The sequence below is a fragment of the Pezoporus occidentalis genome, unplaced genomic scaffold (genome assembly GCF_034315485.1).
Source record: "Pezoporus occidentalis ecotype Australia unplaced genomic scaffold, CSIRO_AGI_Poc_V1 ctg122, whole genome shotgun sequence".
NCBI classification, from domain to species: Eukaryota; Metazoa; Chordata; class Aves; order Psittaciformes; family Psittacidae; genus Pezoporus; species Pezoporus occidentalis.
Window position 1 is genome coordinate 1,508,030 of NW_026913016.1, and position 51,154 is coordinate 1,559,183.

At 42.4% G+C, this 51,154-nt stretch overlaps 1 protein-coding gene across 2 annotated transcripts; it reads left to right on the top strand.

The window, feature by feature from the left end:
* The first annotated feature begins 1,617 nt into the window (after positions 1–1,617).
* LCP1 (lymphocyte cytosolic protein 1) lies at positions 1,618–48,983 on the top strand. 2 transcript variants are annotated; one of them, XM_062607373.1, is made up of 16 exons: positions 1,618–1,637; positions 28,689–28,779; positions 30,537–30,688; positions 31,985–32,114; positions 32,997–33,129; positions 33,709–33,790; positions 35,674–35,839; positions 38,932–39,074; positions 40,636–40,731; positions 41,246–41,441; positions 42,129–42,207; positions 42,443–42,557; positions 43,375–43,508; positions 44,510–44,633; positions 45,979–46,103; positions 47,485–48,983. In XM_062607373.1, exons 2-16 carry the CDS (start codon positions 28,713–28,715, stop codon positions 47,615–47,617), a joined length of 1,875 nt encoding a protein of 624 aa, XP_062463357.1. In that variant the 5' UTR covers positions 1,618–1,637; positions 28,689–28,712; the 3' UTR covers positions 47,618–48,983. The 2 variants fall into 2 exon arrangements, with proteins under 2 accessions (XP_062463357.1, XP_062463356.1); XM_062607372.1 differs by lacking the exon at positions 1,618–1,637 and adding an exon at positions 19,862–20,037.
* The last annotated feature ends 2,171 nt before the right edge of the window (positions 48,984–51,154 follow it).

A 51,154-nucleotide genomic window follows, 5' to 3' on the forward strand; every position in this document is an offset into this window, starting at 1 on the left:
GGGGGTTGGAGGGAACAATATGCAACAATCATATCATGAAGAAGAAGAAAGATACAGGGCAACTTCAGGAGTGGATCAAAAGAAACCTTGATACAGTTGTATCCTGCTCTAAGCATGGCCAAGTATCAGGAACTTTCTGCTGCATGGTATCAAAACCAAGTTAATGCTGATCAGGAAAAAGCATCTGTTCTGTGTATCAGCTTTGAGAAAAAGTCTTTACAGAGATACCCTTAAAAATGTATTTTATTGAGCAGTATAATAACTGTACAATACAAAATACTAGTAAGATACAACATTGTGCTTGGTTTTGCTCTTCACCCTAAATCTTTCCCATCTTTAAGCTGAAATTTTCCCTTCTCCTTATTACCATTTTTACACCTTTACAGGTGCCTTGCACAGCACTGTCTGACACAGACAGAACATAGGAACCCTTGCCCAGACTTGGCTTCTGCCTCTGGTCTAAGGTGCGGTAGCTCAGCCACAGCATCTGTGAACACTGTACACACATGCTGGGGACTCCTCACTCTGAAAGCTGCTCAAGAGAAAAAGACCTGGGGTTCTGATTGATGGCTGCTGAACATGAGCCAGCTTGTGCCCAGGCAGCCAAGAAGGTCAATGGCATCCTGGCCTGTATCAGCAATAGTGTGGCCAGCAGGGCCAGGGCAGTGATCATCCCCCTGTACTGGCACTGGTGAGGCTGTGCCTTGAATCCTGTGTTCAGTTCTGGGCCCCTCACTACAAGAGAGACATTGAGGTGTTGGAGCAGGTCCAGAGAAGGGCAACAAAGCTGGTGAAGAAGGGTCTGGAGCACAAGTGTGATGAGGAATGGCTGAGGGACCTGGGGGTGTTTGGTCTGGAGAAAAGGCGGCTCAGGAGGGACCTTATCACTCTTTACAACTGCCTGAAAGGAGGTTGTAGTGAGATGGGGGTTGGTCTCTTCTCCCAAGTAACAAGTGATAGAACAAGAAAGAGGTGATCAGCCTCAAGCTGCACCAGGGAAGGTTTAGACTGGATATTAGGAAAAATTTCTTCACCAAATGGGTGCTCAGGCATTGGAACAGGCCGCCGAGGGCAGTGGTGGAATCACTGTCCCTGGAAGCGTTCAAAAACCGTGTAGATGAGGCCTTTAGTGACACGACATGGTGTTGGACTTGGCAGTCCTGGGGTAATGGCTGGACTTGGTCTTAAAGGTCTTTTCCAACCTAGCTGACGCTATGATTCTCTGATTCAGCCATTGCTGCCCGTCCCTACAAGCTGCCGCGGGCACTCCGCTGCCGGCCCCCAGGCTGGGAGCGGAGCCGCCCTCTGGGCCACGGCCCACAGCAGATTCACCTTCCTCTCTCCACAGGGGCGGCGCGGGCCCCCCTCTGCCACAAACCTCTGGCACTCGGGGCTCACCAGGACGGCGTCCCGCACCCTGGCGCAAGGCCGCGGCATCCCGGGGTGCCTGCCCCCCTTCACCTTCCGCCGCGTTAGCCACCGCCCCCGAGCCTGCCCCCGCTGCAGCACGCGAGGCCAACAGAAGGGGGCGTGGCCACGGGGGTGGGCGGGGCACGGCCGGCGGGAGCACGCGAGGGGTCTGCGGCAGCGCGCCCGCCGCTGCCCCGCATCGCCTGTTGCGGCGCCGCTCCTCGCTGGTAACTACCCTCTCGTTGCAATTAACTGGTGATGATGGCGATGATGATGATGGTTTCCTCTCTCGGGGCTAGCGGAGACGGTGTGAGGGCTGGGGGGGGCGGGCGTGAAGCCGCGCGAGGGGAACCGTGCATCGTCGGAGGGGCTGGAAGCGGGGCGCCGGTGCTGTGGGTCACACGCCCTGCCCGGAGCCCGGGTGGGATAAGGTGCAAACATGTGTTCTTCTTGCCGAGCGGGGTCGAGCTGGGCCAAACCTCTTCCAATTAGTCGCGGAAGTATAACTAATTTCAGCAGTGGACCCGGCGCTGCACTCTTGGTTCAAGCAAGCCCCCGTTTGATCAAGCGTTGTAGAAATCTCGCATAGGTATAGAGTCTGTTGGAAATGTGACTTGGAAATGTGGAGCAGGGCAGAGCAGGGACTGGATGAGATAGGGAAGGCTGGGATACCGAACTGGAGGCAGTTTTAGCATCTCTGTTAGCTGAAAATGGTCTCATTAGGTTGCATTTAGGGACTGATGAGCAGTCTGCATCTGCCTTACACAGACTGACCACTCAGCATCTTTTTCTATGTCAAAAACTGCTTAGTGGATACATTTAACGTTAGTATTTATTTTTTAAATTCATTTTGGTCCATAGGATCCTGCTAAGGACAACTTCTTCATAGTGGTAATAGTTTTGACAATTTTTGAAGGGCATTTCTTTTGCTTCCCTATGGAAATGAAGAAGCTGGTTTGCATGTTGCAGATGACTCTGCTGTTTGTCCCCTGTCTGCAAGGGTAATGCTTCCCTACCAGGCTGGCAGCAATCAATTCCCCTCTCTTGCTTCTGCTTTTCCTTTGCACATACTCCACTGTGTAAAGTGAGTGGACTAGGCTGAGGGAAAAATTTGGATGTACTTCCTCAAAACTGTGTAAATTAAATGAAAAGTATGGCTGCAGCGGGTGTAATAGATGCCAGAGGGGAATTATTTATGTAACACACCAAAGCATTTATATTTTTTTAATGCAATGGTCATCCAAGGATCAATATTGTGCCCAAGTGATTTATCATTGGCTTATGTGCTTAGTGGTGAAATTCAAAGCAAAATGTCTTGATGAAGAAATACACGTTATGTGCACACCATGTGAAATCGTGAGCTCTCTCCCATTAGGCTGTAAGCTCATTTGGGCAGGTCCTCTTGTGTCTGTCTTTTTGCAGTAGTGATGGTTGCATATCCACCATGGTGTGGCCGCGCACTGCATGGTGCTCGGGACTGGTGGGACCTCTTCCCACCCTGGCACCTCTTTTTGTGGGAGGCAGAACAGGGGTGCTTATGCCTGCCTTTGGGTTTGGAGTTGGGTACAACGAGGGTGAGCATTCAGATCTGGGAGCCCAGACACACTCCTAATTCCCTTGGTCAGGTGTAGGTGCCTGCACTGAAGATGACACTCTGAGGAAGGCTAGAAGGATATCTTAAGGGTACCAGAATCCTCACTGAAAAAAAGTTCGTATGTGTTCATGCCGTTGACAGCAAAATGTTGTGTTGCAGTCTTCCATTGGAGATAAATGTGGAACTTTAGGACTGGCAATAGGGATAGTCCAAAAAAATCTTGCCAAAATATTTAATCTTTATTCTCCAAAGCACTGACTTCAGCAGGGTTAGTAGTTAACATGCACAAAGCTGAGTGTTTGGAGGGTGGGACACTGGGTTGGCACACGTGCTGCAGATGATGGTACTGAGCTTGGGCTTGGCCAAGTCTCTTCTGCCAGGTACTCACTGGCAGGGGTGGTAAGGGAAGCCTTTCCCACAGTGCTGTTTCCTGGCTCTGCAGCGGAGTACAAGCCAATGCTAAGTAGTACGTGGACCCCGGACTGAAAACCCTTCCTGTTGAATACCAGAGTGTGATGTAGGCTTCCTCTCCTGAGGAAGTTTTGTATCCTGTATTCTGCGAGTGGGATGAAATTTTGCTCTTACAGGAGCTCCTGGCAAAACTTCTCCAGGCTTCACTGGGACTGTGATTTTCCTCATTTCAGATGAGAGGAACAAGGTGTCCTTTGTGTTTGTGAGAGCAAGGTGTATATTTTTTTGTTTCAGCATAAAAAAACAGTTACAAGACCTGTGCTTAGCACACCATCTCACTCAAAGGCTTGTGGGTGTCTGGTGTGAGAAGACACATGGGAGGGACTTTGGCCCACATCCCCAGCAGTGTCTGGCATTGATCACCATTGATGATCGGCCTTGGGTGACTGGTTGGATGGTTCTTCCATCAGCTGCTTCCAAAATCATCCCCTTTATTCCTTTAACAATTTTTAAGACATACTAACTGTGAGTGAGAAGGTCAGCAACAGTGACAGTCCAGTAATGGTGTATGCTATAGATGTTATTTCAGCATTAGAAGCCAAGATGAAACTTCCTTTCCCACATTACCATAGCACGTGGTGCTTCCTCACCATTAACCATTTCTGTCTCTTGCATCCCATCATCATCTCTAAGACAGACCTGCAGTTCATGAATTTTCCCATGTGCAACACACACTTCAGGTAGCCCTTGCTAAAGAAATAAATCCTCAGAACACTAATACCCTCCAATTATCCATGCCAAATCAGAGAAATGAGCAGCAAGGAACCCTAGGCAGGGCTGTGTTGGGAGCTCAAGAGAACTCAGAGATAGATGTCTTCTACTTCTCTGCATGCACATGTATAACCAGTGCTATTGCTAAATAACCAGACTTATTTATTTATGTATTTATGAATTTATTTATTTTACAGGTAACCTGCAGGTTTTCTCATGAAAATACAATCATTCATCAGAAATTACACTCTCTTGCTTGCTATTATAGTCTATTCCTTGATGTTTTTGAAGGCTGAATAAAAAAGTACCAATTGTAACAGTGTGGGTTAACAAAATGGAATGACTTTCATCAAGAAGAAGCTAGGACCATGCTGCTAGTCCTCCTACTGACCTTTAGTATTGGCAACATAGGGAGCACACAACTGGAAAATTCACAAATTGGTAATATCATTACAAGGTGGACTTGAGAGATGGATTTCTGAATTGGTGGTGGACTCTGTGAAGAAAAGAATCTACTTTCATTCTCTCAGTATTTTGCTTTTTTTCAGACACAAACTGTGCTGCCTTTGGGCAGAGACCCTCTGGAGAGTGCCTCAACTCTTGGGAGTCCTGAAGTTCGTCCCTCTGCATACGGGCTTAGGAGCCTGAGTGGATGCTCAGTGTTAGGGAGGGGAACACTCCCTGTGTAAACTTGTGCAGTCTGTAGCCTTGCTCTTTTCCTTCCTACCCTACCTAGTGACCTAGTGACCCATAGTATTTACAGTGCATTCATTTCCTTCTCACTTAGGGGAATACAACTATTCCAATTTCCTTCTTTCTTATGGAAAGGTAGCTAGTCCACTTCATCAGCATTTTGAATAAACCTAATTTATTTTTTTTTTATTTTCTTTAGTTATGTTTAACCTGTTTCTATTGTGATCATCTTATTTTTTTTTAGAGTTTTATTCTGAATCAATATCTACATGTTTCCTTAGTTTAAAATTTCTGTATCTGTGTTGGTTTTCATTATTGAACCTTCAATATTTACTCTTCCTTTCCTGTTGTGGTATTTTAGCACTAGTAGACCTTTATTTGATTGTGATTAGATGCCCTTGACCATTACTGTTTCAGGAAGCCACAGAAGTTGATTTGTATGTTTTTTTGCTTTAAAGAAAATACCAGAAGAAGGTCAGCACATTTCATTTTGCTCTTGCAAGCCCTTATCCTGCAGGAAGCGGACTGTTTTAGCTCATATGTATGAGCTAAGTAAACATGTATGCTTTTACATCAGAATTTTCCTTCCTGTAGCACTGCATTTTCATGTAACTCACTGAGCATGAGATTTGAGTAGATGAACACCAGAGGTCCCTTCCAACCAATGTATCCATGTTCCTTCCTTCTCAACCTGTTCAATCTGGGTACCACAAGATGGAAAAGCGTGGTTAAAACTCTAGTGTCCGAGTATCTGGGACAGCAGAGTGGCAGCACATGTCTTCACATCACACTTAAATCAGTGAATCCAGAAGTTCATTGGAAAAGGAGGTCAGCATCTTTCTGGAATTGATTTCCCCAAAGATAAAGCCCTGTAAAACTGCAGTAAAAAAATATTTGCTTCAGAGACCTGAGTATTTTTACGAAGTGTTTTTGTTCCTGTAAGCAGGAATAGCTGTATTTCTTAGAAAAGTGGAATTTCTTTCCTCGTTACAGTTCCTGTAACTGTGCTTTTATGTTGCCTTGAAATGAAGGGGGTTTTGTTAACTTTTTACCAATGCCGTATTGCCATTGAATTTCCTATCCCTTTCAGGGCAGAAAAAAAAATAAATAAACAGAAGTTTAATTTTCTTGTGTGTACAGATAAAAGGGAGCCAATGTGCTGGGGCAGAGTAGAATTGAGTGGAAAAAAAAAAAATTGGGAAAAAAGCCAGAGTTATTGGGCTTTTTTTGTTGGTTGGTTTGGGTTTATTTAATAATAGTTTGTTATGATTATTATGTTAAATAACAAGGAAAAAAAAAAAACCACTCTCTGTTCTTAAGCAGAAGTCTCAAGTTGAATCACTGAAGACATACATAAAAATAGTATCTTTAGAAACAACTTATTTGTTTCATGATTATGTAAAGATACATGAGAGCATTCTCTAATTTTTTATATAAACAAGTTTCTGAATGACTTCAAGGAGTTATAAATATAATTTTTCTTCTATCACTTATGGGAAGAACTCAAAAGAGGAGATTTCAGTCTATCTCATAGACAGACGCTTCTTTGCATTTACAAGACCAAAATAATTTATGCCATATATAAAAACCTTCTTAGAAATTATTTGACCTTTACCCTACTTTTAAACTTCAAAGCATCTGTACTTCTAAATGTCAGCAAACTTTTCTAACATTTGTGCTCTGTTGTTTTCTATACAGTCCTTGCCTGCCTGACATTCTGTAAAGAGTAAACATACGTAAATATAATGTTCAGTTTGTGAGATTCTTACAATGAAGTACTGATAATAAACTCCTGCAAATGTAACTGGCTCCTGTTAGTTAGCTTTGGCAGACTATTTTTCTCTTTTCCTCCTGTATGTTTGCTGTCTTTATGTACAGGCAGGAGTCATGACTTGCTCCTCAGTTTTGTCACGAGCATATCCAGGCCAGGGTTTTAAAAATAAAACATAGATTTCAGATTATCCAGTTTAAGACATGAAGAAAATAGAGCAGTCTCTGGAAAATGCTGAGCAGCTACTCACACACAGTATCACACAGTATGCTAGAGATTGGAAGGGACCTCGAAAGATCATCTAGTCCAATCCCCCTGCCGGAGCAGAAAGCTCTACGATACTCCTTAGGGTGCCAGGGAAGAGGATACATCCAGGCTTTCTGGAAGACCTTCAGACTGGAAGTTTATGGAAGTCCTTGGGTTCTGGATCTGAGAGTTCACCTGGCTCCATTCAGGGTTAGGGAAAACAGCAAAGGCCAGCCATCAGAAGTGGAAATAGGTTGAATTACATTTTGCATGCACAGTGAGGTCATTTGCATATTAGTGACTTGACCAGCTTGGCTTTAATAAGGAATGTTAATCAGAGCTGTGGTTAACACATGAAGCGTGAGAAGGGGCACACAACAAGCAGCAATGTCAGAACATTTATTTTTGCCTGTGAATTAAATGAAGTAGTTTATGCATTATTGGAAAAAAAAACCTTAGTTTCTCCTAACAGCTCTATTTTAAAATACTCACTTTGCCATTTTCCATAAGCATGCTTTCCCATCAGCTTGGATCCTGCTCATCAGGGAGATCCTCACTGACTGCTTACGGATGTTGTAAAGCTGGGCAGAGTAACTCCTAGCTTGGATGATCTCCCTTTACTAAAAGCACCACAAATCAGAGGAAAGCATTCCCTTCATCAGGTACCAAAAGCTAGATGCCTTGTCAAGATGGCTGGTGGGGTTGCTCCCATAAAGAAGCCATCTCTGAGTGTGGGAACAGACTCCCCTCTACCTGGTGGGAGAGACCTTTGATGCCATCAAGTCATAAGCCTGGGGATGTCTGCTGCGTGTGAAAAGATAACATAGTCATCGCATGGATAGATGGTGTGAGGGACAATGCACAGAGGTAATAACACTGTGCTGCTCCCTGATGAACTGGGGTCATCAGCCACGGAAGGTCTCCCATGCTTATGAGAGCGTGTTTCTCATAACCAACACCAACTGCAAGCACTTTAAAAAGCAGCTGTATTTCAATATGCATGTCAGTAGGAAGACTGATATTTGCAAAAGTTGTTGGGTTTTAGGTAGTACGGGAGGTGTCAATGTGCACAGGGTATTTGGGACAAAGAATTAAAATAAATATGTCCTAAGAAGAGAAACTAATGTTTTGCACATTTGCTTATTGATGGTGGTAAATGTTTTACAGGATAAGGCAGTAATCAGTTTCTTTATTCTTATATTGCAAACAAGTTCTTATATTGTCTATTTGCTAGGTCAGAAAAAGATATCAAAGGAAAGAGAGTTCCTAGAAAATGACAAAGGGATTTATAGGTAATCAGAGAAGGAAAATGTCCTTACTAAAGATCCTGTAGAACCACTTTCAATCTCCTGTAAGTAACAGGATGACTGTCGCATTTTACATCTAATTTCTAGTATCAGAAAGAATAAAAATATTTGTTATTACTAATTGGTTTTGGTTTTTTTTAAAAGAAATACCACCCTTCCCCTGTCTTAGAATCATAGAATAGTTAGTGTTGGAAAGGACCTTAAGATCATCAGGTTCCAACCCCCCTGCCATGGGCAGGGACACCTCACACTAAACCATATCACCCAAGGCCTCGTCCAACCTGGTCTTGAACGCTGCCAGGGATGGAGCATTCACAGCCTCCCTGGGCAACCTATTCCAGTGCCTCACCACCCTAACAGGAAAGAATTTCCTCCTTATATCCAATCTGATATCCAGTCTTGTTTTGGTTTGGGGTGTTCGTTCAGTTAAGCTGTGATACACCAGTGAGCCCAAGTATTTTAATGTGGATGCTGCAGACATAAATGAGAAAACAATTTGTCAAGCCAATTCAAAAGCAGCCTGTGGGTGAGTATTGGCATTTTACACTGGTGTTCAGGTAACTCCAGCTGCCCTTGCTGCAAAGCTGTGAGTGCCCAAGCATTCAGCTTTGTCTGCAGCTCTCGTTTGCATCCCAGTGTCCCGACTTCGTCCACATCTACTTTCACAATGACATGGCGCATGTAGATAGGAAGAGGAAGGACTGAAGGACTGCCTGATGGTTAGACAGTTTTTTCAAACCATGGGAGAGCTCTCTCAGATAGATATATTAAAAATATGTCCTGTGTGGGTTGGTTTTTTTTTTTTGAATTTTTTTTTTGTGTTTGTGGGGTTTTCTTGTTGTATTTTTTTGTTTGTTTGTTTATTTTGGGAGGTGTTTGTTTTGTTTGGGTTTTTTTGTTTTGTTTTTTGAAGTAGAATACATCAGTCAGCAGCAGCTCAGCTGCTACCAGCATTTAAGCTGTCTTCTGCAAGCAAACTCAAGTATTTCTGCAGTACTCTGCCTTCACTGTCTACATGCTCTTAGTTAAATGGTTTTGTGCAACCAATGATAACCAGAAATCTTAGGAGAGGCAAGAGAGGTATCCCCTTAGGCTGTGACCACCATGTACCTGCCATGTATTTATCCTGTCATCCTTCCTCTTGGAGCCTTTCTTGTGGTGGGATTTGAGGACTCTCCTGCGTTGGCCCTGGCGCACAAAACCCATGCAGTGGTATGTCACAGTAATTTTGGACAGAAGCACACAGTCTTTGCTTACATGCTGACTTACATTGCAAGGGCAGGTAGCAAGACCTGGTGAAAAGATGGCCTTTAGTAAGAGTTGGGGTTTGTGGCTGCAGATACCTGTGTGCTGGGAAGGAAGCCCACAAAGCTCTGAGGGGGGGCTGCAGAGAAGCTGGTGCAAGGGATCTTAATAAATGCATAGTAATTTCCCTCTCATTCATAAGTCAACATCTCTTGCAGTCATTGCTGGAACATACCCTTGGGCATAGCAGCACAGTTCACATGCCAGCTGTCCTCACAGGGCCTCGTTCATGCGGCTGTGGCCAGAAATGCACTTGCCGAAGGTGTCCCTGAGCTTTAAGAAGAGAAATGTTACTGTGGTGTGGAAATGCACTTGTTTTTAAACCAAAAGGTAACAGCTCTTCAGCCGTGGAGGAAACAGAGGTTACAACATATAGCTGAAACTACAGAGGAAATGTAAACAGGCTGAACTAAACCTGCTCTTTGCAAAGGCATCTGCAAACCCTCTTGTTTAAATGTGATTTGCAAGCCAGATCCTGCAGCATGAAGTCTAGGATGAACTTGCAGTATCAGTGTGCTGCACAGGAGTTACCTCTTTGTGAAATGAGTCAGAAGATGGTTTGTAGGGGATCATTGCAGGACATCAGAGCCACCCCCAAGTTTTTCTTCCTCTTTATGTTGCAATTGCGGGAGCAGTTCATGTGCTGAGAGGAACCAGGCAAACGGGTGGGATTTTCTTCATTGTGAGATCTTTGCCTGTCTTTGCTGTGGCTTGGCTGTTCAGTGATTCTGACAGCTAAAACAGGTATTTCATTACACACTACTCAGTCATGTAATAGTAATGCTGTGAAGAACATAGATACTTTCTACCCTAATGCTTAGAAAAGGATTTAGAGATACTGTCATGTAGGAAACTCATTGCTGCTCGTGTGAAAACTTGTAACTCACAAGTGGGAAAAGGCAAAGAAATGCCTGAAGGAGCATTAAACCAGCCAAAGCAAGTTTAACCAGCAGGCAGACTGCTCCTGCCACTCATGACACTAAACTGTCTTTCCTTTGAGCTATTTGATGGTTTGTCCTGATCTTTTATCTCCACCTCATTCCACCTCTCTTGTGTTGCTATCTTTCAGTCCTGGCTAGCAAAGGGGATGAAAGAAAAACTGAATGTGCTTCTGCTTTCTTCTTCCCACTACCCTTAGCAGCTCTCTGACTGATGGTGGTAGAGCAAACCTTCTGTCTATCTATCTGTTATATCTGGTTTCTCTTACCTCCCTCTATGTCTCATCTGTGGGAGTACATACCGTTTGGGTAAGCTTTCTTTCTTATCCTCTTTCTTCACTCCTGGAACCACAGTGCCCAGAGGCTCCAGAGGCTATTTTAGAAACCACCCCTGGGAACAAAGAAGACACAAAGGTGAAAAGGGAAAAAAAGTTGAGAACCCAGAAACATTCTGGAAGAAAAATCCCCAGCTGCATTACCTCTTCCTCTCTGCAAAATTGAGGTGCGAGGAAAGATGATTTCTGGCCAGCACTTCACAGTGACTGAGGCCTTTTTCATCCTTGAGCAGTAATGTGGCTCATTGTACCTGGTGCTGATTTTTGGAGTGGACTCCATGGCCTATCTGTCCATGGCAGTGGTTGCTAGGTGTGTCTCTGCCACTTGCTTTGGTGGGAACATGCCCAGAAGAGCAGGATTGGCAATCCCAATGCCAGCAACAAGCACACACACACACACACAAGATACAGTTGTGGAGTTTCAGTTTCTAGTGGTGAATCTTACATCTGTATTCCCCAAAGGTCTTTCACTTCGAGCAGTCAGCAAATTATTGTTTTCTCTTTTACAGTATATGCCTTCTGTATGATTGCTAAATTAACTACCCAATAGAGAGGGGATTCCTGACCATATTTTAGTTTTCTAGCTTTGTTGCTTTTTAACATGTTTGCTAAACATGTTGTTTCCTAAAACTTGTTTAGGTTGCCTCAAACTTTTGCTCAGGTGTGCAAAGCCTCACAGTCTTGGGCACTGTTACTGTCAAAGCAAAGTTCTATATAGACTTCTAGAGTTTGAACATGTCTTTGGTTGAATACCCTTCAGTTGCCCTACAAAGCACATCCATATCTTTTCAACCTTAGCTTAGCTCCCAAGAGGTTATCTACGCCAAGAACTAGGACAGGAAGGTATCTGACCAGTAAGATGGATCAAAAAAAAAAAGCAAGGAAAAGCTTAGGTTTGCTTATTTGAGATGAGCAAAGCTGATACTGAAAACATGCAGGAATTGTAACTGGGGTTTTGTGGGACTTGGTCTGATGCAGAATTACAGCCAAGACCAGCTGTAATCAGGGTGCATGATTGCTTGCAGGCAGAGAGAGACAGAAATGTCTCCCCCTTCCCAAGCTTTTTTCCTCTCATAATTGTTAGTTTATGTATGTCATGGAAGGGATTCATCCCAAATACAAGCTCTGACGTGGAGGTTTTCTTAATCACCATGTAAAAACATTACTGGGACTAGATTTGCCAGGAAAGACAGTGGCCTTGTACTCATTCCTTTTCCAAAAATGGAGATGTACCAGGTAAGAATTTTATGGATTTAGGACCTTTGTGGAAAGACTGATGTCAGATACCTCTGTGTTTCATTTCCACCCAAAAAAACCAAACCACACTATCTTTTTTTTTTGTCTTCCTGCAGCTTCAGTCGATGCAGGATACGTTCCGAGTGAAAGGCTATCACCCAGCGCAGCACATGGTCAGCCTAGTGCTGGCTTCCATCCTTCACCCACAGGGAGTGTGGTGAGTCCCCTTGATGCAGAGCCAGAAGAAGGCTATGCAAATACAACCACGGCAAGGTTGGAAACAAAACCCCCTCAATTTGGGCATTTGATCTCCAGATTCTGTACTGAGATTTTTTTTTTTTGGGTGTGTTGTAGAAACACATCAAGTTCCTCCTGGGGAAGGTGAACTTCCCATCATTGGGGAACTAATAACTGCTTGTATGGGTTTCTGAGCAGCAGTTTCTGTGCAGAATTTCACACCACTGACCCCCAGGCTTGGAAAATGCAGGCGAGAGGCTGCAAAAAGAAGTGGGGCTTCTGAGCTGAATGTGAGCTGAGTGCCATTAGAAATATTATGAATAATGCTGTAAGAAGAGCACTGATGAGGGCAGAACAAGCAAAAGCTGCTAGAGTTGGAGTCAGGGACTGAGGAAATGGCAAGAGGTAGAGGGAGAAAGATAAAAAATATAGACTATGCAAAGGGAAAAAGAGAGAATAAAGGGAAACGTGAAAAAAAAAAGGAAGAGATACAGAACTAAAATTTTTAAAGAAGCTGAGTGGAAAAAAAAAAAAGTAAAATAAGCTAAAAGCAAAGCAAACAGCCTGGGAGGTTAAAATTTCCAACATTAAAAAAGGTATGAAATCAAAACATAGTGATAGACTATTCAAGAAGGGATGCATGCGAGTGAGCCTGCATGCACATGACATTTTGATCAGTCCTCCATTTCCATCTGGATCTAAAGGAAATTGAATTATTTCTTTTTCTTGGCAAAGAGCTGCCTGTGGGGAATTTATCTGGGAGAGCAGCTTCATTTATAGCTGTGCGATTGTTTTCCTGCCATTGCACCAGTTTGCAGCAAGAAGACAGGTACTAGAAATTCTAACACTGGGATAGTGGTGCCTGGGTTCCCAGCAGAAGTGCTTTAACTTTGCCGTGACAGGCACCCTGGGTGCATGGTGGAGCTCTGCGCCCATGTAGTTGGCAAAGGGGGGAGGCCTGGTTTTATACTGTGCCAGAGTCACCTACTTACAGTTCACTCACCAAACATCAAGTGAGATTGAGGCGGTGAGTGTAACAAATAAATGAGAAGGTTGGTTAACTATGAGAAAACTTCTGCCAGATCCATATTCTCAAAAATCATGACTTTGTTTCCATCCAGCTTTGCAAAAACAACTGTCATAGTAATTATAATTAAAAATAAAGTATTTTTTTCCATCTGTTCCTCCATGCTTTTTACTCCTGTAAGCCTCAGGCCAGCTAGGCCACCAATGTCACATTTTCATACTCTACTTTCATCAAAAAGATTAAATATTTCCTAAAAAAAAACAGTACAAAAATTAGGAAACGGGTTTGGGGCTGAGTCTGGGTCTAACCAAGACTCTGGTTTTCACAGGAACGCAAAAGAAAAGAAACAACAAGGAAGTGTGCACCCTCCTGTCACTGCAGTCAGGCTTGGGAGCTGGCTGAGCGTCATGGCCAGCCTCTCAGTGAGCAGTGGCTGGGCACTCCAACCTCTTCTTCTCTCTCACCCACAAAGTATAAACCTAAGATTAACTCATGCACTGTGATTAATATTTCACTACTACTCCCCATTGCAGCAAATGGCTGGTTCTGCTCAATAATTCATGTCTGTGCGTAGCCTATTAAATTTGTAGTGGGGTGTACACTTTCCTGTTATTTATTTATCATTGCTTTCGTTTTACAGGGTCTTCTTTTCCCCTGGTATTTCATTTTTCACTTAAATGCCTCTCCTTCAAAGTTCAGACTGCTTGCAGGAAATTAATCTTGCTCCTTACACCTTTTAACTAAGGCTGAGCTCTTACTGAAGGGCCTGGGCCATAATGAAGACTCAGACACACAGCCACTTCAGTGCAGGAGATCTCTGTGGAGCAAATGACTTTGGGAATTTGGTACAAAGTCTGACAGCCCAAAGTTCATCCATGGCCTCAGAGCTGTTTGCCTTCTGTTTCATAGGGATGTTTGGCTACTTCTGCTGTGGGAAAAACCTGCTTCAGGACCAGAAGTTGATCATTATTACTCCGTCTCCTTCTCTGCCAGCAGGCACTGTTCTCTCCTAAGCCCCTGAACATATACTTGGGGAAATGTAGATCTTTCTAGGCTGATTGTAGGTTGTACTCCTGCTTAGAAGTGATATTTTCCTTTGCTTTGTGGCAGCAGTCTACTCATAGCTTATTTGATCTTTGTGGCTCATCTTGATTGCTAAATAACATGGCTTGACAGTGGAACTGAAATACAGATTTCCTTAGAAGACTCTAAGGCAGGTGTTCAAGAGTTAAGAATTTGGAAACTGTGAGCTGCACAAGGATGCAAAATCATAAACTAGTCTCCCAACTTAGATTTAACAGGACATTACCCTCCTGGTCGTTCTGCAAAGGAGAGGGTGAGGTTTGGAGAGCCACTGCTTCTGAGAATGACCCCACCAGACCCATGCTTTTCAGAGCAAGAGATCTCTCTTTCTACATTCCTGTATCTCCAGATGTGCCAATATACAAACCTAGATGACCCTCCCTACCCAAGTGTCAATGCCTTGTTACTGATTCACACCCAGCTCTGCTGTGTGGCAAGTTTCCCTTCATTCTCTTCCCACCTATATAGGCATGGGCCATCACCCTCCTCCATACTACCTCCTTCCTCCTCCTCTAGCTCCATGCAGCAGCTGTGCAGAGCATTGTTGGGAATGATGATAGAGAGGTCCATGTGGGTCCTGGCATGGAGGGTGGTGGTTGCATGGGGATTGGTGATCCCATGTCTCAGGGAGGGAGAACACAGTGGTGGACTCATTTGGAGGCGACGCTCTGCAGGGATAGGTCTGCCCCAGTCATTTCTGCATGGACAGACTGAGACAGAGAGTGAGATGCTCTGTTGCACCAACAAATATTTCATGATAATCGTGATTCCACCCCAAAAGCTCCCAGTATCCAAGTTCTGACAAGTTCTATGGGATCACCCACTATTGCTTTGCATTCTCAAGGCTTCTTCTGGCAGATGTAATGTGGGAAGAAAACAGAGTAAAAGGTGTTATTTTCACAGGCATTCTGCAAAGTCCATAGTCTTTAGTATTCTCCTGCAGGCATCACATGTGGCATTTCAGGATACGTTGCTAACATAGTCCCAGCATCTGGTCAAATTACCTCCCCCCACCTGAGCACATGCCATCAGAGTAATGACTTCTGCTTCACAAGGACTCATTTACCTTTCAACAGCATTTAAGTTCCAAGCTCAGAAAGGAGGCAGGCATTTCAGTTCCTAGTCACTACAAGAAGTGTCACTGTTTTTAACAGGAACAACAACAGGGTCACACAGAAGAAAGGTGTAATTCAGATCACATCAAAGTGTAGTAGGAATTACATAGGGTCCTATGTACTTACGTAAGAGCAAGATATTTGTTTGAATGAGGTCACTTTTATATATTTTCCATTCATTTTTATCTGCCCTAATTTTTTATGGACTGGGAGGTTCCCCTCAAAGGGTTCATTTAAAATTGTGCTTTCATTATAACAAAGATACTTTGTAGGGTCCGCAGGAAGCTTCCACTGTCAGCTTGGAAGATGTGTGCTGCTGTCCCTGCTCTGCTCCCCACCATGCCCTTCCCATCCTGTGTATGTTCTTGGATAGAGGACATGTCCACAACCCATGAAAACCCATGACTGTCAGCAGTGGCAAAGAAGGCATTGCATTATATGAATGTGATTTTATGAAATAATGGCTTTTGGAGAAACTCATTCCCTGAAGTAGAAGCAGGCTGCAAGAAGGGAAAGGTCTTGGGAGACTGCAGTGGGCAAACGCAAGAGTCAAGAGGTGGTCGTGCCAGAGCAGGCCACCACAGGAATACCCTTCCCTAGTTCCCACAGGGAAACTGTTCACTTGTAGCACACCCCAACTCCCTTCTCAGTTGGGGATCCCCGTATACCCTCTCTGGGCTGCCAGAACACAGTACTGCCAAGTAAGATGCTGCTGTACCTCTTCTTAGGCAGATGCCCCAGTGCCCCCCAGTATAATTCCCATTCATTAGTGGAAACAGGTTCCATGGTTTCCACAGGCTTTTTGGGTTGCTGCTCACCTTGCTAAGCAATATCTGAGGTTGATGATGGGAGAAAGTGAGTAGTCACCACCCTTCCTAAGGCGTCCCATGGCACTCAAGGGTGAAGGGGAGGAAGGTAAGAGCCTGTTGGCAGGCAAGGAGGCAGGAGTGAACTCACACTGCTGCTCAGACCTGTGGGGCTGACACAAAGGCAGAGGAGAGCAGAGGCTGCAGGGGAGGAGGAGAAAAGTGGTGGAAGGGTTTGGAGTCCACAGTGACACAGTCTGGCTGACCTGCAGAGAAGCTTGGCTGCATTGCATGAGCAGCAGGATGAAAGTTTCAGCCTGGCAAAAGGTAGGTGGAAAGAAAGGTCCCACAGGCACTTGGACAATAAGGGGAAAGGCTTTTGAAGTGTTTTAGTGGTGACAGCATAGGGGAAAGGTCTGGTTTTGACCTCTTCAGCTGTGGCTCAGGGGCATGGTCTTTTTATAGTTATAGTTCTCCCTCTGTGAGTGATTAGACACAGTGCATGCTAATATATGGTGCTTAACTTGTAGACAATCATTTCAGCTGTTTCCTAATGTCTTTGCTCTCCCCTTCTGTAACTCTTCTGCCTTTCATGCAAGTAGATCACAAAGTAGCTGCATTGGGATTTTGGCCCTAAGAATGAAGCTGTAAGTCAAGTGTATTATTTTTCTAATGCAGGACAGTAATAGGCATTTAACTCAGTACCACAGTATGTCCTACTGTAACACTAGCCTGTTGCTAACAGTAAGTGTACTTTATTGTAAGATAGAAGGTATTTATATTGAAGAGTTATGGTTCAACACAATTCTAGGAAATTGATACTATAATGACTGCCGACAGTATCCTGCCCCATGTAAGAAATTGCATTTGAGAGATCATTGTCACATAATCTCATATTGTCAGCATTGCCACAAACAAACTTCACAGAGGTACAAGTTAACCAAGTACAGGTAGGAGTTAACTATTGCACCCTACCAGTTAAATGTATTTCAGTGCTGCCCAATAGAACCACAAAGTGGTTTGGGTTGGAAGGGACCTTAAATATCATCTAGTTCCAAACCCCTGCCGCTAGATCAGGTTGCTCCAAGCCCCATCCAGCCTGGCCTTGAACACTTCCAGGACTGGGCAGCAACAACTTCTCAGTTGTGAAGAACTTCTTCCTAATACCTAATCTAAATCTCCCCTCTGTCATTTTAAAACCATTCCCCCTTGTCCTATCTCTATGTGTACTTGTAAAAAGTCCCTCTCCATATTTCTTGTCAGGTTCTTTAGGCACTGGAAACTGCCCTAAGGTCTCTCAGAGCCTTCTGTTTTCCAGGCTGAACAACCCCAACTCTCTCAGCCTGTCTTCATTGGAGAGATGCTCCAGCCCTCTGAGCATCTTTGTGGGCCTTCCTCTGGACGTGCTCCAACAGGTCCACATCCTTATAAAATTGTTATCTGTGTGATGCTTCAAGGATGCACAGTGCAGAATTTAAATAGGGTTTGCTATAACAGGACTTCAGCTGGGGTTGTGTGTAAAGACTTCTTACAATGTTTGGTGAGACAGCATTATTAGGTATACAGTGACATCCCAATAGATCTTGAAATAGGGCAGAAAAAGGGAAAGGGAATCATGGTTCCCATGGTAAATCTATCAAAATCTTTTGTTTATACTTGCCTTATAAATCCATCACGCTTTAAATCTCATCCTCCCTGTCCTTGTATTTCTAAGCTTGAGCCCTCTTTCAGCACATCTGGTGCCTATTGGTATGAATCAGCGCGGTGTGCTTATGACACAGTATTGAACTCAGTCTAAGTGACATGAATATAAAATACCATACTCTAAGATGGAAAATCTGAGTCCCTTACCTATCTTCTCCATAAACTACAGTAACTCAAGATAGGATATTAAGAGTGCTTAGCAAACATCTCTGATAAGGAAAACCCCACCCCTAGTTTTCCTGTGCAAGACGTTAGATTTAAGGCATGCAACCATTTGGTGTCCTCTTCCCTATCTATCTCAGAAAAGGTATTGCAGCATTTAGGGAGATGTTGTGGAGAGCAACAGAAATAATTAAGTATTTCAAAAGTTCTGTAAGAAAAAAAGTTGTGGCAAGCATCAGGCTGGTGTTAAATATCCTAGAAAACAAAGAAGAGGAGCTGTGGCAGAGTCTATCGGGTAATGAAATAATGAAATAGGGCAGGTATTTTTCAAGTAGAAAGAAGTCATAAAAAAATGCCTGTAACATGTTCAACAAAATTACAAGTTTTGTTTTGTAAAAAAAACAACCAACCAAAAAAAACCCACCCAAAAAATACCCACAGAAAAAAACAACCAACCAACCACAAAAAAAAATCCCAAACACCAAAAAATAAAATCACACATTTCAGTGTAATTCTTAATAGAGCAAATGTACATGTGCTTCAAGGACAGATCTCAGCTATGGAGATGATGAAAAAACTCTCTACATCAGTATGTAACTGGTGGTCCAGCTGGTCTAATGAATTGTAAATGGCAGCTTCTTCATTGAAGTGATTCAGTTTGGTCATTTTTCCAGCTGCCTATTTTCAGAGGTAAAAGTCAGAACTGAAGTTGTTAAAAAAGCTGAAGGATGATTCTTCAGCTTGTGGAAAGAGGTGGAAATTTTGCTGTTAAGTCAGGGCATTTCTTGAAATCCCCGTGGGGTTGATGAATCACTTTCATCTGTTGATGTTGTGTTTTCAGTTCTGCAAAGGCTTCTAATGCTGTCTCATCAGATTTGAAAGAGAGCTAATATCTGCACCTATCAAGCACTATTATGCTTGACCCTCAGTGTATCTGGGAAAAGTATCCTTGAAATCAGTGTCCGTTGTGAGGCTGCATGAGGAGCACTGTGTCCTGTTTGAGGCTTCCCTGTACAAGAAAGGCTTTGACAAACTGTAGAAGGATACCAGGATGGTTATGGACTGGAGCACATGAGATCCAAGAAGAGCTGGAGAGGGCTGGATTTGTTCAGCCTGGAGAAGAGAGGACTGAGAGGGATCTTCTTGGTGTCTAACACATACCTAATTGGAGCTTACAGAGAAGATGGAGGCAGCCTTTTGTCAGACATGCACACTGAGAATAAAAACATTACAAATTGCATCAAGGGAAATTCAAGCCACATGTAAGGAAAAAACATTTTCACAGTGAGGACACTGAAACGTTGGCAGAGGCTGCCCAGAGATGCTGAGGGGTCTCCATCCCTGAGACACTGCCCCAAGCACTCCAACTTGACTTTGCAGCCAACCCTGTGCTGAGCATAGTGTGGGACTGCAGACCTTGTTATGCAAGTTTAAAACATGGTGCTCCTATCACCAGAGAGAGAAGGCGTTTTGTGTGTGCGTGCACATGCTTAGTGAGAGAGAACAGAACCAAAGAGGGGTAAAACTAAGAGGAAGCAGTCACAGCAGTGGAGCTATTCTAGGAGTAGTGAGGTAGACTATGTAGGTAGTAGTAGAGGCAGACCAGAGATTTCCTTATAAAGACAAAATCTATTTCACTTCCTTCTCTGGGCTCACTCACTCTTGGGGTTTGACTAGCTGTTTTGCACAAAATAGGGGTTGGGTTTGACTAGCTGTTTTGCACAAAATAGGACCTTCCTAGTGACGCAGCAACCTTTTGACGTACTGCTTTGTAGTTACCCAACCTACGAGAAGTTTGGTTTTTCTTCTGTTGGTTTCTCCCTCTTGGATTTGCCGTAGTTGAGCTGTTGCTCTGGCAGTTTGGACCCACCGCTTGAACCCAGGAGGTAAGACCATACCACCTGCTGTTTCTACGGCAAGCTGCCCTCATGGGGCATACAAGCAGCTTAACTGCACAGGAAACTGTGGTAACCGTAAAAAAGCAGTGCAGGCTCTGTACTAGCATAACGCATTTGCCAGTTGTCTTGTACATGACGTTTCTACTGACCTTCAGGAAAGTGTTTGATGTATTTAATCGGGCAGAGTGGTCTTTAACTGAGTAGAGTGGTAGTCTGAATTTGCATCGGTTTGGCAGGGTGTGATGATGTAAGAAGCCATTATATAGATTACAGAGTGGATCCCTGTAAGAAGCTGATTGTGATGCCAGTGATGAAAAACACAGATTCATAAAGCCAATGTATTTTGGCCTGTAGTGCTTATAATATACTTTGTTGAATGTTAGGACATTTATATTAGGCTTTTATAAATGTAATTTTACTCTGAAGACAATAAATAAAACTGATTCATGATGGAGCCTGATTGTAGTAGGGACTTCTGCTTTAAAAACAGTGGTATGGGGTGGGTCTGACATCGAATTTGCCTTTAAGATCTTGACTGTTGAAGTTGGTCAGGCCTGTCCCTTGTCTTCTTTGAGATTTCTGCTGAGACTGTGGATGATCTGTAACTTGTAAATGTCTGCAGACATTTTAGGTGGTTATACTGTGAACAGGAGCCTTTGGGCTGAACTTTTTGCTCTGTAAGAGCAGTAGACTTGCTGGTTTTGTCAGATAGTGTTTTCCTCAGCCCGTGGATTTGGTTTGAACACTATCTGTACAACTGGCCCTTAAGCCTGTGAACAGCTTGACTTTTGAAGCAAATGGGACTTCAGGTCTTTGTAGCCAAAGTCACAGACATCAGCCCTCACTGCTGCAGGTGTAAAGTTAAAACCTCTAGCAAATGTAGGTTAGATTGTGCCATCAGGAGTGCAGATGGGTGCTCAGCAGATGGCTGATTGTCTTGATAAAAGCAGATCACGCCCTGAAACCTCTCATGTAGAGGAACTCCAGTGTGCATCGCTTTCCTCCCCTTTGGCTTGTCACACAGGAGCATTTTGCCCTTGTGAAATGGGGCCAGAGGGCCTTCAGAGGGTCAGGACTGGGCTGGGGAAGCTCTGCTGAGCTGATAGGAGATGTGGAGCCCCCCTGTTTTCCTGTGGTGGGAAACTCCATCGAGGAGAGATGTAAGGGCCAGGAGGGACTGGGAGGTACCTGCCTACTTGCTGGTAGCAAGAGCTGGGATTTCTGCTTCAGTCCTGACCATGAGGTCCAGATTTACTTGGCTGAGAAGCTGAAGGCAATGCTCATGCAGTAGGTCAAAAAGAGCTTTTTTATGTTACTGGTTTTGAATCTGCTTCCTCAACTGAAACCAAAAAAAGAGTTTGGACTGAATACTGTTATGGTTATAAAATGTTTGAGAGTCTTCTTGAAAGTCACTAGACCACACACTAGTGGTGTTGCTTCTCTCCCCCTGCTCACAGAACCATAATGTTTTATTATGCTACCATTTTTCTTTAATCCCGTTTCCTTCTGCTTTCAGTTAAAATACAGCTGTGTAGAATGAAGCAGAGCTATCTACTTGATAGAATCATACAGTAAAAATCATCATCATATGTTTTTTTAAGGTACAAAAGAGGATGAGTAAAGGGGAAGGAAAGAGATGGGGAAGATAGGAGAGTACAGTGCATTCAGAAATGAGCTGATTTTCATACTCTTAGCCCTTTCATGAAAAAGAGCAGACTGTAGTGAAATGCTGATGCAAAATATTTCACAAAATTAAAAATATTTACTAATAAAAAAAAGAAATGGTATTTAGATGCTGCAAGATGAAGCAGAGGGCTCTGCATTGGTCACTCTGTGCATCTTTTCAGTTATTAAAGAGGAAAGCTGTAGGACAGGAAATAAATTGCTGCTGCTGGGTGAGATGAGTGGGGTGTCCCAGATATGGAGGCAACACCCATAGGAAGGTGCTGAAAAATCTTACTGAAGTCAGTGAAGAACCCTGCAAAACTGAGGACAGAATACAACTCCTGGCATGGGAGCAACAGCAACAAACTCATAAATCTAGGAGGAATCAGTCAAATGCAAACATGCATTTGTATCTAAAAATAATATATCCACCTCCTCTTTACAGCTGGAACATGTTTTTAGTGCTTTCCGTGCCCAGAGGAGCTGTTTTCCTGCTAATGAGCTGGAAACACAGGCCATGTTCTCCTTTTCTTATATCAGATACTAGGCTTTCACAGGACATTTGGGACTGAGTCAGTACTTCCTGACCTGCTGTTGGGCTGCAGTGTCATGACTGCCTCACAGGAATAGGAAAAGAGGGATTTTATCTGTCTGCCCAGGGTTTTGTGTCCTATCTGCCACTCCAGTTGTGATGGGGCAGAGGTGGGGTAGCTCCTCATAGCTGTATCCAAAGCAGCCCTGTAGATGATCTGGTTCCCCACCTTAGTGAAGGTGGAACTGCGTGGAGCAGGGCTTTCCTCAACAAATAGGATATCTGCTGATTGACTGAAGCCGTTTTTCAGTTTGGCTTGGTTTGAAAAATAACTTTGGACAAAAAAAAAAAAAGAAAAAGAAGAAAAAGAGAGAGAAACAAAAATCACTGGAAAGCAGCTGAGAGTCAAAGTTTTCCTTTCTCCATGGAAAAATGTTTTCACTTTAAATCTGGGTTGTGTTCGTAAAGGAATAGAAAATATAAGTGACCCAACAAAAAATGTAGTGTACTGGATCAATTTGTTCTTTTTAAAGAAAAATTCTACAGACTCTGATTGAAAAATAATATGCATATATGTAGACTCTCCCTGGTAAGAAAGACACATAAGGAGAGTATTTATGGGTTCACTGCTCTGCTTCTTCAATATCTTCATTTCCTTGAAGGATTAGCACTCCTTGCCACTGAGTGGTATATTGGAAAGAGATCTCCACTTCACTACAAATCCTGTGGCTTTTCCCTTCCCAAGCCCTGTTGACTCATATTTAATTTAGGACTTGGGCATTGCATTGACATATAAGGTCCTTTATAAAATGGAACATTAAGAAAATAACTCATGGGCATCACCGTGTTGCTTTCTGAACAGTGATAAATGTCTTTTCTCTCTGTTTCTTCAAATTGTATAGGAAATATGTGAAGTACAACAGCTTAATAATTCCAGTGCCTGCATACCCAGGGAGATTTTGCTGTTGTAGCATTTTAAAATGCCTATGAGATGAAGATTGTATTTTATTGTGAATCTTTATCATGTACCAGAGAGGAACTATTTGCCATAATCTCAGAAAGACTCCGGTCTGTGTTTTGTATGCTGATTTAAACAGCAAGATCCCACCCAGACCGAAGGTACTGTAATCAAGGTTACACGTTGCAAAGAGACAAGTGCGTTTCTGTCTACTTTAGGATTTAAAATTCAGCTCATCATCTTTGAGGAAGTTAGAAAAAACTTATCCATGCGTATATCTATAGCTATTTAAATACAGAAATAATTGTACCACTAAGTGCACAACTTGAAAAAGGAACTTTTTATTATGAAACACCTCATGTGGTCAAAGATACTGCCATTTGTGCTTCTTAAATTATTTTCAAAGTTGTTGTGTACCAAAAGCATCTAATTGATACATGGTTCAAAACCTGATGGTATTTGCTGATGCCGTCAGTCATGGTGAGTAGCTGCCTAGCTGAATAACTCATCAGCAAAGAAGTTTCTAGTTTTTCTCTTACTCCATTAGGAGAAAAATACCTGTCACAAGAAAATGTCCACACAATCTGCCTGGAAGCTATAACACCAAACAAGAGTAAAGGATATGGATGGTATTGTTTGTCTAAGATGGCTGGATACCCTAGAGCCATCAGTGCAAATTATCACTGCTCTGAACTGGCAGTAAGGCTGGGGAAATTTAGTGTTAATGATACTGTCCTACTTCGCTGTGGGTGCTAGTACAGGGGTACAAGCATGTTATTTTGATCAGAATGGTAAAAATAACAACAGATAATAATAAATATATGAAAAAGAAGCATGATAATAATAGCATGTTGAGATTGTAAAATTTAATTAGGAGAAAAACTATTCTGGATTATGCAAAAGCGTATATTCAGGTGACTGCCAATAAGATGGCTTTGCCTCTTGCATTTTAGTAGAATTTTTTTTCTGATGTGCACAGGATGAAACTTTAAAATTCAGGAACTTCTAGGCCACACGGTTGCAGTTACAGTGTTGATTCTTCTTTCAACATGAGACCACTGAATAATTTCTCTTTTTCTCATCCCTTAGTGAGAACAAAAATGACAAAATGTGTCTGCAGAAGGAAAATACCTATCAGAGCCTAACTCATAAATCTTCTCTTTTCTTGTCTCCTCCTCAGCCCTTCCATACTCTAGAAAACTAGCTGGCTGAGACACATCATTTGAACAGAAATTCATATAGATGTATGGTCTTACGTGTGGGACGTTTTGAGAGAAAGGTAGAGGGAAATATTTCTGTGGAGGAATATGTTATCAGGGATATTCTAATGAGTGACCAGGAATGAGGACAGCCCCAAAGGTGAAAGAAGTATGGGACAAACATTGAATATACTCAAGGTACTCCATTTTTTTCTGTCCTGCAAGATGCTTTGGATGTATCACAAGAGTTTCTGCACAATTCTGAGGTCACTTCTCTTATTCCTGCCTGCTGGTAGCATTGTCCAGGGCAAGCTGTGTGTTGGGGGAGAATTACTGGGGGTATCTCTTTAATACCAGTGAGGAAGGAAAGGCTAATGCAGAAAAGAGCTGGGGAAATGTTCCCCAGCCGTTACAGGAAGCTGAACATTTGGAAATTGAATTCACGAATGAGATAAGAAAGAGAAAAGGAACTAGAGCTGAAAGCTGTTGTAAAAGGCAGAGGTTTCTGTGCGGAGGGGTCCTGTGCTGCCCCATGCAACTCTAACAGCTACATTTTGCAGCAGTGAGTGTCTCTTGTTGCAGAAAAAAGTAAACTAGTTTGAAGAGAAGATAGCAGAAGAGAAGGGAAATTTCTATATGACAGGGCCACACTTGCAGTCCTTTATCTGATCGCTCTCCAACGGCTAGGGAACCTCTGGAATTATTAACAAAGTACTAGTGTGGTAAAATAAAGCTCTGATGGTAGCAATTGAGTAAATATTAGTAATTCATTCAAACTCTCAGTTAAGTTATCTTGATGATTTAAATATGTGTTTGTGAAATGTAATGTTGCCCCATGAAATTTGCTTTTTTGCTTTGGGGAAAGATACAACTTTATGTCTAGCTGTTAAGTGTGGTTTCACATCTTCAAGGTTTTCACTGCCTTGCTTGCAGTAAAGCTTAAACACCAGAGAAATGGAGGAAAACATGAAACAAGGTAACTACTTAATGAGAGTCTTGGAAACCTTGAGGTATTAATGGCTTTGCCATTTATTATTTATATTGCATGGTGGGTGCACGCTTTGCCAAGTAATGTATAACCAGGCAGCTTCTCAGATTATGGCTTCAAAATTGAAAGAGATAAAAGGACATCAATATTGCTGTGTTTCAATTTAGAAATAACATTCAGGTTTGAGATTATTATAGTTCTTCCTTTATATTTCAGACTGAAAATAGTTTGTTATTAGATCTCTTAAAACATCAGTGCGGTAGTAGGTTCTTCTTAGGATAAGGTCAAATAAAAGGATGCTTAAATGCATGGCTGTAATGTATTGGTTTGAAAATGACAGCAGGAAAGGGAGTGCTTCGTAGAGGCTCTTTTGCTATCAGTTTGGTATGGTTGTCAGCAGCTTAGGTGAGACCGTTTTATATATTCCTTATGAGTTTTTATTACCTTCCATTTCTTTCTGGTTTGCAGTTCCACTGTTGTTCTTGCTCTGACCCATGGAGCTGTCTTCCCCTCCTCAGCATCCTGCCTCCGCATCTGAGCATGTGCTGACTTTCATCTTGTTCTCTCTAAGGAACTTGAATTCTTTCACTGATCTCTGATAACACCAAGTTCAAGATCCTTCCTCCCAGCTGCTGCTGACCTTCAAAATCTCATCTGTGCTGAGAGCTAAGCTGTTTGTATTTCTTCCTTTCCAAACTCCCCTCCCTCCTGCCCAGTTTTTCCCATTGCTTTTTGCTGTGCATGTCTGAGATCAAAACCATTGCCTGGTTCTCATTGACTGATTTTCTCTTGGCTCCTTTCTCAGCTACTCAACAGCTATTCCCTTCAAAGAAGCTATATTTCAGCTCATTCATATTGTCTGTCATCTCCACATGTTCTCCTTTGCCATCCTCTGCATTTTTTTCTCTGTATCTGCCTTGTCATACTGATTTTGAAAATGATTTGGAGCAGGACAGCACAATTTATGCTTACAGTGCCTTGTGGATTATCTGTAATTAAACTATTCATCCAGGGCTATTGGATGCCCTCTTGATAGGATGCCCTCTTGATAGGATGCCCTCTTGATAGGATGCTCAAGGTATTTTCAGTTTGCATTGAGGTCAGTGAAGTGCTTAAAGTGTTTGGCCCCTGGAAGCAAATGGATCTGCTCTTGGCTGATAAAATCAGAAGGAAAATATTGAACACGACCTCCTCCATCATAGTCCAGAAGCATTTTACATTTCTGTGTGCCTAAAGATCATCATTTACTTTTAATGATCTAAGCAAAATAAGCAGTTTATATGCTGAAAAGTAGCTTTTTGAAAATGGATTTGTTACTTTTTGGTGTGTGTTGCTAAAGCTTTGGGCTTTAACTCTTTTGATTTGTGTATGGTTTGTTTTTAGTACCTGAACAATTAAAAAATAAAGCATTTTTAAATTGTGAATAGCGCTAAAACCTTTAATCAGAAAATTCTGATTTTGATTAATTGAGTGGAATATGGATTTTCTTGATGATGGTGTGAGATTTTCATGTGTCCAGGTGCATTTTAGGGAATCCACATGTTCCAAAAACATGGAGCATGCAATGTTAAGAGATTGGTAGTGAGGAATCAGAGGCAGGAAGGATACCAGGATGAAGATGGAAGACTATGGATCTAATTTTACCCTAGTATACGTTACCCACATTGCTAGTGGATCACAGGGATTTTTACAGGTAATCCTTGGAAATATGGTCGTTAGAACCACTTGTAGTATTATATTAGTATTTCAGTAGCAATCACCAGCTTGATTGTGCTGAAAACTGTACATGGGTTCTCTTACCCCAAGAGCAACTGCATTATGGATTATACTGCATTTCTGTACTTATGAAGGTTCAAGTGAATTAACCAGTTTTTCTCTGGAAGGTGTCCTCACCCTAAAACCACAGTGATCAGGCAGAAAAAGGGTACTGCAGGGAGGCAGTAGACAAAAAAACTAAACACATGAGATTGTCTTTGGACTGTTTCAAAGCTGTATCTGTAGTGGTTCTCACAGATACAAGGAATCAATGCCTGAGTTCAAGAGAGCATTAAATCTGAAGCCCAGATAGGCTGTACACAGCTCTGTGTCTCTGTAGAGAGCTAGAGCCCATCTGTAATTTTTTACATTACCTATGTATAGTATATCTTTCTATAAAGTTTGGAATCCAAGCCTCCAGGATGCAATGCTTGTTTTAGTCTAGGAATGAGGTATTTCAGGTATTTGCTTTTCCTCATTTGAACACTGTAGCTACAGCAACAACTTTCCAGGACCAACTCAGGTTTCCATTCTATTCTATTTAAATAGTTGCTTGTTTAATTAATTCTTAAAGAGACATAGGACACTAGAGTCATTCTCACAAATATAGAATAATAGATAGTTCATCTCATTAACAGTTTCCTCAGGAATAAATGCAAGGGAGAGTAGGTGCATGAAAAAGCGGAGGGGTATAATGTGTATTTTCTGGCAGTGTATTAAATGATGTGATGAATGGATGTAAACTTTCCCTTTCTGTTTATTAAGAAAGGTGTGTAGAAAGGGAAAGTCTAATCCTTCCTCCTGCTTTATATCTTTGATGAGAGGAAAGGCAGGAAAACTTCCAGCCACCTATTCCTAAAGTGCCATCCAGCCTCAGGCACTTGGATACCTTGAAGGGCGAGTCCCTAAATGCTCCCCATAACCAGGAAGAGAAGTAGCCCTCAAGGAAGCCTGACCTGGTTGCTCTGAACACCCTGTGAAGGAGCTTCTCTCCATCCATCCCTCCATCCCTCCCTCCCTCCCTCCCTCCCTGCATCTATTCATCTCATAAAGGTAGCCAGCTTCTCATTAGGTATCCAAGGGTAGGCAGTGGAAATATCCCAGTGCAAATAATGGAGGGCTCCAGCCCAGAGGCCTGGGGGCAGACAGGGCCGCTGCTTCTTCGCCAGCACTGATGACGAAGCACAAGGTGAACTGTTCTTTCAAAAGGGGAATAACAAGAATGAGCATGGTTTTATCTGCTTTCCCCATGAGAAACAAAAGGGAGGAGATACAGGATTTAATTCCAATTAAATTAGCATTTAAACAAAAAATGTTGGGATTTGAGCAGGGCCTGGCAAAACAACAGCAGGGACATGGATTTGTATCACATGTATGAAGATTTAACCCCTTCACTTGATTTTAGGATGCAGAGAAGAGCTGGGCTTTCAGCTATGGGGAGCTGCTCCGAGACATTGAAAATCCAATTGAAACCCTCTCTTTTTCATCACAACTATAAACCCCAAAAGGTACCAAATAAAACCAAGTGCTTTCTTTTTGCAGACCTGCCACTCAGAGAAGTAAGAAATGGCATCAACAGCACACTTCTCAGAGGAGGAGATGGCAGAGCTACAAGAGGCTTTCAGCAAAGTTGGTGGGTACAGCAAACAGGAAACGCTGCAGAAGTGTGAAGCCATGGCAAGCTCTTTTCTCATGTACTGATTTTTCATAAGGAAATGGTCCTTCACTACAGTGCTGATCTGCTATATCACAGAGACCACAGAAAGTCCTTTTCCTGCCACTACAGGCCTCCTAGATGAAACCACATCAGCACACTGCAGAGCAATGGCTTCTGACCAGAGACAGATGGCGTGGCAATGAGTGGCTTATGAAATAACCTCCAAAGCTGTACAGAAAACCACGTTGGAAATACTCTCATGTCTTTTACTAAGAATATTGTTTATTCCTGACAAAGTATTTGGAAAGCAAAAAGTTTTTATTTTAGTGGAAATTGCTTACTTTGGGGAGGGAAAGTCTGGGGAGGACAAATGTGCAAATGGCCACAAAATTTGTAATCCCTTTACTATGACCTTTCAAGACACATAAATTTTTAAAGTATGCTTTTCCTTTCCAAGACTTTAAAGGTCTCGTCTGATTTGTCTCCTTTAAAGTCATGCAGACCATCCCTGTCTACCCAGATTCTAAGAAAAGGTCCTTGTACCTCTCAGAGCTCACTTAACTTTTATTAGCAGATCTGTCAGCCTCACTGGATTATGTGTTAATCAGTTGTCCTTGCTGTTTCAGGCGATGGTTGTTTCATTTCTGAGCACACAGTAGTCCAGGCTGGCAATCTTAAACATGTGGTCACTGTGTGCCGCATACACCCAAGGCACTGACAAGGCAAACACTGGAAGGAAACTCTCGTTCCTCTCCCAGACATTTCCTTCTCCAAGTCCAGACCCTTTTGTTGTATGACTTCAGAAATAGATAGGATGCCTTTTGCAATCTACATTGATCCATGCTACTGATGCTGAAAGACAAGTGCCTTTTTGCCACATGCAATGAGCAGCTCATGTTGCAATTTACCACGCAGGAAATTAACACATGCCTCTTTGAGATCACCTCAGCCTTTGGGCTGGGGGAAAAGAATCTGCAGAACAGGAAACACACAGATACATAAAACACAAACACAAATATGTAAGCATAAAAACATATATGTAAATGACCATGTACATAAGCATGGCTTTTCAACAAAACCTCTCCCTGCGATAGATTTAGTTTTCTTTTTTGTCTGTGGAGATTTACACAAACTGGCAAAGAAAGAACTATTTAAACTGTATTGGTGATCTCATAAAATCCTACCCCAGATCTTGCAGCTGGCTCAGCAGGATTATCTGTTCAGCACCATCTCAGAGAAATGCCCAAGTTTTTATTTTAAGGATGACCATATGCAGTTCCAAACCTCTAAACTCATGGCTTCTGATGATATTGGAAATAGGCCAAAATCACGTTATACCTGTGAATATATGCATGCGTAAAGTGGAACTTTGTACAGCATGAATTCCATTCTCTTTAGCTGTTCTGTAGACAGGATACTCCCTCTTTAAATTATGTTTGTCTATATATAACATCAGAAAGTAATTACATGCATCTAAACCTAGCTTTGTTAAGGTACTGCTGTATGTCTAAAGCATATAAATTCATCACTGTCGGGTTTTGTTTGTTAAATGGTGATAGTAATTATTTTTTGGGTGTGAATGACAGAACAGTGGTTGAAAATACTGGGTTTCAGGATGACAATTTTTTATATATAACATACCCTTCCCCAGGTAAAATAAATGCAACAGCCTTTTTGTTTGTACATTTCATTGGGCTGATGTAGAATATAAATGTTTCCTTGAATCGTTGCAGATGTCAGTGGGAATGGCTTCATCCATACCAACGATTTAACAGATGTGTTGAAAGCAGCCAATCTCCCTCTCCCAGGATATAAAGCCAGAGAACTCATTCAAAATTTGACAACCACGGGGGATGGCAGGATCAGTTTTGATGAGTTTATTTCAGTAAGTAAGATGCCATGCAGAATACTCAAGATGCTCCCTAGGGCACATGAGAGGCACAAGCACAGGGCACAGGGCCCCATGGGTATCCATGGGGGTACCCACAGGGGTATCCAAGGAGTCCCCTCACTGGAAAAGATGAAAGAAAGAAGTAACCCAACTAGAAATCCTTCAATTAACTGGGACAAGTTACATGAACGCTGCTGCATATTGAATACACTTCATATCTTTCAGTTTGGTTGATTTAGCTGGATACAGTTTTACAGTTATGAGTTGAAAAAGGTTTATGTTCTGGCTAGATGGTTGTCATGGTTTAAGCCCAGCCAGTAACCCAGGACCACGCAGCCGCTCGCTCACTCTCCCCCTTCATCCCCTCACCTGCTCCTGGAGGTATGAGGGGGGAGAATCAAAAGAATGTAACTCACACGGGTTGAGATAAAAACAGTCCAGTAACTAAGGTATAACACAGATCACTGCTGCTGCCACCAGTAATAACAATGATAAGGGAAATAACAACAGAAGAGAATACAACCGCTCACCACCTACCGACCGATACCCAGCCCAACCTGAGCAGTGATCTGGGCCTTCCGGGTAAATCCGCCCAGTTTATATAGTGGGCATGACGTGCTGTGGTATGGAATACCTCTTTGGCTAGTTTGGGTTAGGAGTCCTGTCTCTGCTTATTCCCAGCTTCCCCTCCTCCCTGGCAGAGCATGGGACTCAGAAAGTCCTTGGTCAGGGTAAACATTACTGAGCAGCAACTAAAAACATTGCTGTTATCAGCACTGTTCCCAGGCTGAAAGTTAAAAACACAGCACTGCACCAGCTACTAAGAAGGAGAAAAATGACTGCTACTGCTGAACCCAGGACAATGGTTACAAAAACTTTCATCAGATTGAAACTGAAAACTTTATGGAGCATTTTCTTCTTCTTTTTCTGGCCTGAAGTGGGGTAAAACCAAATGCTAAAGCAGAATTTCCCTCTGGGTGGAGAAGTAGATTTTTGCTTGTCCTTTCTTCAAACCAAAATTGTTAAAGGCCCTCCTCCTGTACATTTTAGCTCCATGGTTTCATACCATATACATTTCTGTTACTTAGCTGATCTTTGTTCACATAGAACATAGAAGTTTTGTATGATCCTTTTCTGCTACGGCAGATACACAGATTTTACACAGAAACCCACTGAATAATACACAAGCTGTGCTTCCCTCTGCATGAAGCAGAGAGGACGTGTCTCATGGCCCAAGAGCAAACTGGTTTAATTCTCTGAAATTTTATAACTGTCTCTCGTGTTTGAAAGATTTTCCAAAACTTGAAGAGTGATGATGTTGCTAAGTCGTTCCGAAAGCAAATCAACAAAAAGGAGGGGATCTGTGCCATCGGTGGGACATCTGAGCAGTCCAGTGCCGGCACACAACACTCTTACTCAGGTAGGTACAGCTGACCTACACTGACAGCAACTAGGAACAAGTATGTTGCGGCAGTGATTCACATTATTCAGATTACCCTTGGCTATTGTGTTGTTACTTGTCTCCCCTGTATACACTTCTGATATGATTCTGATATAGCTATCACGACCCACTACCACTGTCTCTGACGGTTGTCACTTGAGCAGAGTTATAGAGAGGAAATAAAGGTCAGGTTGGGGGTGAGGGGAGCACACCATCACAAATGCTTCCAAGGTCTCCACCCATCTGAGCACAGAGGACACCTCTGAGTTACTGGAGCCCCTGCAAATGCTGCTGGTACAGGGTAGCCCTGTTGGACTATAGGGAATATTTGCCCACTACCCTCTGAATACTCTTTGGGAGACTCCAATCCTGGCCAGGCTCTTCTAGATATTTAACATGTGAAGGGTGTAATATACAATACAGAATTCACTATTTAAACTTACTTGAAGTTACATGGGATTTTAATTTAGCAAAATGATACAACAATGCATTAAAATTATGGTGCAACTACATATTACACTTAGCAGAGCATAGCAGCTGCAACGTATAGTTGAATCACATGAACTTCATTACCAGTCTCTATAATACACCTGTTCTCATGGCACTAAGCAACCCCAGTCAGTGAGAGGGAGTATGGAAGGAGTATTAACCAGCCCAAGCTCATTGCTGCCTTCAGCTCATTTGCCTGTCTCCTCAGCATTCTTCCCTTGTGGGAGTTTGTTGATTGGTCAGACGGATCAACAAACTCCTCCAATCATACTGGTGGGTGAGTCTTCTCCCCCAGAAGTTCTGCTTTTGTAAATGAAATGATGGTAAAAGTATTGCAACAGCAAACTGATTGATTTGATGTTGTGTTCACAGAGGAAGAAAAGTATGCCTTTGTCAACTGGATTAATAAAGCCCTTGAGAAAGACCCTGACTGTAAGCATGTGGTCCCGATGAATCCAGAAACAGATGACCTCTTCCAGGCAGTTGGTGATGGCATAGTGCTTTGGTAAATAATACCTTTCTCACAACTGGGAACCATGAGTCTGCAGAAACTCACATCTCTGCTTAATGGGAAGCTACTGACCTTACATTAAGATCATGAATCTTTGCAGATTCAGGGCCTTAATAATGCTAGGGGATTTTCCTTCTTTTATCTTCACAAATGTAAAGCTTCTTTTGTGTTAAATGAGAGTTTCTCCTTTCCTATGGGCCCTTGCAATAAGATGAGTTCAGTGAAATTTGAGGAGTCACTTGGGTTTATTTTTGTGCAAGGCTTTTTTGGGGTTCACACAAAGCAGCAAAAGATAGTGAGTGCTTTCACAGAAATTTTCTGCACAATAAACTTCTCACACAACTTCACCTTGTGGCATTCTTTGCCTCACACCTATAGTACAATCTGCATGACCCAGAAGAATTTCTTGCATGCATGCCTGTGTGTACCTGGGAAAACAGAGGCTATCTATATTTTTTCAGTAACACTCCAACTCTTTGACTTGTCCTACAGTATAGTGATAAAAACTGTATCTGTATTTTGTGTTCACATATCTAGTAATGTATTTCTTGTTGTTTCTTCTTTTATTTCCAGTAAGATGATCAATTTCTCAGTGCCAGATACCATTGATGAGAGAACAATCAACAAAAAGAAACTCACACCCTTCACAATACAGGTACTAAAACGCAAGATTCTTTGCTTTTCCCCTTTGTATGCTTTGATATAATCACTTAGCACAAAGGCTGGAGATACCGCGGTCCTGCCTAACACAATCAAAGTTTTTTATGGCAAAGGGAGATGTTCAGGTCCACATCCTAAAACCATGAAGATTTATATTTGTTTCTTTCCAAACATATGAGCAATCTGACTGAACAAACTGTGTTTGTGTTTGCCCAATATATTATGTTTACCAGTTCACACAACAATACGTAGAGATATATTTTTATAGGAACAGCACCTACATATCTGGATACAGAATATAAATAGATATATGGAAGAGATACAAACCTAACCCAGTTTAGCCCTCAGCTACTCTGATTTGATGGAACATTAGCCAGGCTCAAATAAGCTCAGAAGCCATTAAATTGGATTTTTATGCTGTATACCACATTTTTCAGTTGTAATCGTTTTGGTCAGCAGCATAGCTTAGTAATGCAGCTCAGATCGATCCCTGTCACACATAGACATGATTTGATCAATAAAGCTTCTACTTTAACTTAACCCTTTTAAAGCTCTCTGGTGGAGAAAAGGTAATTAATTGGAAATGCTCCAATATTTCTACCTTATGAGAATTTGTACTATGTCTCTCTCTGCATTTTGTATCTAATCAAATCTCTGTCATGCCAGTGGTGATGAAATTCATGTGAAAAATTGCAGAGCTATGTGATAAATTATATTTTCCAGGCTTCTTTGCCCTCTCTACTTGCCCTGTGTTTACCAAGTCACCTTTCTGAATAGTGCAGACCAGATATTCTTATACCCTTTTTTATAAATGGGAAGGAAATGGCAAAGGAACATAATATTCCTGAAACATCAGTTTCTTTCTGCCCCTCACTGTGAATGACAGAATCCCTCCACTTCCATTGGACGTTCCCAAGCCAGGACTCCATGCTCCAGATTATGGATTTTGGAGCATGGAGAAGATATCCAGACTTGATCAGTTCTGACCTTGGCTGAATGTCAAGGTTGAAAACCCAGCAGGTTCAACCATACTGACTCCTATGACATACGCTGGTTATATACATTGCTAGCTAGCAACTTATTTCTATCTCAGGTATTAGGTCTTTTGCATACTGCTTAAAGAGAGATGAGCCTGGAATATCTGATAGCTGATTGGGTTGTAGCTCCCGTATTTCTCCATGTGTGCAAGACACAGGTGGATAGCTTGCCCCATGCTAAAGCTAAGGCTGCGCTTGAGCATCTGCCTATGCATTAGCTGTAAGGAGAGCCTGGGTTTGATAACCAGGACTGAGCCCAGACATCTCTGAATACAGCTGTATGGTCTGAGCCCCAATGCCTTGTGACATGGTGTCTTTCACCTTTGCCAAAGAGCTCCTTTCCATCTTCACATTGGAACCCAGAACTTTCAATACTTAAAGGGGGCTTATAAGAAAGATGGGGACAAACTTTTTAGCAGGGCCTGTTGTGATAGGACAAGGGTAATGGTTTTGAACTAAAAGAGGATAGATTAGGACTAGATAGAAGGAAGAAACTTTTTACAATGAGGGTGGTGAAAAACTGGCACAGGTTGCCCAGAGAGGTGATGGCTGCACCGTCCCTGGAGACATCCAAGGCCAGGTTTGACAGGGCTTTGAACAACCTGATCTAGCTGAATATGTCCCTGTTTATTGCAGGAGGGTTGGACTAGGTGACCTTTGAAAGTTCTTTCCAACCCAAACTGTTCTATGATTCTATGTTTCTATGATTCTGTGATTCTATGTACATAAATGCCTTCACAGTGAAACTACTTGTTTATCTCACTGGTTTTGTCTGTCCTCCCTTCCTGTATCCTCAGTTCTCCAGTTGCTGCATCATTCAGAAGTTCTCTTTTTTCCCTAGGAAAATCTGAACCTCGCCCTGAACTCTGCTTCAGCCATTGGGTGCCATGTTGTTAACATTGGAGCTGAAGACTTAAAAGAAGGGAAACCTTACCTCGTGTTGGGTCTTTTATGGCAAGTCATTAAAATTGGACTCTTTGCTGACATAGAGATCAGCAGGAATGAAGGTATGTATGGCTCTTCATTTCAGTGCTCTACTATTATCACTGAACAGCCTTTAGGATAAAGTTCTTTTTAAAAAAATCTTGATTTAATTTTTTTCTTCAAGTATTTTTTGCCTGTCTTCTTGCCTGTGCTGATTTCCCTTGCTCTTCACAAGTTCCAGCACTCCAAAGTCCAAGGCTACGTGTAGGCTTGTATGTGCAGAGCGAGTTTCATGCTCATTGGGTCAGGAATGATGGTCTACACCCAGGTATATTGGTGTTTTGGTATTAAATCTGGGATAAGGAAATGCTGCACTGCATTTAGAAAGCTTTGCTCTTTTCTTGCTCTTGATTGTCAAACATCTCCTCTTTCTTTATGAAATCAGAATTATAGGATCAGAGACTAATTTAGGCTAGAAGGAACCTTGAGAGGTCCACCCTGAATGTCTTCTGGTTCAGCCACCCAGCCACCCACTTCAAGCTATACCATCTCAAGGTTAGGTGAGGTTGTTCAGGGCCTTTTCCAGTGCTCTCTGGGAGCTTATTCCAGAGCCCAACCACTCTTGTGATTTTTTTTTTTTCCCCTTACATCTAGCTGGAATTTCCTTTCCTGCACCTTGTGACTGCAACTTCTCATTCTTTTGCTGTGCATACTGGGAAAATGCAATTGTGGCCCCTCTGTTGTTGGAGTTAATACCTATTCCTTTCTCAGACCTCTTTTCAGGCTAAGCAATCTTAGTTTTCTCATCCTCTTCTCATATATCATGTACTGCAGCTGAATCTTCTTGGCTTCTCTCCACTAAACTTCCTGCAGTTTGCCAATGCCTCTCCTGTACTAGGAAGCCCTAGGCTGGACACAGCACTCCAGTTGTGTCTTACCAATGCCAGATTTCTCTGTGAAGTATTTTCAGTGTGAGGCTGTGATTATGTACATGCGATCCACATGGCACCTTGCCTTGCTGCTTGCTTTCCTCCACCTCTGGATAGTCTGCTCAGCCAACAGTGACACTGCTTTCCTCCAGTTCCTGTGCAGGTGTTACCTTCATTGCTTCACCCCTTGCAGATTTCTATCCCTTCCATAGCCAGAGCCATCACTTCCCATCCTTTATAGGTAGCCATACCCTGCTTAAAAGCTATTTTTCCATTTATGGTATTTTCTCCTTCACTTCTCATCTCAGATTTAAATTTGTCAGGATAGACAAGCCAAGATAATTTTGATTTCTTTTCAGGTTCTGTCTTGTCCTGATAACCCTTGACTATGGGACACTGTATTTCCAATGAGCTCTCATAAGCACATGGTATCAAGGCAGTAATACATCCCAACCTCTATGGGAAATACGTGGCATGCACTAATACCATGTTTGGGTTTCCCCTGGCCATATAACATGCTGGCTCAGAGTAGCTCAGAAGACATTTAATACACTCAAGTTGCTCTCATCCTCTGTTCATATAAGCTTTTAGCTCATAGCAGTTATTTATATTAATTCCCTAGTGAATGTCTTTGAACACGGCACTATTAAACTACATTCCATTTTTTATTACTGTCATCTAGTTCTTTCTGTCTGATTTCCTGATCATCCTCTGTATTGACTATGCCACCTAGTGAAAATCATCATCAAATTTTTAGCACGTTGCTAGTATATGTGCCAAGGTAATTGATGTAAAAGAGATGAAAACATTAATCCAAATATCAACCTATGATCCACCTCCACAAGAATCCTTCTTCACCCTACTTCAGTGTTGATGTTTCTCTCTTCATAAAATACACCGTCCACTTCCAAATCCTTTTGTTATCCCCTTCTGGTTCAGTTTAACCCCATAGTACCCTATATCAAATTATCTGTGGAACTCTAGATATAATTTCCTTTCTGTAGCAAGTCCATATTTCTTTCAAGGAATCCTGCATTTACGAGGGTTGATCCTTCCCTCCTGCCTCTTTCTCCTATATGCTAGTATTTTATATAAACAAGATATCTTCTCCAATTGACAGATGAGTTAACCCTACTGGCCCATGAGCTCATGAAGTTATGTGCGACTTCTTCAGAATACCTGTGTGAATCCAGTTTCAGCATAAATGCTACTGAGATTTTATCTAAGCTGCAAAAGCTCTGTTCATTTTTTCATTCCTATCTTGCCCCTATGCTCAATATTACTGCATCCAGCTCTGGAACCCTCAGCACAGAAAATATATGGAACTGTTGCAGTGGGTCCAGAAGAGGGCAACAGAAATGTTCATAAGGCTGAAGCATCTCTCGATGAGAAAAGGCTGGGAGTTGGGGTTCTTCAGTCAGTAGAAGAGAAGGCTTCAGGGAGACTTCAGCAGCCTGAAGTACTTAAAGGGGGCTTATGAGAAAGATGGGGATAAACACTGTAGCACAGCCTGTTGTGATAGGACAAGGGCAATGCTTTTAAAATAAAAGATGGTAGATTTAGACTAGATATAAGGAAGAAATTTTTTACAGTGAGGGTGCTGAAATACTGGAACAGGTTTCAAAGAGAGGTGGTGGATGTGCCATCCCTGGAAGTGTTCAAGGTCAGGTTGGACAGGGCTCTGAGCAACCTGATCTAGCTGAAGATGTCCCTGTTCATTACAGGGGGGTTGGACTAGATGGTGGTAGCAGCAGTGATCTGTGTTATACCTTAGTTACTAAACTGTTCTTATCTCAACCCGTGGGAGTTGCATTCTTTTCGATTCTCCTCTCTGTCCCTCCAGGAGTAGGGGGAGGGCAAGAAGGGGGGAGTGAGTGAACGAATTGCCTGACTGGGTTTAAACCACAACACCTTTAAAGGTCCTTTCCAACCTAAACTATTCTACAATTCTATGATTGTATTTTAATTAATATCTGAGGAAAGGAAATAGGGTAGTTCTTAGAGCACACTGAATTTGGTTTGTGCCTCTATTTCATCCACTACTAGATCCACAACTAACAGCCTTGTCCCCATTTTATTGATGAAACCCTTTTCCTCTTTATGTCTTCTGTCATGCTAACTTATCTTGAATTTTGGCAACACTTTGGTCCCTTTCTTTTAGAAACTAGGATTTCAAAATTTGAGAGAAAATAGTTATACATTCTCCTCTATAAGTATTCACATCACTATTTTTCTTTCCTGCTTAGCCTTGATTGCTCTTCTGAGAGAAGGAGAGAGCCTGGAGGATCTGATGAAGTTGTCTCCAGAGGAACTGCTGCTGAGATGGGCAAACTATCACCTGGAGAATGCAGGATGCAACAAAGTCAGCAACTTCAGCTCAGACATCAAGGTATGAGAAACATTGGCCAACAATATCAAACCAGCAGCTCCACATCCAAATCCCTCTTCTCCAAAAGGGGATTGTTCACTGAACCAATCCAAGCAGCTGAGACTGCTCTGCCAAATATATGGGGCCAGGCAAATAAAATCATTTTAGTGTGGTTTACCTTTCTTCTTAGTAGTAGTCCTCCTCCTCCTGACCTCAAAGCCCCAGCACACCACATGCCTAGGAAAAAAATGGCTGCTGGTTCTGAACACAGTGTATGGACTCTACCACTGTAATTTCAGCTCCCTGTCTCTATTGCTTTCCTTCCCCAAAGTCCTTAAATGCCTCTTGACCTGGCTTTAGTTTGTAAAAGTTAGACCTTACCCAGACATGTAACTAGGTGTAGAAGAGGATGGGGATCTTCCAATTCCTTCACTTGATCTTTCCTTCAGTACAGCACCTGGGTTACGTGCTCCTGCGTCCCAGCCTTTGCTATATCCCTGCACGCACTCACCTCCACATTTTAGTTCAGTGGGACTATTCAAAATAATATAGCTAGATAGGAAGGCACTTGCAAGGATGGGTCTCTAGTTCATGCGGCATATGTCATGTACTTGGGACTTCATGGGATCATGAGTGCAAATTTCAGCAGAGCTTTTTCTGTAGGATATTTATTCTTCCTATGCAAATATATCTGAACCTCAGTGGTGCATTCTGGTGAGTTTCAGATGCTAAAGCTACAGTGTGAGGCACGGCCAGCATCCTAGGGCTGTAGTGAAGGGTGTCTGAGCTTCCAGGAAAGCCAGGGGATGGCCAGCACACCAGCCTCACCAGTCGTGACCTGACCTGCCTGCTCCCACCATAGCATGGCAAAAGCTATATTTTGAAAAGTATTAGTTGAGTTAGTTAGTCAAGTCCCTACATACTAACATGTAGCTTTGTTTTCACTTGTTTGAGTTATTACTGAAGTGAGATTAATATTTTCCATATGTGGAAGTAACATTACATTTCACAAAAGATTAGATACAACATGTTAAATCCTTGTCTTTTTCCTGCCCTCTTGCCTGAAAAATGCTGATACTGTTGTTGGGTTTAACTTTTGTCCTTGAAAACTATGCTTTCTCTTCCATAACTGTTCCAGCGTTGCTTTGAAATCCGCTTTAAACATCTGCTTTCTCCTTCTGCATTTTCTTTTATTAAATGCTCAGCAGCCTGACTTCTACAGCATTATAAAGGTATGCATTTTCTTATCTCTAATTTAATGTTCAGATTAAGCCAATTCTAATACCTTTTTGTTGTTGCCGTCCTTTTTGTAAGTAAGTGCAACGCACAGTATTTTGTCTCAGGCGCTGAGCGTTCTGCAGCATATATATATATATTGGCTTGGGGAAGAAATAGATCTGGCAAATACAGCATAAAGTAGGAACTGCTAAATGCTTCCAGCTTAATTAATTTAATTATGTAGCCCAAAAATTGATGCAATAAAAATGAAGCATGCAGGCACATTGTTCAGAGGAGCATTGGCATGCAGTACCTGAGCCTTAGATGTAATTTTTCCTCTCTTTAATTTCTTTGTCTGTCACAGGACTCAAGAGCTTATTACCATCTGCTGAACCAGGTTGCCCCCAAGGGAGATGAAGAAGGCATTCCGGCTATTACTATTGACATGTCAGGATTAAGGGTAAAATGAGATAAGTTTAGAGTAAATGCCGATATTTTCTTTCACTTGCATTGCTGGCCAACACAGAGTTGCGCTGGGATGCCAGAACAAGGAAACTCTTTTGAGCATTGCAACCTGATCTTGTATTTCAGAAATCAAAGCTTTCAATGAATTAAATGGTGTGTTTTCATTAGATATTATTGCTGAAACTGAAACAACCATTGAATGACACCGATAAACTGCTAACATGTAACAAGTATATTTAAATCTATTTCTTTGTGAATTTCATCAAACCATCTGCCTTTACATGGAATATAACTGTAAAAGCATTAGGGTGAAATGGCTGGATTGTAGGTAAAGCCCATTTGAAAACACAGACCTGATGTTTTTAAAAGTGGGAAAGGAAATAGTTATAAATCCAACAAGGACCTGCTTTAACATCCTCACGTGTAGCTCCATTTGAGCTCCGGGTAGTTCTTGCGTGCAGTGCAAGGTGATGGGGTGAGGCTGATGATCCCTTTTTCTCTGGGAGCAGGAGAAGGATGATGTCCAGCGAGCAGAGTGCATGCTGCAGCAGGCAGAGCGGCTGGGCTGCCGGCAGTTCGTCACCGCCACCGACGTTGTGCGGGGGAACCCAAAGCTAAACTTGGCCTTCATCGCCAACTTGTTTAACAAATACCCTGCCCTGCATAAGCCAGAGAACCAGGACATCAACTGGAGCTCTATTGAAGGTGAGGGGAATGCAAATAAAGGACGTTTCTGGACACCAGTGCCACAGTATTCCCATCTCTGAGTTGATGATATGTTAACCTAACCTCCTGTCCTTCAAATATAGTCACTGCACTATTAGCACAGGCAGCCTGGAGAAAGGGAGGCTGCTCTTCTCCTTCATATGGCTTCTTGTATTTTGGAGGTCTGTTCTGTGGATAGTGCATGTTAAAAGACAAAAATATCTGAGCAATATCTGAACCATGCAGACTATTGAGTGTGCTGGTTAGTTGAAATTAGGGTTGATTTGGCATTCCCTTAATTGAGAGTATAATTTAAAACTCCGATCTTGCATAAACCTGCTGCCTGCTTGCTCTGGGTTGGGGTAAGGGCCACTGCTGTATGGATCATTTGCTGAGCTTCAGGTCCTTCTTTTTCAGCCTTATAGTGAAGCTGTTCATGCTAGGGCACAGGCTGTTCTTGATTTCTTGAAGGCATTTCAAGGCCAATCTGCCTAAATGCCATAATATATAGGGCATGAAGAAATATTACGCGCTGCACCATGCTCTCTTATTTCACATGTCAACCAGTGTCTCCTGTTTATGGTTCAGTGCACTGTAAATTCTGAGTTATGGTTTCATCACAGGACACTTGTTTTACTGGAGCGTTGTGTTTTGCAGGACTGTTGATTGATGTATCTGTTGTTTTAGGTGAGACAAGGGAAGAGAGGACGTTCAGGAACTGGATGAACTCTCTGGGTGTTAATCCACATGTAAATCATTTATATAGGTAAGAAGAGGTATTACACTTTCTTCAGATAATAAATTTGGCCATCAAATTGCTTAAAAACCAAAAAATTTTTGGACCCTATCAGAATATTAAGAATATATGCTTTTTTTTTTATTTGTTTTGCTGCTTTTTTTTTTTTTTTTAATAGAAAACTATCTTTACCTCCACTAATAATTTTGTTGGGTTCCTTTCCTCTGATCTTTGGACAACGACACATCTTTTCTATTGTTTTCAGTGACCTGTCAGATGCCTTGGTCATCTTCCAGCTCTATGAAAAGATCAAAGTGCCAGTAGACTGGAACAGAGTGAACAAACCACCATATCCTAAACTGGGTGGCAACATGAAGAAGGTAAAAAAAGTTGGAATAGCTCCAGTAGCGCTGCTCTATCCTCAAAGGATGTCTATATCATTTCAAACAGCAATATGGGCACTTGCATTGCTCTCAAGTCCCAAGTACAGCACATTAAATGATTTTTTTTGTCTAGTCAGTGAATAATTATTCATCCTGAAAAAGAAGCGTACCTTTGACTCATGGGCTCTTTTGACAGGTGAATAATATTTGTAAAGAAAAAAGACTCAGAACCTTTGGTGTCAATATTTAAGAACTGTATTTGCAGGCCGCTTTTCCTACTGTCTTAGTCACCAATTATAATGCATCTTCACTGTAAGTCATATGGCACCAGCTTAATCGCAGCTGTCTGGATCACTGCCCTCCACATCAAATGAAGACAGTGATGATAAGCATTCTTGACCAGATGCCTCAAGAACTGATCACAGAGTTGATGCTAAATTCCCAGTTATCCGGATGAGTAATTCCATCCAGTTAAGCCAGAGTGATTAACTGACCACAGTATTGACTGGGACACTAATCCTTTATCTCAGTGCAATGCTGTGATGTTGGATGTACCCATGAGCCATAGATTTGTATTATCCAGGGAAATCAGTTTTTCAGGTCCTGATGGTGAAGTATAACATTTCCTTCTATGTTAACTGTTTACCATGGTGTTTTGGAATCAGCTACCGATAGCCAAACAGCTGTATTGTCACAGAGCCTCAAACCTTTTTGCCCAGGAGGATCAGGACTAAGCAACCAAAAGAATTTAAAGTAACAGTGCCTTGTCTTCTTTTTTTTTTTGAGCTGCACTAATTGACCCTGTCATTTACAGCTTGAAAATTGCAACTATGCAGTGGAACTGGGAAAGAATCAAGCCAAATTTTCCCTTGTTGGCATCGCTGGGCAAGATCTGAATGAAGGAAACCGTACGCTCACACTGGCCTTAATCTGGCAGTTGATGAGAAGGTATGGCAGCCAGACACAAACTGCAAACTGTATACTCAGTTTGCATTGTGACAGTCTCATGCTGCTATCACTGAGAAGGCTTGACATGCTTTCTAACTACTCTGTTTGCACTTATATGCAAAGACAGAGTAACCTTTTGCTCGCTCCTAGTTAGGGATGCAATCAGGAAGCACATCATCTTGTGGGCAAGGCCTTTGCAGGCAACTCACGTAGAATATTGTTATTGTCACTGTCTGTATAGCACGAAAAAATGTTCATTGCATGAAAGAGAAAAAAATAAGTTGATGGTCTCTGTATCAGAGAATGGGAAGAATGTACTGGAAACAAGGGGTTGATGAAGAAGGTTTGTAATCTGCTACCTGAAGCGGATGCAATGAAGTAGCTCTCCCCATTTTAATGTAATTCTCTGTGTATGTGTGTGTTTGTGTGCATGTTTAAGAGCTCCATAACTTTGTGTAAAGACACCCAGTGTTTAGGAACTGAACGCAGACTAAATTCTGTCTATAAAGCAAGGTACAGGTTTATCAGGCAGTTAATTAACCTAGGGATGCGATTACTTGCCATCAATTTTGGATGTCTTTCCAAGGTGTATGCTGACATATAAGCAAAATATTCCAGGCTTGTGTTTATGCAGAAGGTCAGTCTTAGATGAGCATAACGATTCCCTTCTGGCCTTAAAGCCAGTGATCATTTTTTTAAGCGCTATGAGAATGAGTTACGTACACCAAGATCCACTAAAAGGGACATTTTACAGTTCTGAAAATCAAAACACTTTTGACATGCGCAACACAGTGATAAGGGAACCGGGGATGAATTAGACCCATTAGATCAGTTATCATGTTACAGTGTAATTCATATATGCTCTGAAGGGTGGGAAGCAGGGCAATATCAGTTCTAAGAGGACTGTTGGGGTGATGTCTGTCAAGCTGCACACATACAGGATGGTTCTGAGGTTACGGTAGACTTTGAGCAAAGGAAGATATCTTTGCTTCCCTCTTAAGGTACACCCTGAACATCCTTGAAGACATTGGTGGTGGAGAGAAGGTCAATGATGAAATCATTGTCAGCTGGGTCAATGAAACACTGACTGCAGCCAGGAAGAATTCAACCATCTCCAGTTTCAAGGTATATTTTTTTGTTAGGAATCTCTTAACCAGTGTGTCTGTTATGTTACATATGTTGCCTGTATATAGATGTATATATGCATATACATGCACATACTACATTTTTTTGTATAGTTAACTACATAGTTTGGTCATTTTTTATTCCCTTTTAAAAGCATGTTCAGATATACAGATTTTATACAAGGGGCTTTATGATGAAAAGTTAACAGAAACATGATATGAACATGACAGGAAACTCCTTGAATGCCAGTTTGACATTGGAAATCAAAGTACAGGGCCAGGAATGACACCTGGAACTAAGCAAGAATTGCTGTGGTGTCAATTATTATTAAACAACAGCAATTACAAATGACAGTATTACAAAGAACAATAACAATACATTTTTAATCCAGTAGACCATTCGGGGGTACCTCACCCTATTTTGCAAGGTACCATGTAAACGAAGGGCCAGACAAATTCCAGAGAGCTTTTAGTTTTTCTAACACATCTGCAACACTTTTGAAGTTGGGGAACACTCAGTGGATGTAAATCAGCAGCTTGCATGAGGCAAGGACAGATCCATTAGACTTCACATAATGAGCTCAGGAGACACACAGCCGGTCCCCTTCCACCTCCCATCAGTAGATGTGTGTCAGCATCATCTCCCCACAGAAAACAAGTTCATTGGCCCAGCACTCCATCTTTTTCTTTAATGACATTGCATTCTATGACAAGGTGACCTGCCTGATTGAAGAGGGAAAGGCTGTGGATGTTGTCTACCTAGATGTTAGTAAAGTCTTTGACACCATTTCCCACAGCATTTACCTGGAGAAATAGGCAGGAAGATTGGTGTTGATCTCTCTTGTCCCAGGTAACAAGTGATAGGACAAGAGGAAATGGCCTCAAGTTGCACCAGGGGAGGTGTAGATTAGATGTTAGGAAAAATATCTTCACTGAAAGGATTGTCAAGCATTGGAACAGGCTGCCCAGGGAAGTGGCGTAGTCACCATCCCTGGAGGTACTGAAAAGATGTGTAGATGTAGCACTTAGTGATGTGGTTTAGTGGTGGACTTGGCCACGTTAGGTTAACAGTTAGACTCGGTCTTAAAGGTCTTTTCCAACCTAAATGATTCTGTGAAATCTTATCCATTGGAAAAAAAAAAAACAACAAACAAAAAACAAAACAAAACATCAATCTTTTAAATGGTTCTTAGTCTGGCTTAGATGAAAAATGATGCTAAGCAGCCCTTTGTGAAGATCTAAATGGTATTTGACTGAGCTGTCCATTGTTCTTGGTCCTAGACTCAGGCTTTATGGGAGATCTGTCATTCTGTTGTTGCATCTAATTGTATTTTTCATCTATGCAGGATAGCAAAATCAGCACCAGCATGCCAGTCCTGGATCTCATTGATGCCATTCAACCAGGATCAATCAAATATGACCTCTTGAAAACAGAGGACCTGAATGATGAGGAGAAACTGAATAATGCTAAGTATGTTTCTGCCAAGTGACACTTACATGAGTTACCTGCTCTGTCTTTGAAAACTGCTCTGCTATCATTCTCATCTGGCACAACCTCAGCTAATACCTCCAGAGTTACAAGCATGAAGGCTAGGAGTTAGGCAATAAAAAAGACTATCAATGGAAATGAAGTGTGTGATGTTATATATAATTCCTGCTTTATAATTCCCTTGAAGGGATCAAAATCACTTGGCTTTACAAGCCCCTATTTTCTCTTATTAAATTTAAAACTCTTTCAGAGATCAGGGAACAATGCCAACAATAGTGATCCATGGAAACCAGTGATTAGAGGTCAGGATACCTCTTTAGTCACATACAAGTGGAACAAGGGCATATTTAAGAGAGAAGCGGGAGAACAGGAAGCATGCCTGAAAAACTGGGTTTATGAATGCGGATATTGATTTTTTTCTCCTGAGTGCAAATCCAGCAGAGAGCAAATGCTGGGGACTTTTCCCTTTCCTTTCAGAGTTACACAAATCACCTCCCAGCCATCATCAGTTTAGCTTCTGTTTTGCTATGTGGCAACTACAGTCAGAGCTGCCATCATTTTTATAAATACCACTGTTCTTTTTCCTTTCCATTTCCTACCATCTGTTCTCTTTCTTTCCTTGCAATCCCACATGTGCTTCTAACTATACTTATTTCTTCATCCCTCTGCTGATGTTTTCCTCTTCTCCCCTCCCCCCTGTTGTCCCAGCCCTCTTTCTCTGTATTTTTTTGCAAGAATTTCACAAATGTGTGCGCTCTGCAGTAGGAGGAACCTGGATTTTCTAGGTTTTTGTTTGTTAAAAAAATAGAACAGCCAGTAGCAGTGCAACAGTGCACTCTGAGCAGGGAGATGGGAAGCTCAGTTTACAAATTCTGGGTGAGACTCAGGCAGAAGAGAAGGTCCCTGGACGTTGATTTCCAACAGCACCAGCATCAGCTGTTGATTTCCAACAGCACCAACATTTCCAATCTCCACCAACATCAGTCTTCTGCTTTCCATCCTCGTAAATTTATATTTATGTGTAAAGACTGAGTCACAGAGATTGAGGGGGAGCAAGGCCAGAACGGCTGATTGTGAGGATAATCTTTCAGGGGATGGGAGACTAAATGTTTCATACAAAAATTCAACCTGCAGTCTCCCATGCTGCAGATAATCAGTGTTCTACCATCTGGGAATATGTTCTACCTTTTAGTAGAAATGTAGTCTTCTCTGAAGCTTATATGTTCCTATAGAAAAGTTTACTTTTGATGAGTCAATGAGTTCCCAACTCATTCTGGTTTTAATCGTGTAAAAAACTTCTTAACAGAGGGAAAATTAATACTACTGCGCTAATTTGCTTGCTTGTTTGACCTCTGCATTGCAGGTATGCTATCTCTATGGCGAGAAAAATTGGAGCAAGAGTCTATGCCCTTCCAGAAGACCTGGTTGAAGTAAAACCCAAAATGGTCATGACAGTGTTTGCTTGCCTTATGGGAAAAGGCATGAAGAAAGTTTAAAGCACAAAATACTTGTACTGATGCCTGGTGTTCACCCTTTTCATTCCCTCAAACTGCTGGATGCTCTTCTCCATATCAAGGAATATGCAGGGTGCTCATGCTTTAAAGGCATGAATGTTAACACGGTTCCAGATCATACTAAAGTTGTGTGTCCACATGTATCCAGAAAATGTTTTCTTTTGAACAGTAATATGTGCTTGACCTTTTTTTTTTTTTTTTTTTGCCTTATTTTCCATTTTCCACTTCGCTAGATATAGCTATTTTATATTCCTGAATAAGTTTTCATACTTTTATTAATGGATACCAGGGTATTCTGTCAGAGTTCACCTGGAGATCTTCATTTTGTGAGATAAAAACAGCTTTTAGGATTATGAAATGTTACATACAGCTTCCGTCTGAAAATGTCTTCATGCTTTTGGTAGCATTTCTGCCATACTTTCCTTCGGTTTGCACCTGGGATAACAAAAGGGTATCCCTAAGCCAATGCAAGTACTAGTGACTATTTTTTGAATGGTAGGATCCTCTTAGGAAATTTTTGTGGAAAGAGAGAAGTGTCTGGGGTCTGCAGTGGGTTGCTGGTATGTGAACAGAGCAGTACTTTTCCCTGCAAGTTACACCTCTGCTGTCAGAGGCATTACTCACAGAGTACATTACTATTCACTGAAAAAAACTTACCATAACCTGGTCCTCCAAGAACATCCAAACTTTGGAACCTTTGCAGGGAATACTCTCTAATGGATAATTCATTTTTATGTCATAATACACTTCAAATATAAGCAGATTGGGAAGCATCATGGAAATGAAAGCCATGTTAAAGAAACTAAGGGGAAACACTCAGTATCAATATGGTAAGAAGCGAACCAAAGGAACACAAAGTGACATACTTGTGTAGTAAATACAAATTAAACTCTGATAACTTCATGGACTTGCACTTCAAGGGCTGTGGCCTGGATTCAGGAGAGCCACTTAAAACTGTGCTTGCATATGAAACATATACTAAAATGGTTCCCTGAACCTAGGCTGGGATCCTCAACAGAGCTAAATCAGCATAGCTTTGAAGCTAACAAGGCGCTGTCAGTTTGCCTCATTTAAGGTCCTGGTCCCTATCTATGGGTAGTCAGTGGGATATATTTGCACTGAATCTCTTCTTGGGCATGATTAATTTACTGTTCTGGCCTTTATGTGGATTTTACTGTGGTGAAATGCAGAAGGAGGGAATTTGGCCTTAATGCAATCCCATTGATGCAGTCTCAGTTCCCTCCCTTTCTCCCTCCCTCCCCTTCAGCCCCTCCAGAATTGCCTTAATAAAGAATCAATATTCAATGACATGAGAAGTATCTCCAAATAAAATGTTCTGTAAAGCCAACTGTGTAGTCTTTGCTTTTAGTAATGCATGTGCTAATGGGAAAGAATGTATCATAGAGCTGAAATGGAGACAGATGTAAAAAAAAACCTGAAATTGTGGGCTCATTAAGGATATATCCTCCACATTGTTATACTGCAGATGGCAGAAAGTAGGAAGAATTATTTCCAATGTCATTTCTGAACATGCCACTCCCAAGACACCACCAAAGATGTGACTCTGCTTGCTGGATCTGCAGCCTGGCCCAGTATGACTTTCCCCATTCAGTGCAGTAACCGTCATTGTCTTCCTTTGCTCATATACCCACAAACTTTGGCTCTTTTAGCATTCTGCGGTGCAAGCAGACTATTTTGTTTCTGTACTGATGTTCAGATCCTGCTCCTGATCAGATCTGGGCACCCTGTTCTTCTCATGAGCCTACGTATTTAATACAGGGTGGGAAAGGTGCAGTATCCTAAGACTGATTTCATTTGGTCATAGTATTTCCCAGTGCTGGCGGAGAAGGGGAACATCTCTAGTGTTACGATGGAGATGTCACCCATCGTGGTTTAAACCCAGTCAGGTAACTTGTTCACTCACTCCCAGTGAGTGGTGCCCAGCTGACAACAATCGAGGTCCGTGTCCCTCCCCCACCGGGGCTCTCCGCTTCCCCGCTCCCAGAGGAACGGGGAGGAGGATCGAAAAAGTGCAACTCCCACGGGTTGAGACAAGAACAGTCCAGCAACCAATGTACAACACAAATCACCACCGCTACTATCAACTACAACAATGATAAGGGAAAATAACAAGGGAAGAGAATACAATACCACCGGCCAAGAAAACAAGTTCCACCCGGAAGCCCGTGTCCTTCCGGGTAACTCCCAGTTACCCCCCACCCCGGCCATGACGTGCTGTGGTATGGAATACCTCCCCGGCTAGCCCAGGTCAGGCGCCCCATCTCTGCTTCCTCACAGCCTCCCCTCCTCCCTGGCAGAGCATGAGCCTCACAAAGTCCTTGGTCAGGGTAAACATCACTTAGCAACAACCGAAAACATCGACTTCACCAACACTGTTCTCAGGCTGGAAGTCAAAACACAGCACTGCACCAGCTAACACAAAGGAAAAAAAACATGACTGCTACTGCTGAAGCCAGGACATCACCCCAGGTTATTGTCCAGCAAGGGGGAGTTACCAGAGCATCACCCCTATGCTGCTGCTCCTCTTCCCCAGCATAGGACCAGCTGTTGCCATTCAAGAGGGGTGACACTGAAAAGGTGGCTGCTCTTCCCTTATGTTGCCTTACTTGAGAGTCCTACAGAGGTAAACCAGAGTGAGGAAAATGCAGACAACAGCATTTCTCTCTGGTGGGATGGTCATGTGTTTTGTGTGTGTTTTGTGCATGTTTGCAAAGTGCAAGGGGCCATTTTTGGCTTGATACAGAGTGTAGATCTGGAAAGGCCAGGTAATCATGCCTGAGGACAGCCTTGCTCCAGGTTCCCCATCTCAGGAAGGTGTCCTCACCCCAGACTCAGGTGTAGATGTGAGGCATGAAGTAGGTGATGGATGGGAGATGGTATCAGCACAGGGGTAAGAGGAGGGGCTTTTCCCTTTGTCCCAGACAAATGCAAGCAGCAGTTATCCCCAGAGAGAAGAAGGGATTTTCAGTCATTTCCCATTCACCAGCCCTTAGCAACTCAGTTTTTTTTTGCACAGGGGTAGGATTTTTAGAGAAGCCTGCTGGGAGAGGCAGGGAGAGGAGGCTTTCACACATCATGTATTTCTCAGTGGGGAGGTGTCTGTGGAGACCAAAACCTGCCTCTAGCTCAGGCTCTGGTCATGTACACTGTTAGTCGAAGCATATTTTGTGAAGAGGGCTTCTTTTCCTCCTCCTCAGCGCTGGAGCCAGGCACCCTGCCATACAACCCTCCCCTTTGCTAGCCCCTTGTGCCCCAGGCTGCGTTTTGGGACACTCTCCGAGCTTCAACCTGCAGCCAGCCTCTGCACCAGCTCTGGACCAGTGCAGCACGGAGAGTTAACCGCGAGATGGCACTCGCTCTGCCTGGAGGTTTAGAGACTGCCTCGCTCGAGTTCTCAAAATGCTCTCCTCTGGGAAATGGACTAAAATAGGGATATTTAACCCTAGGCAAAACGCTAGCAGCTGCCAGTGTGCAAAAGGGAATAAGTGTTGTTGTCAG

Excerpts from the sequence above, each read along its gene's own strand:
- LCP1 (XM_062607373.1), top strand. The coding sequence starts at position 28,713 with ATGGCATCAACAGCACACTTCTCAGAGGAGGAGATGGCAGAGCTACAA. Across the intron at positions 30,689-31,984 it reads GTTTTGATGAGTTTATTTCA|ATTTTCCAAAACTTGAAGAG; the intron begins GTAAGTAAGATG and ends CGTGTTTGAAAG. Across the intron at positions 35,840-38,931 it reads AGAGATCAGCAGGAATGAAG|CCTTGATTGCTCTTCTGAGA; the intron begins GTATGTATGGCT and ends TTTCCTGCTTAG.